Source organism: Bombina bombina, chromosome 2 (assembly GCF_027579735.1).
Source record: "Bombina bombina isolate aBomBom1 chromosome 2, aBomBom1.pri, whole genome shotgun sequence".
Taxonomy (NCBI): Eukaryota; Metazoa; Chordata; class Amphibia; order Anura; family Bombinatoridae; genus Bombina; species Bombina bombina.
This window is the reverse complement of record NC_069500.1, coordinates 317,103,443-317,175,531: the sequence shown is the minus strand read 5'-3', so window position 1 is coordinate 317,175,531 and position 72,089 is coordinate 317,103,443.

Here is a 72,089-nt window from a genome sequence, read left to right as displayed (position 1 = left end):
CACATCTGTAGCATCCCAGTTTCCTTTTTGCATCCAACCACGTCCCTTTTTCATAACACCTTGTTGGGTCATTGTGGACCAAAATATCCTTCAAATTGGGTGCTCTTTTGTATACCATCCGCAGGGCTTTCATACGTGTAAAGGGTAACATCTTGTCTGAGCTCACAATTTCCCAGTTCTTTTTCACCGACTCGGCTAGAATCTTGGATATGGGGTTGAACGTTGTTACAAAGTTGATGTTGTCACCTACATCTTCCACACCCTCCTTCACACCCTGGGGCAGAAGCAGTGACCTTTGATCTTGTTGCGCCAATTCGGTATGTACCTTTTTTTATCAGTTTTTTTTCCATATCCTCGCTGTTCCAGTTTATTAACCATTTCTTCCTCTTGGATCCTCCTTGTCTCCAGCAGTGTATTATTGCGTACCACTCGCGTGAGCTGAGAGGAGACAACTCCTCTTTTTTGATGTTCCGGGTGGTAACTTGTGGACACCAGTAAGGAATTTAGGTCAGTAGAAAATTTACAACCCTCATCATCAGTGTAGATTGTGATATTTAAGTCCAAAAAGGGTATACTGTTACTATCACAGGAGTATTTAAAACGAATAGTGGACTCAATATTGTTAAGAATATCAACCCATTTTTTCAAAGATTCCTCTGTTCCTCGCCATATTAGAAACACATCATCAATATATCTTACGTATAGCTTGATACAGTCTATCATAAGAATTTGCATAATCATGGTCTCATACCAAGCCATATATAGATTGGCATATGCGGGAGCCATATTAGAACCCATTGCAGTTCCTGACACTTGTAAAAAATAATCCTTCTCAAATTTGAAAAAATTATTTTCTAGACAAAAGGTGAGAAGTTCTAGTAGGAACTCAATGGGTGGTCCCGCATATGCCAATGAATTGCTCAATATTGATCTAACAGCCTGTATCCTGCCACCATGCGGGGTGGCGGTATACAGGCTGTCAACGTCCATTGTGACCAATAGGTCTCCAGGACTTAAGGTTTTCCAACTTAGTAGCTTCCTGATAAGTGATGGAGAGTCTAATATGAAGGAATATGATTCCTTCACAACTGGTTGCAGGTGATGGTCTATGAAAATAGCCACATTAGAGCACAAAGAGTCCCGTGCAGACACAATTAGTCTGCCAGGAGGTTTTGTCAGTGTTTTGTGCACTTTAAGCAACAAATATAACACCGGAGTTACTGGAAATGGTGTGGTCATAAACTCAAGCTCATTTTCATTGATCATACCTGACTCAAACCCACATTTCAGTATATAATCCAATTCCTTCTTAAAACCATTCTTCGGATTTCCCCTTAGTTTGCAATATACCCTACTGTCAGTCAATTGTCTGTAAGCCTCCTCTCTATAATCAGAGTAGTTTTGTATAACAATTGATCCCCCCTTGTCAGCTGCATATATGATGATTGTATGATCATCCTTTAGATTTTTAAGAGCCATTCTCTCACCTTTCAAGAGATTAGGAAATGTTTTTTCCACTTTGGCTTGCTCACACGTGTCACTAATCATGCGTGAAAAACTGCGAATAGAGGGATCGTTGTTAACCGGGTCAAATTTACTCTTGATTTTGACCCGGTTAACAACAATCCCTCTAGCTCTGAGGCTGCAGCATAAGCCACTCTGCATCGGCTGCTGTAGGAGAGACTGCTGCTTACCTCTTGCCTAGGATCTGAATCTACTTAGGTGAATCCGGATACCAAGTAAGACTGTATGGTTTATTTAAATTCCTTTACTTGGAGATTCCTGTTATAATTTGAGTATACCATTAGTAATTATTTGTTACATCTGCTGATCATTCTACAATGATCTTATTGTTGACACAGTGTTTATTTCAAGGATACAAATAACCTAGACACTTTTTCCTGCTGGAATTATTTCTACTTTGTCTGTGAACTTATTTACTTGAGTCCAGTTTCTGCACCTCTAATTTTCTTGAGGTTTACTACAAGACTAAAATTCACTTCCTTGCTGATTATTGCATGTGCTCAGTAGTGCTTATATGCAAGGAGCTGATACATACTTCTCTTTAATATATACACATCTACTTCCTTCTGGTGTCCTGCAGTTGAGCTCCAAAACCATTTCCCTAAATTCTCACACCTTGTGAATAGCAGTGAGATTTATTACACTTACAGACAATTGACTGACAGTAGGGTATATTGCAAACTAAGGGGAAATCCGATGAATGGTTTTAAGAAGGAATTGGATTATATACTGAAATGTGGGTTTGAGTCAGGTATGATCAATGAAAATGAGCTTGAGTTTATGACCACACCATTTCCAGTAACTCCGGTGTTATTTTTGTTGCCTAAATTGCACAAAACACTGACAAAACCTCCTGGCAGACCAATTGTGTCTGCCCGGGACTCTTTGTGCTCTAATGTGGCTATTTTCATAGACCATCACCTGCAACCAGTTGTGAAGGAATCATATTCCTTCATATTAGACTCTCCATCACTTATCAGGAAACTACTAAGTTGGAAAACCTTAAGTCCTGGTGACCTATTGGTCACAATGGACGTTGACAGCCTGTATACCGCCATCCCGCATGGTGGCGGGATACAGGCTGTTAGATCAATATTGAGCAATTCATTGGCATATGCGGGACCACCCATTGAGTTCCTACTAGAACTTCTCACCTTTTGTCTAGAAAATAATTTTTTCAAATTTGAGAAGGATTATTTTTTACAAGTTTCAGGAACTGCAATGGGTTCTAATATGGCTCCCGCATATGCCAATCTATATATGGCTTGGTATGAGACCATGATTATGCAATATTGAGTCCACTATTCGTTTTAAATACTTCTGTGGTAGTAACAGTATACCCTTTTTGGACTTAAATTTCACAATCTACACTTATGATGAGGGTTGTAAATTTTCTACCTCGTTATATTCAAAACCTACTGACAAAAACTCCTTACTGCTGTCCACAAGTTACCACCCGGAACATCAAAAAAGAGTAGTTGTCTCCTCTCAGCTCACGCAAGTGGTACGCAATAGTACACTGCTGGAGACCAGGAGGATCCAAGAGGAAGAAATGGTTAATAAACTGGAACAGCGAGGATATGGAAAAAAACTGATAAAAAAGGTACATACCGAATTGGCGCAACAAGATCAAAGGTCACTGCTTCTGCCCCAGGGTGTGAAGGAGGGTGTGGAAGATGTAGGTGACAACATCAACTTTGTAACAACGTTCAACCCCATATCCAAGATTCTAGCCGAGTCGGTGAAAAAGAACTGGGAAATTGTGAGCTCAGACAAGACGTTACCCTTTACAAGTATGAAAGCCCCGCGGATGGTATACAAAAGAGCACCCAATTTGAAGGATATTTTGGTCCACAATGACCCAACAAGGTGTTATGAAAAAGGGACGTGGTTGGATGCAAAAAGGAAACTGGGATGCTACAGATGTGGGGACTGCACTACGTGTAATAGTATGCTGACTGGGATGTATTTCCATCACCCACATACTGGGAGAAAGTTACAAGATCCTACATTGGCTGTCTTGCCTTAGTACTCACGTGATCTACATATTGATGTGTCCATGTTCCCTGATGTATGTGGGGAAAACATCTACCACCTTTCGTGAGAGGATGGCCAATCATCGCCATGCGATTAGGCTAGCGATTGAGAAACGAGAGTCGGATCAACCAGTGGCTCTGCATTTTCTCAAGGCAGGACACACAGCTGCAAGTCTAAGGACAATACTTATAGATCATGTGCCCCCTCTACGGAGAGGGGGAGACAGAAATACCAAACTCCTCCAGGTGGAAACCTCTTGGATTTACCGGTTGGATACAGTGGCCCCGAAAGGACTGAATGTACAATTGGACTTTAATGTTTTCCTTTGAGGTGATGTCTAGGATTGTTTGATCTAGGTCATCTCTGGTTCAAAGGACTGGATTATCCATTTGTATATATTAGATGGGATAAGGATATTCCAAATCGAGAAAACTCCAGGATACAGTGTATTGTTGCGGCCCTATAAAAGTTTCTAATCTACTTCAATAGGGATGAATGTTACTATGATAAGTTTCCCCATTAAAGAAATAATAACTCCATTTTTAAACTACTATCTATAGAATAGTTGTTATACCAGCACGGAATTTTTTGGGGGAATGTAGAATATAAATATGATGTGTAAATATAGAACCCCATAGATGAACGTGACCAATATATAATAGATCTAGTATTAGGTACACTGTGTAAACAGGATATATTAAGGGTCTCACATAGTGTTATTTTAACACTTTTTATTAATAATGGATATATTTGTTTTTTAGAGCACATGTTTTATCAGTTAGTCCGGTGCTATCGGATTTGTTAACTCCCGATATGCGCATTGCCTAAGAGTACTGCGGGTGACGTGTGTGTATACGTCATCACGCAGGTGGAGTTATGGTAATTAGCTATGCGGCTGAGAATGAGTTGTGACAAGCGGGAGCGGCCTCCGTGACACCGGAAGTGACAATAGCACATATGGGGATTTATAGGTAAGCGGTTGGGAATAGTTTTAGGAGCTTTCTTGGGACAAAGAATTTTGGCAAACACCCATTGAAAAAGACGCCAATTGGTGTCGAAACGTTTGGGAATGCTGTGATATACTTTCGTGAGGAATAAAAATCTATGCAAAAGACCGGAGAGTGAAGCGTCTGTTTCTTCCTTACTTGGGGTTGAACGTAACACTACATATCTTCCACGCAGCACCCCGGCAGATATTTTAAGGAACAGTGAGTGCACTATAACTGATACTGCTTATATATATATATATATATATATATATATATATATATTTATATATAGTATATATATATATATATATATATATATATATATATATATATATATATAAGCTATTTGAACTATTAATCTTTTTAAAATGCAATGCAATGTTAAAATAGTTGGAAATAGACTCAAAGGTGTATGATATGTGTGTGGATTTGTTTGTGTATATATATGTATGTATGTATGTATGTATGTGCACACATATATAGAAACGCACATGCACCAGATACACTATCTCAATCTTCTGTTATTAGAAATGTAATCAGATCTCAACAAATGCTCTCAATCAACCACAACTCACATAACCTTAAACTTAGCTCATTCTCCCCTGTTACTGAGGAAGAACTTTCGGCACTTATACTGCGCTCTCACCTCACTACATGTCCCCTTTACCCTATCCCCTCACAGCTACTCCCCTCCCTCTCTGCCACTCTTACCCCTATACTCACACACACTTTCAACCTCTCCCTCAGCACCGGTATATTTCCCTCATCGCTGAAACATGCACTGGTCACACTTATCCTCAAAAAACCTTCCCTTGATCCTGCCTCCCCATCCAACTACCGCCCTATTTCCCTCCTCCCTCTTGCATCAAAGCTTCTCAAAAAACTAGCTTATGCATGCCTATCCCATTTCCTTACAATAAACTCCCTCCTTGACCCATTGCAATCTGGATTTCATCCCCATCACTCCACAGAGACAGCAATTGTTAAGGTTACCAACGACCTACTTACAGCAAAATCAAAAGCCCACTTCTCTCTGCTGATCCTCCTTGATCTGTCTGCTGCCTTTGACACTGTTGACCACCCTCTTTTGCTCCAAACCCTCCAATCATTCGGCATCTGTGACACAGCCCTCTTGTGGCTCTCTTCCTACCTGTCAAACAGTACCTTTAGTGTAGCCTTCTCTGGAGCCTCCTCTGCCCTGTCACCACTTTCTTTCGGAGTACCGCAAGGCTCTGTTCTCTGTCCCCTTCTCTTCTCAATCTACACGTCATCACTAGGTTCCCTAATAAAGTCCCACAGTTTACAATATCATTTGTATGGCGATGACACCCAAATCTACTTCTCTGCACCAGACCTTTCTCCTTCCTTGCTAACCCGTGTCACTAACTGTCTTTCTCACATCTCTAACTGGAGGTCCTCTCACTATCTCAAGCTAAATCTCTCCAAAACTGAGCTCCTTATTTTCCCCCCCTTCTTCTAAACTCTCCACCCCCAATCTCTCTATAACTGTCGACAACTCCATCATTACCCCTACCCCTCATGCCCGATCTCTCGGGGTCACATTTGACTCAGATCTTTCTTTCGCTCCTCACATTCAGTCATTGGCTAAAGCCTGCCGCTTTCACCTTAAAAACATCTCTAAATTAGACACTTTCTTACACAAGACACAACTAAGATTTTAATCCACTCTCTCATTCTTTTCCGCCTTGATTACTGCAACTCTGTCCTCTCTGGTCTCCCCATCTGCCGCCTAGCTCTTCATCTGCTGCACCTCTCTGCCAATCTCTTCACTGGCTTCCTCTTGCCTCTAGGATCAAACACAAAATTCTCATTCTGACATACAAAGCCCTCAACTGCACTGCCCCCCCCCCCTATATCTCAGACCTTGTCTCCAAATACTCTCCCTCCCGTCCCTTTCGCTCTGCTCATGACCTCCTACTCTCCTCCTCTCTTGTCACCTCATCACACTCCCATTTACAGGACTTTTCCAGACTGGCTCCCATCTTGTGGAACTCTCTGCCTTGCTCCACAAGACTCTCTTCTTGTTTTAAAAGCTTCAAGTGCTCCCTAAAGACTCTACTGTTCAGGGATGCATACAACCAATGCTAACCTTTCTTTATACCAGTTCCTCTCCTCCATTGCTATCCCCTGAACCCCCTTAGCATGTAAGCCTAAGAGTTGTTTGTAGCTCACCTTCTTAAGAGCTGACTACAACAGTGCAACTCTTGGCAGGGCCCTCTATCCATTTGATCCCTATAATTGTTTTGCTGTATTCCGCATTTGTTTATAGCGCTGCAGAATCTGTTGGCGCTCTACAAATAACCGATAATAATAATAATAATAATAATTATTACTTTAGTGCCTAAATGTTGGAGCATCTTCTGCTAATAATCATGCAGATACACAACATAAGCGTGTCTTTTTCCAGTATCCTGGGCACACACCATTTTTTTCCTGGTAACTTTTGTCTTTTTTAATATATTTATTTCATTGAATTGATTTTTTGCATTGCTTCATGTTATGATATGTGCCGTGAGAGTTTGCATTTACATTTTAACTTTCTTCCACTCTCTTGGGGTTTGCATTGTACAGGAACATGGTCAATTAGTACATTATCTATGTTAGGGAAAACAGCCCATTTCTCCCACTCTAGTTCTTGCCTTATACCTGGAAACATAGTTAAATGGCAATCAAAGCTGAATAAAACTCCAAACAAGCAGCTAGACTTTCCCTCAAAATAAGTGTTAAAAAAATCATATTTTTCCTTCTATATACCTTGTGCTGCCTCCCATTTACAGCAAGCATAAAGCTTTTGCCACCTTTCAAGCCACATTGGGTTGAGCATTCACTTGCAGTCAGGTTGACAAATGATACATTTACATATGTATGACAAATTGTATGTTTGAAGTCATTATTCATTATCTGCTCTTCAAGTCAAACGTGAAGCAATAAGGATGGACTAGTTTTTATATCATTTTGACTGTGGAAGGCTCTTCGGTCAGGCAGAAGCAACTAAGTTGATATCTGACTGTTGATATAGCTCCAACTATGTTAGAATTTTCCAACAGAAAAGACTGTAGTTATGTGCCAAACCAAGCTTCTGAATAACTGTTATCAAATATTGTGTGCTGCATGTGTTGAATAGGGAAGCTGCTAGCAAATGTTTTTTTCTTCTTTAACATCTCTGTCTTCACCTCTACAGGTCAAATTATCCTAAGGGGCCAATTTATCAAGCACCGTATGGAGCTTGATGCCCCTGATTCTGTGCGAGCGTCCAGGCTCACCAGAAACAGAAGTTATAAAGCAGCGGTATAAAGACCGCTGCTCCATAACTTGTCCGCCTGCTCTGAGCCCGGGGACAGAAATCAACCCAATCGAATATGATCGGGTTGATTGACACCCCCTGCTAGCGGTCGATTGGCCACAAATCTGCAGAGGGCGGAATTGCACAAGCAGTTCACAAGAACTGCTGGTGCAATGATAAATGCTGTCGGCATTTATCGTTGTGCAGCGGACATGATACGCTACATTGTATCATGTCCACTCGCACTATGATAAATCTACCCCAATATGTCAACCATATTGACATTTTTTAAAAGCTGTAGAACACCTATCTTTCTCTCTCTACTAAGCATCTTAAATTTATGAATTAACATATAGGGCATCCCTCTGCAAAATTATTCAATAAGCCCATAAAAAGACTCATGTAATCCCACTTTAAACTAGATTAAAGATAAGACTAACCCTCAAGAATTAAAGGAGTTACAGTACATGTGAATGCCCTTAGAGAGCTTCTAGCCCATGACTATCAGCTAATAACAGTTAAATGTAAACAGGATGGGTAGACTCTTAGCAATAGCTATTAAACATAGGAAATTGAAATCCTTTGCTTATGAGATGAAAGTTCCCAGGAAGACAAAGGTATGTTTCACTCCAGAGATTATGGCTGAGTTCTATAATTATTTTTCTGCTTTATATAACATAAAAAAGATTCAGAAGGTCATCAAAATTCTTAACCAAACCCTACCCCTTATTTACTGACTTCTTCTATTCCTACTCTAAGGATAGATGGATGAGCTAGATGCTGAGATTACAATTGCAGAACTGTTGTCAGCAGCCAAAGATTTTAATGTAGTGAAAAGTTTAAGTCTTGACGGCTTTTCTGTCTGACATGATACGCTGTAGCATATCATGTCCGACAGAGATCTCTGAATGCCGACAGCATACGCTGTCAGCATTTAACATTGAAAAAGCAGTTCACCAGAACTGCTTGTGCAAAGCCACCCCCTGCAGATTTGCGGACAATCGGCCGCTAGCAGGGGGTGTCAATCAGCCCGATCATATAGGATTGGGAGGATTGCAGACTGCAGTCTCAGAGACAGCGGACCAGTTATGGAGCAGCGGTCTTAAGACCTGAAGGCTCGCATGGAAACAGGGGAATCAAGCTCCATTCAGAGCTTGATCATTTGGACCCCTTTATTATTATTATTATTATTATTATTATTATTATCAGTTATTTGTAGAGCGCCAACAGATTCCGCAGCACTATTAACAAAGGCGGAGTACAACAAAACAATTATAGGGATCAAATGGGTAGAGGGCCCTGCCAAGAGTTGCACTGTTGTAGTCAGCTCTTGAGAAGGTGATCAAAAAACAGCTGGACTCTTAGGCTTACATGCTAAGGGGGTTCAGGGGATAGCAATGGAGGAGAGGAACCGGTATAAAGAAAGGTTAGCATAGGTTGTATGCATCCCTGAACAGTAGAGTCTTTAGGGAGCAATTGAAGCTTCTAAAACTAGAAGAGAGTCTTGTGGAGTAAGGCAGAGAGTTCCACAAAATGGGAGCCAGTCTGGAGAAGTCCTGTAAACGGGAGTGTGATGAGGTGACAAGAGAGGAGGAGAGTAGGAGGTCGTGAGCAGAGTGAAGGGTACGGGAGGTAGAGTATCTGGAGACAAGGTCTGAGATATAGGGGGGAGCAGTGCAGTTGAGGGCTTTGTATGTCAGAATGAGAATTTTGTGTTTGATCCTAGAGGCAAGAGGAAGCCAGTGAAGAGATTGGCAGAGAGGTGCAGCAGAGGAAGAGTGGCATGTAAGGAAGATGAATCTGGCAGAGGCATTCATTATGGATTGTAAAGGAGCTAGGCGGTAGGTGGGGAGACCAGAGAGAGGACAGAGTTGCAGTAATCGAGGCGGGAAAAAAATGAGAGAGTGGATTAAAATCATACCACTAGATTTAGAGTTTTGTCGGTAAAGACCCGCGTAGCTAACGCTGCTTTTTTTCCCAGCGCACCCTTCAAACAATGCTGGTATTTAGAGTTGTCTGAGGGGCTGCGTTAGGCTCAAAAAAGGGTGCGTTGAGCCTAATTTAGCTCCACTTCAACCCTCAATACCAGCGTTGCTTACGGTATCGGTAAGCTGGAAAAACTTGCTCGTGCACGATATCCCCTTAGGAAACAATGGGGCAGTTTGGGCTGAAAAAAAACCTAACACCTGCAAAAAAGCAGCGTTCAGCTCCTAACGCAGCCCCATTGTTTCCTATGGGAAACACTCTCTAAGTCTGCACCTAACACCCTAACATGAACCCAGAGTCTAAACACCCCTAACCTTACACTTATTAACCCCTAATATGTCGCCCCCACTATCGCTGACACCTGCATTATATTATTAACCCCTAATCTGCCGCTCCGGACACCGCCGCAACCTACATTATCCCTATGAACCCCTAATCTGCTGCCCCTAACACCGCCGACCCCTATATTATATTTATTAACCCCTAATCTGCCGACCAGACCTCGCCGCCACTATAATAAATGTATTAACCCCTAAACCGCCGCACTCCCGCCTCGCAAACACTGTAATAAATGTTATTAACCCCTAATCTGCCCTCCCTAACATCGCCGCCACATACCTAAAATTATTAACCCCTAATCTCCCGCCCACACCGTTGCCGCTACTATAATAAAGTTATTAACCCCTAACCCTAACTCTAACCCTAACCCTAACAACCCCCTTACATAAATATAATTTAAATGAAACAAAATAATATTCCAAAAATTAACTAAATCCTATTTAAAAATAAATACTTACCTATCAAATAAACCCTAATATAGCTACAATATAACTAATAATTACATTGTAGCTATTTTAAGATTTATATTTATTTTACAGGCAACTTTGTATTTATTTTAACCAGGTACAATAGCTATTAAATAGTTAATAACTATTTAATAGCTACATAGTTAAAATAAGTACAAAATTACCTGTAAAATAAATCCTAACCTAAGTTACAAATACACCTAACACTACTCTATCATTAAACTAATTAAATAAATTACCTACAATTAGCTAAACTAAAATACAATAAAATAAACTATTCTATAATACAAAACCCCCCCACTAAATTACAAAAAATAAAAAGAATTACAAGAAGTTTAAACTAATTACACCTAATCTAAGCCCCCTAATAAAATAAAAAAGCCCCCCAAAATAAAAAATTCCCTACCCTATTCTAAACTACAAAAGTAATCAGCGGGGCATTGCCCCAAAGTAATCAGCTCTTTTACCTGAAAATAAAAATACAATACCCCCCAACATTACAACCCACCACCCACATACCCCTACTCTAACCCACCCAAACCCCCCCCCACCCAAACCCAGCCGAACCGATTTCTTCATCCAAGGTGCGCAGAGGAGGTCCATCATCCGGTAGAAGTCTGCATCCAAGCGGCAAAGAAGAGGTCCTCCATCCGGTAGAAGTGTTCATCCAGGCGGCGTCTTCAATCTTCATCCATCTGGAGTGGAGCGGAGCCATCTTCAACGGAGCCAATGCAGAGCCATCCTCTTCAACCAACAACTTCCCAACGAATGAAGGTTCCTTTAAGGAACGTCATCCAAGATGGCGTCCCTTCAATTCCGATTGGCTGATAGAATTCTATCAGCCAATCGGAATTAGGTAGAAAAAATCTGATTGGCTGATGTAATCAGCCAATGAGATTGAAGTTCAATCTGATTGGTTGATCCAATCAACCAATCGTGTTGAACTCGCATTCTATTGGCTGATCGGAACAGCCAATAGAATGCGAGTTCAATACGATTGGTTGATTGGATCAGCCAATCGGATTGAACTTCAATCTGATTGGCTGATTGCATTTTTTTCTACCTTAATTCCGATTGGCTGATAGAATTCTATCAGCCAATTGGAATTGAAGGGACGCCATCTTGGATGACATCCCTTAAAGGAACCTTCATTCGTCGGGAAGTCGTCGGTTTAAGTGGATGGCTCCGCTTTGGCTCCGTTGAAGATGGCTCCGCTCCGCTCTGGATGGATGAAGATTGAAGATGCCGCCTGGATGAACATTTCTACCGGATGGAGGACCTCTTCTTTGCCGCTTGGGTGAAGACGTAGGGGTGTCAACTGGTTAAACAGAAAAGGAAACTTTAGATGTGGTATGAGAACATGTCTGACTTGTGACATGATGGAAGTCACTAATAGATTTAGATCCTCAGTGGATAATGGAACTTATGATATTTTGTTCTATGCCAATTGCAAGACAACATTTGCAGTTTATATGCTGGAATGCAAACATTGTAATATTCAATACGTTGGAAAAACGACAAGAGAGGTCAATACTAGAATTAGGGAGCATGTCAATGATGTGAAAAATTACAATAAAGATTCTGTGGTGGCTAGACATTTTAATCTCTTTCATTTCACCAATAAGGGTGATTTCTCTGTGAGAATTATTGATGTAGCTAATACACCTATTAGAGGTGGTAACAGGTATAAGATATTGGACAGAAAATAACTATTTTGGATATATAAACTTAAATCTAGAACCCCAATGGGTTTGAATCTTGAGTGGGATATTAGCTACTTTGTCTAAGATGTTTGCTGCCCCTTTAAATATTTATGTCTCTGTAATTAATTTATTTAATTAGTTTAATGATAGTGTAGTGTTAGGTGTATTTGTAACTTAGGTTAGAATTTATTTTACAGGTAATTTTGTAATTATTTTAACTAGGTAGCTATTAAATAGTTATTTACTATTTAATAGCTACCTAGTTAAAATAAATACAAGTTGCCTGTAAAATAAATATAAATCCTAAAATAGCTACAATGTAATTATTAGTTATATTGTAGCTATATTAGGGTTTATTCGATAGGTAAGTATTATTTTTAAATAGGATTAATTTAGTTAATTTTCAGGAATATTATTTCATTTCATTTAAATTATATTTATTTTAGGGGGGGTGTTAGGGTTAGGGTTAGAGTTAGGCTTTCGGGGTTAATAACTTTATTATAGTAGCGGCGACGGTGCGCGGGCGGGAGATTAGGGGTTAATAATTGTAGGTAGGTGGCAGAAATGTTAGGAGGGCAGATTAGGGGTTAATACATTTGTTATAGTGTTTGGAAGGCGGGAGTGCGGCGGTTAAGGGGTTTAATACATTTATTATAGTGGCGGCGATGTTGGGGGGGGCAGATTAGGGGTTAATAAATATAATATAGGGGTCGGCGATGTTAGGGGCAGCAGATTAGGGGTGTATAGGGATAATGTAGGTTGCAACAGTGTCCGGTCGGCAGATTAGGGGTTAAAAAATTATATTAGAGTGGCGGCGATGTGGGGGGGCCTCGGTTTATGGGTACATAGGTAGTTTATGGGTGTTAGTGTACTTTGTAGCACAGTAGTTAAGAGCTTTATATTCACGCGTTAGCCCATAAAGCTCTTAACTACTGACTTTTTTTGTCAGTAGGAGTCTTGTCGGTAGAGGGTCTACCGTTCACTTCTCCCAAGACTCCAAATACCGGCGTTAGGCAGATCCCATTGAAAAGATAGGATACGCAGTTGGCGTAAGGGGATCTGCAGTAGCCTGGAGTCGCTGTAGGGAAGTGACGTTAGACCCTTTCCTGCTGACTCTAAATACCAGCGGGCGGTTAAAAAGCAGCGTTAGGACCTCTTAACGCTGCTTTTGACGGCTAACGCCAAACTCTAAATCTAGGTGTTAGTTTATCTCCACTCTAGTTTCCTAACTTGTAATTCTCTTTATTGGAGTAGGAGATAATACACCTTTTATGCATGGTGGAGGATCACATCACAGTGATTCCAAAGTCATAAATAGCCCACCATAGTCCATCCAATTTTTGACTAATATCTCTCCTTAATGTAGATCTAAAGCTCTTTGCAAAAATTTTGGTCAAATGGATTAATAGAGTTTTTCCTATTTTTATTCACACTATCCAAGTGGGTTTTATCCCATTTAGAATAGTGTGAGATAATACTACAAAAATGCTAAATCTTCTTGATTATGTGCAAAACTAAAACATACCAAATATTATTTCTTACATGTAATTGGTAAGAGTCCATGAGCTAGTGACGTATGGGGATATACAATCCTACAGGAGGGGCAAAGTTTCCCCAAACCTCAAAATGCCTATAAATACACCCCTCACCACACCCCACAATTCAGTTTTACAAACCTTTGCCTCCTATGGAGGTGGGGAAGTAAGTTTATGCTAAGATTTCTACTTTGATATGCGCTTCTCAGCATTGTTGAAGCCCGATTCTTCTCAGAGTACAGCGAAATGTCAGATGGACGGGAAGCGAGTATCACTTATTGAATACGATGATTTCCCTAACGGGGGTCTATTTCATAGGTTCCTCTGTTATCGGTCGTAGAGATTCATCTCCTACCCCTTCCCTTTTCAGATCGACGATATACTCTCATATACCCGTTACCTCTACTAATATCTGTTTCAGTACTGGTTTGGCTATCTGCTATATGTGGATGGGTGTCTTTTTGGTAAGTAGGTTTTTTTTTACTTAAGACACCTCAGCTATGGTTTGGCACTTTTATGGGGTCGATCCCGATAAAAATCGTCGCCCGCAAAAAGTCGGCGACGCCAATATTTGCGCGGGTTTGGTATCCTATATACGGCGTAACCTAGAAGTTACGCGAGGTATATTTCTGCCGAGGCCCGTAGTTTTTTGGGGCCACTAGGCAGGTATACCAAACCCACGCAATTGGAATCCAAATATACAGCGTAAGGACCTTACGTGGCGAAAATGGAGAAATCTTACTCCATTTTCACCCCTCGCCACAAAAAGCAGCCGTAAGAAGCCTTTCGCTGACTATTGGAGCCCAGTAACCTCCCTAAACTGGCTGCTAAAATAAACCCTAACACCTAACGCAATGCGTAATGTCTATCTCCCTGTCAACCGCGATCTGCTAAAATAAACCTAACACCTAACGCCATGCGCAATGTCTATCTCCCTGTCAACCGCGATCCCCCGCCGCAATCCCTATAAAGTATCTTAACCCCTAACCACCGCCATCTACATAAACTAACCCCCTACTGTGAGCCCTAAAACCGCCACCCATCTAACTGATCTATCCCCTAATGTGAACCCCTAAAACCGCCACCATCTAACTGATCTATCCCCCTAATGTGAACCCCTTACACCGCCGCCATCTATATTAAAATTATTACCCCTAATTTAATCTACCTACCCCGCCGCCAGCTATATTATCTATATTAACCCTAAGTATATTATAGTTAATATAGTTATTACACTTATATATATTAACTATATTAACCCTAATTATATTAGGGTTAATATAGTTAATATAGTTTACTATAGTATTTATATAAACTATATTAACTCTATCTAACCCCTAACACCCCCTAACTAAATTCTTATTAAATAAATCTAATTCATATTATAAACTAAATATTCCTATTTAAATCTAAATACTTACCTATAAAATGAACCCTTAAGATAGCTACAATGTAATTAATAATTACATTATAGCTATGTTAGGGTTTATATTTATTCTTACAGGTAAATTGTTAATTATTTTAACTAGGTATAATAGCTCTTAACTAGTTATTAACTATTTATTAAGCTACCTAGTTAAAATAATTACCCAATAACCTGTAAAATAAATCCTAACCTAAGTTACAAATACACCTACACTATCAATAAATTAAATAAACTACAAATATCTATCTAAAAATACAATTAAATAAACTAAACTAAATTACAAAAACAAACAAACACTAATTGACAAAATAAAAACAAATTGCAAGATTTTTAAGCTAATTACACCTATTCTAAGCCCCTAATAAAATAATAAAGCCCCCCCAAAATAAAAAAATTCCCCTACCCTAATCGGAATTAAGGTAGAAAAATTCCCTACCCTAATCGGAATTAAGGTAGAAAAATCTGATTGGCTGATTGAATCAGCCAATCAGATTCAAGTTCAATCGATTGGCTGAACCAATCAGCCAATCAGATTGAACTTGAATCTGATTGGCTGATTCAATCAGCCAATCAGATTTTTCTACCTTAATTCCGATTGGCTGATAGGAATCCTATCAGCCAATCGGAATCGACGGACGCCATCTTGGATGACGTCATTTAAAGGAACCTCATTCGTCGGGAAGTCGTCGTGCGGAAGGAATGCTCCGCGGCGGAGGAGCGAAGTAAGAAGATTGAAGATGCCGATTTGCTTGAAGACTTCGCCGATGGAAGAAGACTCTCTGCTGCTTGCTTCAAGACACTCGCCCGGATGGGAAGAAGACTTCACTGCCGCTTGCTGGACCACATCGCCCGGATCGGATGAGGAGTTCTGCCCGGCGGGTGAATACAAGGTAGGGAGATCTTCAGGGGGGGTAGCTGTTAGGTTTATTTAAGTGGGGTTTGGGTTAGATTACGGGTTTGTGGGTGGTGGGTTGTAATGTTGGGGGGTGGTATTGTGTTTTTTTGCAGGCAAAAGAGCAGTTTTCTTTGGGGCATGCCCCCACAAAAGGCCCTTTTAAGGGCTGGTAAGGTAAAAGAGCTTTGAACTTGTTTTAATTTAGAATAGGGTAGGGAATTTTTTTATTTTGAGGGCTTTATCTATTTTATTAGGGGGCTTAGAAAGATAGGTGTAATTAGCTTAAAAATCTTGTAATCTTTTTTTTTTATTTTTTGTAATTTAGTGTTGTTTTTTTTTGTAATTTAGTTTAGTTTATTTAATTGTATTTTTAGATAGATATTTGTAGTTTATTTAATTTATTGATAGTGTAGGTGTATTTGTAACTTAGGTTAGGATTTATTTTACAGGTAATTGGGTAATTATTTTAACTAGGTAGCTATTAAATAGTTAATAACTATTTAATAGCTATTATACCTAGTTTAAAATAATTAACAATTTACCTGTAAAATTAAATATAAACCCTAACATAGCCTATAATTGTAATCATTAATTACATTGTAGCTATCTTAGGTTTTTTGTATAGGTAAGTATTAGATTTAAATAGGATATTTTAATTAATATATTAATATTAGATTTATTTAATAAGAGTTTAGTTAGGATGTTTGAGTTAGATAGGGTTATTATACTTAATAATATATTATACTAATATAACCGAATTAACTATATTAACCCTAATATAATTAGGTTTAATATAGTTTAATATATATAATATAATAACTATATTAACCCTAATCTAAATTAGGGTTAATATAGTTAATATAGGCTGGCGGCCGTGTAGGCGGGATTAGATAGGGGTTAATACATTTATTATAGGTCGGCCGCGGTGTAGGGGGGATGTAGATTGTAGGCAAAAGAGCAGTTTACTTTGTGACCAAAGCCCGCCAAAAGCCCTTTTAAGGGCTGGCCAAAAGAGCTGTTACTTTGGGGCATGCCCCGCAAAAAAGCCCTTTTAAGGGCTGGCAAAAGAGCTGTTACCTTTGGGGCAATGCCACGCAAAAAGCCCTTTTCAGGGCTATTGTAGGGTTAGACTTAGGTTTAGTGGTAGGGATTGTTTAGTATTTAGGGGTTAAATAATTTAATATAGATGGCGGCGGGGTAGGGGGATTAGATTAGGGAGTTAATATAATTTTAAAATAGCGGCGGGGTAGGGGCCTCACTTTAGGGGGTAGGTAAGGTAGATGGCGGCGGTGGTTAGGGGCTCACTTTAGGGGGTTATAGATTTAATATAGCTGGCGGACGGTTTAGGGGTTAATAACTTTATTAGGTATCGACGGTTTAGGGGTTAATACATATTTTTATTGTTAAGATAGTGAGGGAGGGGATAGCGGATAGAGGGTTAGACGTAGTCGGGCTATGTTAGGGAGGCGTGTTTAGACAGTGCGGGTGTGATTAGACTTTAGTCAGGTTTTGTAGGCGCCGGCAGTTTCTAACGTGCCGCAAGTCACTGGCGACGCCAGAAATTTGTACTTGCACAGATTTCCTGGACATCGTTGGGTTGTCAGACTTACGGCACGTTAGCATCTGACGGCGACATATATGGGATAGCTCGAGTTGCGAGCTGAAACTGCGGGCGAAGCGGGTTCCCTCGCTTGTGCCGCAAACTACGTTCTATATCGGATCGCGCTCCCTATGTATTTATAAAAAGTTCTAATATATGTATTGTACTTATATTTGCCATGAGTCAGGTTCATGTATTTCCTTTTTGCAGACTGTCAGTTTCATATTTGTGGAAGTTAATATTAAAAAATATTTTTCTTACCTGGGGTTAGTCTTTTTTCAATTGGACTACTTTGTTTCAAATTGCGGGCTGACCTTAGGCTCGCGGGTGCGCCAACTGCTACACCTTTATTGCTTCATTCTTGGCGCGATAATTTTTTGGCGCAAAAGGCACGTCCGGTTGACGCAAGTTTGTCATTTCCCGGCGTCGGAATTGACGCAGAAGTTCACACAGGGTTGCGTTGTTAGTGACGCGATGAGTGTGTCATTTCCGGACACGTAATTTTCTTCAGTTACGTTGTGCATCATACTTGGAGTAATTTTTTTACAACTATTATTTGCCCCATTGCTTTTGCCTCTTGCCTTTTTCTATGTCAGAGGGCTATGCCTATTTGCATTTTTTCCCCATTCCTGAAAACTGTCATATAAGAAAAATTGACAAATTTTGCTTTATATGTTGTTTTTTATTTTACATTTTGCAGATGTCTCAATCTGATCCTGGCCTCAGAAGTATCTGTTAGAACTTTACTGCCTGATGTCGGGTACTACTAAAGCTAAGTGCATTATATTTCCGAATGTCATTGTACTGATAAACGTTTTACATGCAGATATTGTATTCATCAGTTTATAGTACATTTACTGTTGTTTTTCCTTCAACTTTTAATGTACATGTTATACCTATGAAATTTTAAGAATTTGTTTCTGATTCTATTCAGAAGGCTGCTATTCTGCCTTCTAATTATTATAAAGGTCTTTTAAAACTTCTCATAAGGTTGATGAAATTTCAAATGACCGACAATGTAATGAATTATCCTTTTCTGATGAGGATCTATCTGATTCAGAAGATCTTTCCTCAGATATTGACACTAACAAATGTACTTATTTATTTAAAATTAAGTATTTTCATTCTTTGTTAAAAAAAGGTGTTAATTATTTTGGGTATCATGGAAACTAGTGCTCTTGATATTAGAACTAGTAAATTGTGTATTTTAAACCTCCTGTGATTGCTCCAGAGGTTTTTTTCCGTTCCTGATGCTATTTCTCTTATGATTTCTAAGGAATGGAATTAGCGGGGTACTTATTTTATTCCTTCTTCAAGGTTTTACTTTTTTTTTTATCTTTTTACCAGCAATTTCTATAGAGTTTTGGGAAAAGATCCTCAACTTGTTGGGGCAATTTCTACTCTTGCTGAATGTACTTCTATTCCTATGGAAGATAGTACTTAAGTTCTTTTAGATAGGAGACTTGAATCTTATCTAAGGAAAACTTATTTATATTCAGGTCATCTCAGGCCTGCATTTTCTTTGGCTTATGTTGCAGCTGCATCAACTTTTTTGTTGGAGATTTAGCGCAACAAGAATTGGATTCTGATTTATTTAGTATTGTTCGCTTTCTGCAACATACTAATCAGTTCTGATGCTATTTTTTTATATCATTTTTCAGGGACAAGGTCTGGGGTTTTTTATTCAAATCTTTTCTTTGTCTCAAAGAAGGAAATTTCATTCAGACCAATTCTGGATCTGAAAATTTTGAATCGTTATGTAAGAATACCAATTTTCAAATGGTGTCTTTAAGGACTATTCTGCCTTTTATTCAGCAAGGACATTTTAGGTCCATATTGAATTGCAGGATGTATACCTTTATATTCTGATTCATTCAGATCATTATCAATTCCTGAGATTCTCTTTTCTAGACAAGCATTACCAATTCATTGCTTTTCCATTTTTTTGATTAGCAGCCGCTCAAAGAATCATTTTTAAAAAAAGTTTTTGGTGCCCTGCTTTATGGAAACCAGAGAGCAGGGTATTGCGGTGTTTCCTTATTTGGATGATATTGGTACTAGCTCAGTCCTCCGTTCTGCAGAATCTCACACTAATCAACCAGTGTTGTCTCTTCAGAAACATGAGCGCTGTAGCTAAAGGTGAATGTGAAACAAATTAAAACAGGTGATAGATTCCCAAAAGTACGTGTTAAAACATCAAATGCTGATAAATTAAAAACAAGTGGTGAATTCCAAAAGATACGTTTCAAAACATCAATGTTGGTAAATATTAAATAGTGACAAATACTTAGTGCAAAAATCATTCGTGCATATTATGAATAATCAAAAAAAAGGGCTTGGTGCAGCAAAATAAACTAAAATGAATTAAACAGTGACAAGTTAAGTGTGGTTTGCAAGGCTCTGCCTAAAAATATTTAATGTAACATATAAAAATACAGAATAAAACACATATACTAAAAACGGACGTCTCCGTATCAAACAAATTAAGCCAATACACCGATTTTTTCAAAATGTGTCTCCTTATGGCCAGAAATGGGATAAAACAGTCCCGGTAACAGTTATTATGTGGATAGATGATGCAGGCTTACCCCCAAACAGTTGCGGCTTTTTGATGAAGCAAACGATGAAATTACCGCCGTGGCGGAAGTGACGTCACTTAAGGGGGCGCTGGCCCGACTGAGCACTCCGATTGGTTTCTATTACGGTCGCTCTCAGGTTGCAGCTGCTTAGTTCACAGTGGCAAGGTGTCCGCTCTTTATGTGCTCAAATGCACGCAGGATACTGACAACGGTAGTTTTGTGCTGAATGCGACTGTTTAGAGTAGATGCAAAAGTTCCATTTATAACCTTCAATAAGGCTTAATAATGTTGGTACACAAGCAAGTACCAGGAGGATGCCAAATTCTTTTAAAAGTTCCACAGACGACAAGCTGTATCAATCTGTAACAGCAACTGATAGCTGTGAGATGCTTCTCAAAATCAGAAGTGGGCAACAAACATCAACGCGTTTCTCCCTCTGCAGGGCTTTCTCAAGATGAGGTGTTGCAGCAGGTGCACCTTTTTAAAGGTGTACCTCAGTCTCTTATTGGTTACAATTTCCTTAGTCATAGATGAAGGGGTGTGTATCATTAATTAAAGGTAGTATTGGCAAATCTACATCTGTTCAGAGCAATGATATATCAGCTTCATTATTAAAACAGATACAAAATTACATATAATCTTCTAAAGTGATCAATTAAAAAATACATAGTGATAGTGATATTAAAATAAGTATACAGAGATAAATGAGATTATTTAAAAAAAAAAAAAAAAACCTATAAGGTAGAATGAAAATATAAATGAAAATATATATGGGGCCCTATGAACTATGTAGTAACATAATGTAAAAAACTATATGATAAATGAGGTTATATCTATACCTCCATTCTAAAAAACTTTAAAAGTGAATTATCCGCGCTGTTAAAAAGAATAATAAAATACACTGGTATTAAAAAGTACATTTATATTGAAAGTATATCTATATTAAAAGAGACACAAGTATACGTTAGGGGATAAAATTGATCTATAAAATTTAATTTGATCTAGTGGAGATTAATCTAATAAGAATGGGGAAATATCTAACTCTGAGTTCAGGCCGGTGGGAAATAGGGTATCGTATTTATATATCAGTTCTGCCTCTTTGAGTTTTAAGATTTTTTCTATGTTCCCACCTCTCCAATTTTGTTTAAAATGTGCTATTCCCCAATACTTTAGATCAGAAGTTCTGCCATTATGCACTAATTTAAAATGTTTATACAGATTAGTGTCTTCCATTCCCTTTTCAATACAAAGGAGATGTTCCCTTATCCTATCTTTTATCATTCTTTTTGTTTCCCCAAAATATATCAAATCACAAGTGCATTTTAAAATATAGATGACCCCTTTAGTGGTACATCTAATACACTCTTTAATACTAAACTCTTCCCCAGATTTCTGAACTTTAACTGTACTTCTTTTGTCGCTGTATTTACAGGCCTTACAAGAATAGCAAGGAAAGAAACCTACTATTTTCCCTCCTTGTAGGTTTTTTTGTATGGGTCCTAAACATTTTGGAAAATTTAGCTTGGGAGGATAATTATATTATAGCCACCGGAGACATAACATCATTATATACAGTAATAGACCATGAGAAAGGGGTTGCAGCTATTGATCAATTTTTAAGCACTGATCCAGATATGAAGATCGAACAGAAGCAATTCCTATTAAAAAGTATAGCTTTTATTTTAAAAAATAATTATTTCATGCACGATAACAAATTTTTTCTACAGGTAGAGGGTACGGCTATGGGCACGAGGTTTGCACCTAGCTATGCCAACCTGTTTGTTGGCAATTGGGAAGAATCTTTCTTCCAGGAGGGCAGCTATGGTGCAAACCTCGTGCTCTATAGACGCTACATCGATGATGTCCTGTTAATATGGAGGGGGTCTGAAGTAGAGCTACTAAAGATGTTTGATAATATGAATGCTAATGATAGGGGCCTAAAATTTACCTTTAATTATAGTAGGGAAACTGTCATCTTCTTAGATTTGGAAATCATGGTGGTAAATAATGTAGTGGAAACAAAAACCCACTTTAAAGAAGTTGACTCTAACAGTTTCATACATGCCAATAGTTGTCATCTCCAGCAATGGAAAGATAACATCCCGTTCGGCCAAAGTCTGAGGATCAAGAAAAATTGCTCTAGACCCCAAGACTTTGAAAATCAGATTGGGATTTTAATGGAAAAATTCCTAGATAGAGGATACAATAAAGAAACTGTAAACAAGGCCGTATCACGGGCTAGGGAGACTGATAGAAAAACCCTACTTTCATATAAACAAAAGACAAATATAGAAAATACAGAGGCTATCAATGTCCCATTCATTACTGAGTATAGTGCAGATCATGGTCTTATGAGAAAGATCTTAAATAAAAATTGGGGTATACTTAAAGCAGACCCTATTATAGGAGATTCTTTACCACCGAAACCAAAAATGATCTTTAGAAAATCTAAAAACTTCAAATCTATCCTGGCACCGAGTGCATATCACACTAAAACTATGGTACCCATACAAAAAAACCTACAAGGAGGGAAAATAGTAGGTTTCTTTCCTTGCTATTCTTGTAAGGCCTGTAAATACAGCGACAAAAGAAGTACAGTTAAAGTTCAGAAATCTGGGGAAGAGTTTAGTATTAAAGAGTGTATTAGATGTACCACTAAAGGGGTCATCTATATTTTAAAATGCACTTGTGATTTGATATATTTTGGGGAAACAAAAAGAATGATAAAAGATAGGATAAGGGAACATCTCCTTTGTATTGAAAAGGGAATGGAAGACACTAATCTGTATAAACATTTTAAATTAGTGCATAATGGCAGAACTTCTGATCTAAAGTATTGGGGAATAGCACATTTTAAACAAAATTGGAGAGGTGGGAACATAGAAAAAATCTTAAAACTCAAAGAGGCAGAACTGATATATAAATACGATACCCTATTTCCCACCGGCCTGAACTCAGAGTTAGATATTTCCCCATTCTTATTAGATTAATCTCCACTAGATCAAATTAAATTTTATAGATCAATTTTATCCCCTAACGTATACTTGTGTCTCTTTTAATATAGATATACTTTCAATATAAATGTACTTTTTAATACCAGTGTATTTTATTATTCTTTTTAACAGCGCGGATAATTCACTTTTAAAGTTTTTTAGAATGGAGGTATAGATATAACCTCATTTATCATATAGTTTTTTACATTATGTTACTACATAGTTCATAGGGCCCCATTTATATTTTCATTTATATTTTCATTCTACCTTATAGGTTTTTTTTTTTTTTTAAATAATCTCATTTATCTCTGTATACTTATTTTAATATCACTATCACTATGTATTTTTTAATTGATCACTTTAGAAGATTATATGTAATTTTGTATCTGTTTTAATAATGAAGCTGATATATCATTGCTCTGAACAGATGTAGATTTGCCAATACTACCTTTAATTAATGATACACACCCCTTCATCTATGACTAAGGAAATTGTAACCAATAAGAGACTGAGGTACACCTTTAAAAAGGTGCACCTGCTGCAACACCTCATCTTGAGAAAGCCCTGCAGAGGGAGAAACGCGTTGATGTTTGTTGCCCACTTCTGATTTTGAGAAGCATCTCACAGCTATCAGTTGCTGTTACAGATTGATACAGCTTGTCGTCTGTGGAACTTTTAAAAGAATTTGGCATCCTCCTGGTACTTGCTTGTGTACCAACATTATTAAGCCTTATTGAAGGTTATAAATGGAACTTTTGCATCTACTCTAAACAGTCGCATTCAGCACAAAACTACCGTTGTCAGTATCCTGCGTGCATTTGAGCACATAAAGAGCGGACACCTTGCCACTGTGAACTAAGCAGCTGCAACCTGAGAGCGACCGTAATAGAAACCAATCGGAGTGCTCAGTCGGGCCAGCGCCCCCTTAAGTGACGTCACTTCCGCCACGGCGGTAATTTCATCGTTTGCTTCATCAAAAAGCCGCAACTGTTTGGGGGTAAGCCTGCATCATCTATCCACATAATAACTGTTACCGGGACTGTTTTATCCCATTTCTGGCCATAAGGAGACACATTTTGAAAAAATCGGTGTATTGGCTTAATTTGTTTGATACGGAGACGTCCGTTTTTAGTATATGTGTTTTATTCTGTATTTTTTATATGTTACATTAAATATTTTTAGGCAGAGCCTTGCAAACCACACTTAACTTGTCACTGTTTAATTCATTTTAGTTTATTTTGCTGCACCAAGCCCTTTTTTTTGATTATTCATAATATGCACGAATGATTTTTGCACTAAGTATTTGTCACTATTTAATATTTACCAACATTGATGTTTTGAAACGTATCTTTTGGAATTCACCACTTGTTTTTAATTTATCAGCATTTGATGTTTTAACACGTACTTTTGGGAATCTATCACCTGTTTTAATTTGTTTCACATTCACCTTTAGCTACAGCGCTCCTGTTTAAATATATATTTTTATCTGTTTTGTACATGCCTATATCAGGGACTTTTTAGGTATATCAGGAGTTTGGTGTTTTTACTCTGCGCTTTTTATTCCGTATTTCTAGAGTTTCTTCAGAAACATGGTTGGAGGATCAATTTACCAAAGAGTTTCTTGATTCCTCAGACTAAGGGTCACCTTTTTTAGGTTTCCAGATAGATTCAGTGTCCATGAATCTGTCTCTAACAGACAAGAGACATTTGAAAGTGGTTTCAGTCTGTCGGCACCTTCAGTCTTAGTCTTTTCCTTCAGTGGTTATGTGCATGGTTTGCTGCAATCCATGGTGCAGGGATTATTTTAAGATATCTCAATTAATATCCTTAAATCCCAATATTTGACACTCTCTGAGGTGCTGGTAAATCACCAGCGTTTAGTTCAAAGGGCTTCTTTGTTCGGCTAACCTGGACTATGATCTCTACAGATGCAAGTCTTTCAGGTTGGGGAGCTGTTTGGGGATCTCTGACAGCACAAGGGGTTTTGGAAATCTCAAGAGGCGGGATTTCCAATCAATATTCTAGATCTCCGTGCTATTCGCAGAGCTCTTCAGTTTTGGCCTTTGTTGAAGAGAGAACTGTTCATTTATTTTCAAGCAGACAATATCACATACAGTGACATTTGTCAATCAGCAGGGTTGGACTCACAGTCCACAAGCTATGAAGAAGTATCTTGGGTACTTGCTTGGGCGGAATCCGGCTCCTGCATATCCCAGATATAGACATTGGAAGGCGGATTATCTCAGACGTCAGACCTCACATCCTGGGGAGTGGTTCTTCTATCCAGATGTGTTTTCTCAGATTGTTCAAGATATGCGGTCTTCCACAGATAGATCTGATGGCCTCTCATATAAACAAGAAATTTCCCTGATGCCTGTCCAGGTTCAGGGATTTTCAGGCAGAAGCAGTGGGTGCACTGACACTTCCTTGGTGTTAATATCCTGCTTAGATTTTCCTGCATCTAGTTCTTCCTCCAAAAGGGATTTCCAGAATCATCATGGAACAATCGTTTGTGTTGCTGGTGGCTCCAGCATGGCCCCACAGGTTTTGGTATGCGGATTTGTTCGGATGTCCAGTTGCCAACTTTGGCCATTTCCGTTAAGGCCGGACCTACTGTCTCAAGGTCCATTTTTTCATCAGGATCTCAAATCATTAAATTTGAAGGTATGGAAATTGAACGTTTAGTCATAGCGGTTTTCTTTAACTCAGTAATTAATACTATGTTACAAGCTCGTAAATCTATCTCTAGAAAAATTTATTATTGAGTTTGGAAGACCTACATTTTTTGGTATTCTTCTCATAAATTCTCTTGGCATTCTTTTAGAGTTGCAAGAATGTTTCAGTTTCTTCAGGATGGTTTGGAAAAGGTTTTGTCTGCAAGTTCCTTGAAGGGACAAATCTCTGCTCTTTCTGTTTCATTCACAGAAAGATTGCTAAACTTCCTGATATTTACTGTTTTGTACAGGCTTTAGTTTGTATTTAAGCCTGTCATAAAATCAATCTCTCCTCCTTGGAGTCTTAATTTGGTTTTGAAGGCTTTACAGGCTCCTCCATATTGAGCCTATGCATTCTTTGGACATTTTACTACTTTCTTGGAAATTATTGTTCCTTTTGGTCATCTCTTCTGCTAGAAGAGTTTCTGAGCTATCTGCTTTTTCTTGTGAATCTCCTTTTCTGATTTTTTCATTAGGATAAGGTGGTTTTGCGGACTTCATTTCTATTTTTTCCTAAGGTTGTGAATTCTAACAACATTAGTAGAGAAATGGTTGTTCCTTCCTTGTGTCCTAATCCTAAGAATTCTTTGGAAAAGATCTTTTCATTCTTTAAATATGGCGAGAGCTTTGAAATATTATATTTAAGCTACTAAGCAAAGACTTCAAGTCTATTTGTTATATTTCTGGTCCTAGGAAAGGTCAGAAAAACTTCTGCTATTTCCTTGGTTTGTTGATTAAAGTTTTTTGATTCTTCAAGCTTATTGGAGTCGGGTTTAGCCCTGTTTCAGAGAATTTCAGCTCATTCTACTAGATCAGTCGCCACTTAGTGGGCTTTTAAGAATGAAGCTTCAGTTGTTCAAATTTGCAAATGGCAATTTCGTCTTCTTTACATACATTTTCTTAATTCTACCATTTTAATATTTTTGCTTCATCAGAAGCAGTTTTTGGTAGAAAGGTTATTCAGGCAGTTGTTTCAGTTTGATTCTTCTGCTGATGTTTTAAGTTTTTCTTTTCTTCATGAGAATAAATTATATTTTGGGTTGTGGATTAATTTTTCAGCATATGGCTGTTGTTTATTTTTATCCCTCCCTCTCTAGGTACTCTTGCGTGGAGTTCCACATCTTGGGAATTTGATATCCCATACGTCACTAGCTCATGGACTCTTGCCAATTACATGAAATAAAACATAATTTATGTAAGAAATTACCTGATAAGTTCATTTCTTTCATATTGGCAAGAGTCCATGAGGCCCACCCTTTTTATGGTGGTTATGATTTTATTGTATAAAGCACAATTATTTTCAGATTCCTCTGTTGATGTTTTTAACTCCTTTCTTTATCACCCCACTACTTGGCTATTCGTTAAACTGAATTGTGGGTGTGTTGAGGGGTGTATTTATATTCATTTTGAGGTTTGGGAAACTTTGCCCCTCCTGGTAGGATTGTATATTCCATACGTCACTAGCTCATGGACTCTTGCCAATATGAAAGATGCCTTTATCAGGTCAGTTCTTACATAAATTATGTTTTTATCATTAGACACCGAAAAGGCCTTTGACAAGCTTAATCTGTCATAACCGGCACTTGTTACAGAGAGTGACCACAGGAATCCCTGCTGTGCCTTTAAGGAGGACTAAACAATAACGGCTAGATTTAGAGTTTTGCGGCCAAAGGGGTGCGTTAGCTACGCATGTTTTTTTTCCCCGCACCTTTTAAATAACGCTGGTATTTAGAGTTCTCTGAAGGGCTGCGTTAGGCTCCAAAAAGGAGCGTACAGGCATATTTACCGCCACTTCAACTCTCAATACCAGCATTGCTTACGGTAGCGGCTAGCTTGAAAAACGTGCTCGTGCACGATTCCCCATAGGAAACAATGGGGCACTTTGGGCTGAAAAAAAACCTAACACCTGCAAAAAAGCAGCGTTCAGCTCCTAACGCAGCCCCATTGTTTCCTATGGGGAAACAGTTTCTAAGTCTGCACCTAACACTCTAACATGTACCCTGAGTCTAAACACCCCTAACCTTACACTTATTAACCCCTAATCTGCTATCGCTGACCCCTGCATATTATTATTAACCCCTAATCTGCTGCACCGCCGCAACCTACATTATCCCTATGTACCCCTAATCTGCTGCCCACAACATCGCCGACACCTATATTTATTAACCCTTAATCTGCCCCACCCAAACGTCGCCCTACCTTACCTACACTTATTAACCCCTAATCTGCCGACCGGACCTTGCCGCCACTATAATAAATGTATTAACCCCTAAACCCCCTCACTCCCGCCTTGCAAACCCTATAATAAATTTTATTAACCCCTAATCTGCCCTCCCTAACATCTGCGACACCTAACTTCAAGTATTAACCCCTAATCTGCCGACAGGACCTTGCCCTAAAGCTAAATCTAACCCTAACCCTAACACCCCCCTAAGTTAAATATAATTTTATTCTAACGAAATAAATTATTTCTTATTAAAAAAATTAATCCTATTTAAAGCTAAATACTTACCTGTAAAATAAACCCTAATATAGCTACAATATAAATAATAATTACATTGTAGCTATTTTAGGATTTATATTTATTTTACAGGCAACTTTGTATTTATTTTAACCAGGTACAATAGCTATTAAATAGTTATTTACTATTTAATAGCTACCTAGTTAAAATAATTACAAAATTACCTGTAAAATAAATCCTAACCTAAGTTACAATTAAACCTAACACTACACTATCAATACATTAATTAACTAAACTACCTACAATTACCTACAATTAAATCAACTAAACTAAATTACAAAAAAACCCACTAAATTACAAAAAATAAAAAAAGATTACAAGAATTTTAAACTAATTACACCTACTCTAAGCCCCCTAAAAAAATAACAAAGCCCCTATTCTAAAATAAAAAGTTAACAGCTCTATTACCTTACCCGCCCTTAAAAGGGCTTTTTGCGGAGCATGACCCAAAGAAATCAACTCTTTTGCCTTTCAAAAAAAAATACATTACCCCCCCAACATTACAACCCACAACCCACATACCCCTAATCTAACCCACCCAAACCCCCCTTAAAAAACCTAACACTAAGCCCCTGAAGATCTTCCTACCTTGTCTTCACCTAGCCGGGTACCATCCGATCCGTCCAGAAGAGGGTCCGAAGTCTTCATCCTATCCGGCCAGAAGAGGTCCGCCAAAGGGTCCGAAGTCTTCATCCTATCTGGCCGGAAGAGGTCCTCCAGAGGGTCAGAAGTCTTCATCCAGACGGCATCTTCTATCTTCTTCCGGCGCGGATCCATCCTCTTCTAACGACGTCCTAACAGCAAATGAAGGTATTGTATGTTTTTTTAAAGGCAAAAGAGCTGATTTCTTTGGGGCATGCCTCGCAAAAAGCCCTTTTAAGGGCTGGTAAGGTAATAGAGCTGTTAACTTTTTATTTTAGAATAGGGTAGGGCATTTTTTTATTTTGGGGGGCTTAGAGTAGGTGTCATTAGTTTAAAATTCTTGTAATCTTTTTTTATTTTTTGTAATTTAGTGTTTGTTTTTTTTTGTAATTTAGTTTAGTTGATTTAATTGTAGGTAATTGTAGGTAGTTTAGTTAATTAGTTTATTGATAGTGTAGTGTTAGGTTTAATTGTAACTTAGGTTAGGATTTATTTTACAGGTAATTTTGTAATTATTTTAACTAAGTAGCTATTAAATAGTAAATAACTATTTAATATCTATTGTACCTGGTTAAAATAAATACAAAGTTGCCTGTAAAATAAATATAAATCCTAAAATAGCTACAATGTAATTATTATTTATATTGTAGCTATATTAGGATTTATTTTACAGGTAATTATTTAGCTTTAAATGGGATTAATTTTTTTAATAAGAAATAATTTATTTTGTTAGAATAAAATTATATTTAACTTAGGGGGGTGTTAGGGTTAGACTTAGCTTTAGGGGATAATACATTTATTAGAGTAGCGGCGAGGTCCGGTCGGTAGATTAGGGGTTAATACTTGAAGTTAGGTGTTGCAGATGTTAGGGAGGGCAGATTAGGGGTTAATAAAATTTATTATAGGGTTTGCGAGGCGGGAGTGAGTTGTTTTAGTGGTTAATACATTTATTATAGTAGCGGTGAGGTCCGGTCGGCAGATTAGGGGTTAATAAGTGCAGGTAGGTAGCGGTGACGTGGGGGGGGCAGATTAGGGGTTAATAAATATTATGTAGGTGTCGGCGGTGTTAGGGGCAGCAGATTAGGGGTTTATAGGGAAAATGTAGATGGCGGCGGTGTCCGGTCGGCAGATTAGGGGTTAAAAAAATGTATTAGAGTGATGGCGATGTGGGGGGACCTCGGTTTAGGGGTACATAGGTAGTTTATGGGTGTTAGTGTACTTTAGAGCACAGTAGTTAAGAGCTTTATAAACCGGCGTTAGCCTATAAAGCTCTTAACTCCTGACTTTTTTCTGCGGCTGGAGTCTTGTCGGTAGAGGGTCTACCGCTCACTTCCTCCAAGACTCTAAATACCAGCGTTAGGAAGATCCCATTGAAAAGATAGGATACGCAATTGGCGTAAGGGGATCTGCGGTATGGAAAAGTTGTGGCAGGAAAGTGAGCATTAGACCCTTTCCTGCCTGACTCTAAATACCAGCGGGCGGTAAAAAGCAGCGTTAGGACCCCTTAACGCTGGTTTTGACGGCTAACGCAGGTCTCTAAATCTAGGTTTAAATTAGGCCCATTATTTGTCTTTGGGACAAGTATATTTAATCTTTGTGAGATTTTACATCTATTGTATATTGCTTTACTCATTTGCTGCCATGTGAGACAAAATACCCAGAGTTATGATATATAGGGCTCCATGTACTAAACAGTGAAAGCTGCTCTGGAGCCTTTCCATGGCAGGTGTTCAGATACATGCCTGCTTCATGCAATGTAAGAAGCAGCATTCATCATAGGTGGCAAATTGAACTCACTCAGGGTGATTGACAGGCCCTTCTCTTACACAATTGGATGCACAAAAGAAGGGAGTGGCATTACATTCTCACTTGAGTGTGTAATAATACACACAGCAGTGAATGAACAGATTCCACGGTCCATATGCCACAAAGGCATGCAGACAACTTCTCAAGTTGAGAAGCTTGTCCACACTCCATTCAGAACATGGAGGCCTTAATGTTATATTTTTTATTTTCCTTCCTTATATAGTGTGCTGAAAAATGATGTTGTATTTGTTATAGCTTTTCAATAAAGTTTGAAAACTGGAATAAAAGACTCAGGAAAGTTAATGTAAATGCACTTGTATATGTTTATTTCCATAATCATAAGCAACATAATATGAATTAAACAAAACTATTTTATATTTAAATCAGGCATATTCAAACTTAGTGACTTGGATATGGTTTGTGATTAACAAGTAACCAACCATTATTTTATTCACCTTACTGGAGCAAGTGATTCCGGGGAGAGAGAGAGCAAAATGGAAACATGGTTGGTTGGGTTTACAATAATTAGCAGTGTGAATTTTTGATGACAATTTGCCTGGATTCATATATTTAGTTAGTTGCCATATACACATTACAATGGATTGTTATATTTTGATGTTTTGGGTGCACATTTTCATACAGTTTTAGTTTGTATGATGTAATTATATAACTTACTTGCTAATATACAAAATAGTTATTAATAAAAGTGGAGACATTCTTTAATTTTTACTACAATATGTCCTGCTATCACATATCTATCACCATACATTTAGAAGCACAGCTAACAAGTTCAAAGCTACAACAGGGCTGATGTTTCTAGATAGTTATTTGCTTTATATAAATTGGTTGCTCTGATGCAAATATAGCGAAATGTAATTATTAAATTGTACATATAGGGGCCTATTTTTAAAAGTGTCAACTGAAAATACACTTGAATTCTGCGTCGTATTTGTTACAAGATTGATCCGCAATAGTTATCAAAACGTCAAGATCAGCAAATGTTGAAATTTGTGATGTAACATACGATCCCGTGATATCACTCCGACTCAGATCGATGCTTGCGTCATTACAGATGTTTCGAATTCAGATTCGACTCTAGTTGACCCTTTTCCCAATTTATCAAACATTTAACAGGTACGCTTGCATGTATTCCGATGCAGCGTACCTAGTTTTCAATCCGCCACTCTTGAGGTCGCGAATGCCATAGAACTCAATGGGAGTCTGAAAACACAGAAAGAGTATGTTTGATACTGCAAGAGAATGAAGTATATTACAAAATAAACGTCAATTAGAAACTCTATTCAAATTTTATACCCTTTCTAAATCAAACAATATTATTGCTCCACATTTTGTGCACTAGTAGATATAGGGATAATAATGAAAAAAATACATTACTACTTATGGATTATGATACAAATTTGTCTTTCATTACAAAGCAAGGAAATAATTTTCTACAAAATTGTTCGAAAGTTTTGCCCCAAACTTGTCGCACTAATAGATATAGAGATAAAATTGAAATAAATACACAACATAATATAGCTAACTTACTTCTTATTTTTCGTGAAAAATCTATGTGCAGCCATGTAATGCAGTCCCACTCTCCACTTCGCATCAATTTTGACACAACACTTTTCGCACCAATTATGACGCAAACTCCTAAACAACCCACATACTAGTGAATTTTTCAACCACTTTTGATTGGAATATGCATAATCACATGATTTATGTTATCAGCCAATCTGATTCAAACATACATTTTAAACTATCACTAACTAATCAAATTGCTCGATACGTGTGTCATTAATCACTAATCAGAATTTATAAGTGCTATTTGTTACATTGTGTATTATACTTTAAAAGTATGTTTATGTGAAATTAGAATTAAAGGTAAACATTGATGCTGACAGTAGGACACACAGTGTAATATTTTAGACAATGATTTTAAAATTCGAATTGATGTTTGATTCATAATAATCTTAAACTGATAGCTCAAAGGGATAGCCCACTTAACATTAAACTGTCATGATTTAGATACAGCAGAAATTAAAATCACCTCTTTACTGTCATGCTATATTCAGTGTATTTCTCATTTCTCTTTCAGTAAGAAATGTCATCTTATATGCCAGTCCATTTTATAAGGAGGGGTTACACAGGTACAGAGAGAAAACTGGCCGAGCTCTTAAAATATCCATTGATTGCAAATAAATACATATGATACTCTGATTACATGTTATATTCACAATTATTCCTGCTCATAATAATAATAAATTTAGACTATATACATATAGTGGTATAAATAAACACAGAGATATGAAAACAACATTGTTAGAACAAAAAAAATGATTTTCGGGACATGTAAATATGTTTGCAAAAGATTTCTGACATAACACACACACACACACATGTATATATATATATATATATATATATATACAGTCCCATATAAGAGCATTCTCACTCACTTCCAATACAAATTGCCAGGGTGCTAGTGAAAATGAATAAAAGTAGCAAAAACTTGCACTCACTGGTCTTACAAACCACTCTTTATTGTGACATTTCGGAGACAAAGTATCCCCTTCCTCAGACCGTCTGAGGAAGGGGATACTTTGTCTCCGAAACGTCACAATAAACAGTGGTTTGTAAGAAAGACCAGTGAGTGCAAGTTTTTGCTATATATATATATATATATATATATATATATATATATATATATATATATATATATATATTTATATATACACAAGTATGTGCAAAGATATATGTACAAATTCTAGCATTAATAATCATTTAAAAAAAAAACATGATATAAAAGCATATCATGACTTCTAGAAATACAAATACACATTCATATAACAGATTTTTTTTTGTATAACAAATAAATATAAAATAACTTCCTATGAGATATCGTTTGTTGAAGTACAAATGTAGCTATTTCTTGGACATTAACAGATGAGAAATTAAAGATTAGCTTTAGAGAAATGTGCTTGTTCATGGGTAATGAAATGGTATAAATAAAGTTGGAAAAAACCTGAATAACCGCAACATCGATGACTGTTAGTTAACAACAGTCCGTTGCTCATTGCACCATACTTGACACGCGTGTTTTTGACGGGTTTTTCTTATAAATAAGGGTATCGTATTCAGATCCTCGTCAGCGATGTCTGGCGAGCGTATTGACGCTGGCGAATGCACTGAGATTAACGCTTTGATAAATATGCCCCATAGACTAAAATTTTATATCTATTTAAAGAGATGGTAAACTGTCCACTTTTTATAATCAGACCATGAATGTAAGTGATATTTTAGATGGACTTTAACTGATCACTTCCATTGACGATGAGCTTTAACCTACTTTTTAATCTAGTCGTGCCATTCAAATACCCCACGCTTCGGCCACCCACTTCAAAAGTAATATTTTTTGTGAGCTATCTGTTTAAACTGTTCTCCAATCGGCGCTTTATCCCTATGGCACTTTTATTGTAAATAGAGCGCTGATTGGAGAACTGTTCAAACCATTAGCAAACAAAAAATATTACTTTTAAAGGAGGCGGTGGGAGCATACGTTATTAAAATGGCATGGCTAGGTCAAAAAGTAAGTTACAGCACATCTTCATTAGAAGTAATCAATTAAAGTCCATATTAAAATATCACTAAGATTCAGGAACTGAGTATAAAGAGTGGAAGGTTTACCATCACTTTAATAAATAATCTGAAACAGTTGTACTAGTAATTTTAGAAAATATTTATTCTTTAAAGCACATTATATACATTAAAATGTATGGGTAGTAGTAATTTATGTTCTACAGCTCTAAATAAATATAATTTTACAATTAGGTGCTTCACATGTTTCATTTGTTAGTTAAGTCCAAGCAATCTGTGCTCCCTTTATATCATGCTGCTAACAATTTCGCCTCTTGTATTGTATGTTTTTTACTCTGCAATTTTGCTTGGTACTGACGAATGTTTGGACTTTCATTGTGCTGAATATAAAAAAAGACTGCTTCATAAATATATTTTGACAATTTTATCAAAAAACGTATTACAAGTAAATAAATAAAAATTCTAAAGAACAAAAACGGTAAGTACGTGAAAAGTAACAAACAGCTAAGTGTTGTAATGGGCAGATCAATAAGTAGAGTTCTAAAGGAAAAAAAGCACAAACGTTTATTTTTTAGACAATGACATTTGAAAAAACATTGTGCATCGATGAATGGAAACTATTGTCAATTGTTCTAGTAAACGATTTGAAAAATAAACATCAAAACATTGAATTGGGTGAAAAGAAATGTTCAGTCAAAACACAATGAAAAATGCACAACGCAAATTATAGTAAATAGAAAAATAGCTTATTTGTACTAAATCTTGACACTTAAAAAGAAAAAAAAAGTTAGTAAAAATGATTATATATAACTAAAATTACATAGCCAAAAAAGCTTTTGGTTTATTTACTATAAACCACTTGAATCTATTTTGCAAAGTTTCTAATATATTAAAAGACCCTTAAACACCTTAAAATTGCATAATCAACAAATGATTATACAAATACAATGCAATAATGCTTTGTATTACGTGACAGCTATCAGCCAATCATAGACCAATAGACTGTACGTATAAGATCTATGAACTCTTAACTTTCAAAAAATGATACTAAGAGAACAAAATAAATTTGATAATTAAGTAAATTTTAATTCCTCTTTTTAATTTGCATGCTTTATTTAAACCATGGAAGTTTAATTTTCACTTTCAAATTTATTTGACAATACATATTTACCTATACTGTATGTGTATGTATATATATATATATATATATATATATATATATATATATATAGAGAGAGAGAGAGAGAGAGAGAGCAATGTATTTATGAATACATAGAACATATTCTGCTATGTGAAGTATATTGAAATGTGAAATATTTATATTTCATGTCAGGTTAGCGCACTGTAGAAAACATGATTGATCGGGTTTGCACGTGAGTAAGGGTGTTTCCAATTTTCGCACTCCATTGAAGTCTATGTTATGGTGATATTTCAAGGTTTTTTGCCCGTGTCGGATAGTTGCTAGTATGAAAACTTTTTACTTTCAACTTGTAATACGCGCATCACCCAACTTGCAGAAAAAGCTTACTTCTAGCATCACTCATAATCTAGTCCTTAATTGTTATAATTCATTTGTGTGATACACTAAACCTCCTGTGGATTGAATTCAGTTCTTAGGTAAAACTCTAAGCTAAATGTCAGCATTTAGAGAACAATTTTTAATGCTTAAGCATTAAAGCTCTAAAAACATTAGTTATATTTATATTTATTCTCCCTTTGATTCTTTCCATAAATATACCAACAAAATGTTCAATCAATATCTCCTTGGGGTCCCGGGACGAAAGGAACGAAAATTAGCTTTGTTCTTTGTCTTAAAGGGCTTGTCCTGAGGGAGAGCATGGCCTTTTCCCCCGGTGATTTCTGAAATAATCTCTTTCAATTCAGGCCCGAAGAGGGTCTTTCCTTTGAAAGGGATGTTCAAAAGCTTGGATTTAGACGACACATCGGACGACCAGGACTTTAGCCATAGCGCCCTGCACGCCAAAATGGCGAAACCTGAATTTTTTGCCGCTAACTTAGCTATTTGGAAAGCGGCGTCAGTGATAAAAGAATTAGCTAGCTTTAGAGCCTTAATTCTATCCATAATTTCCTCATATGAGGTCTCCGTCTGGAGCGAGTCTTCCAGCGCCTCAAACCAGAAAGCAGCTGCAGTAGTTACAGGAATAAGAAAACCTTGTTGAACAAAAAATTTCTTAAGTAAACCCTCTAACTTCTTATCCATAGGGTCTTTAAAAGCACAACTGTCTTCAATTGGTATGGTTGTGCGTTTAGCAAGTGAAGAAACAGCCCCCTCCACCTTAGGGACCGTCTGCCACGAGTCCCGCACAGGGTCAGATATGGGGAACATTTTCTTAAAAACAGGAGGGGGAACAAAGGGAACACCTGGTCTATCCCACTCCCTAGTAACAATATCCACAATCCTCTTAGGGACCAGGAACGCATCCATGTAAACAGGGACCTCTAGGTACTTGTCCATTTTACACAATTTCTCTGGGATCACCAAAGGGTCACAGTCATCCAGAGTAGCTAATACCTCCCTAAGCAAAACGCGGAGGTGTTCTAGTTTAAATTTAAAAGTCAATATATCTGAAAATCTGAGACTTCAAATCCCTCGCTCCCACTTCAGAGTGAGGGTATATCGGATACGGCTACCAAAGCGTCAGAATGCTCATAATCTGTTCTTAAAACGGAGCTATCAGGCTTTGCAGGTAACAAGGGCAGTTTAGATAAGAAGGCTGTAAGAGAATTATCCATGACTGCCGCAAAGTCTTGTAATGTAAAAGGGTTAGACGCACTAGAGGTACTAGGCGTCGCTTGCGCGGGCGTAACTGGTTGTGACACTTGGGGAGAGGCAGACGGGCTACCCTCATTACCTTCAGTCTGAGAATCATCTTGGGCCACATTCTTAAGTGCAACAATATGATCTTTAAAGTGTATAGACATATCAGTACAAGTGGGACACATTCTGAGAGGGGGTTCCACCATGGCTTCTAAACACATTGAACAAGGATTTTCCTTAGTGTCAGACATGTTTACAGACTAGTAGTATACACAAGCAGGCTTGGAAATCACTTTAATCAAATAAAAAACACAACTTGAAAAATTGTTACTGTGCCTTTAAGAGATAAAAAGAGAACACAATTTTACAAAACAGTGAAAAATGCAGCAATCCTTTTGAAATTTTCACAGTATGTACCTAAAGCCTTAATAAGATTTTACCACAAGCCTAAAGCCAACACCCAGTTAAAATTACTAAAGCACCTTGCCACAGCCTTGCTGTGGCCCTACCTGCCCTTAGGGATCAGATTTGGGGGAATATAGCTTATTTAAGGCCCTCAAACAGCAGCAGGACCCTCCATGTGAAGCAGCATGAACTTCTCTGCAATTCTAACTGCGCATCTGAGGCAAAAAATTAGGCTCCTCCCACTCTATTCCGGAGCTGTGAGGCCTAAGAAATCACCCCTAAGTGAATAAAAAATAGCCATATGGGTAATAACCCCAGAAAGAACCCAAAAGGGCTTTCAAAGTCTCTTGCAAACGATATTTTCCTTAGCTAAACAATCGATTGCCCTGAATAAGTGTCAACCAGCATAATTAGCCCTGTTATGTAAGCATTCAATTCCTTACTAACGGCTAGATTTAGAGTTCTGCGGCCAAAGGGGTGCGATAGCTACAAATGCTTTTTTCCCCTGCACCTTTTAAATACCGCTGGTATTTAGAGTTCACAGAAGGGCTGGGTTTTCAGTGGGTTAGGCTCCAAAAAGGGAGCGTAGAGCATAATTTATCGCCACTGCAACTCTAGATACCAGCGGTGCTTACGGACGTGGCCAGCTTCAAAAACGTGCTCGTGCACGATTCCCCCATAGAAAACAATGGGGCAGTTTGAGCTGAAAAAAAACCTAACACCTGCAAAAAAGCAGCGTTAAGCTCCTAACGCAGCCCCATTGTTTCCTATGGGGAAACACTTCCTAAGTCTGCACCTAACACCCTAACATGAACCCCGAGTCTAAACACCCCTAACCTTACACTTATTAACCCTTAATCTGCCGCCCCCACTATCGCTGACCCCTGCATATTATTATTAACCCCTAATCTGCCGCTCCATACACCGCCACAACCTACGTTATCCCTATGTACCCCTAATCTGCTGCCCCTAACACCGCCGACCCCTATATTATATTTATTAACCCCTAATCTGCCGCCCCCAACGTCGCCTCCACCTACCTATAATAATTAACCCCTAATCTGCCGACCGGATCTCACCGCTACTCTAATAAATGTATTAACCCCTAAAGCTAAGTCTAACCCTAACCCTAACACCCCATCTAAGTTAAATATAATCTTAAATCTAACAAAATAAATTAACTCTTATTCAAATAAATTTTTCCTATTTAAAGCTAAATACTTACCTGTAAAATAAACCCTAATATAGCTACAATATAAATTATAATTATATTGTAGCTATTTTAGGATTAATATTTATTTTACAGGTAACTTTGTATTTATTTTAACCAGGTACAATAGCTATTAAATAGTCAATAACTATTTAATAGCTACCTAGTTAAAATAATTACAAAATTACCTGTAAAATAAATCCTAACCTAAGTTATAATTAAACCTAACACTACACTATCAATAAATTAATTAAATAAAATACCTACAATTATCTACAATTAAACCTAACACTACACCTATCAATAAATAAATTAAATAAAATACCTACAATTAAATACAATTAATAAAACTAACTAAAGTACAAAAAATAAAAAAGAACTAAGTGTAAATATTTTTTTATTTTTTGTAAAACATTAGAAAAATATTACAACAATTGTAAACTAATTACACCTACTCTAAGCCCCCTAATAAAATAACAAAGCCCCCCAAAAATAAAAAAATGCCCTACCCTATTCTAAAATGAAAATAGAAAAGCTCTTTTACCTTACCAGCCCTTAAAAGGGCCATTTGCGGGGCATGCCCCAAAGAATTCAGCTCTTTTGCCTGGAAAAAAAACATACAATACCCCCCCCCAACATTACAACCCACCACCCACATACCCCTAATCTAACCCAAACCCCCCTTAAATAAACCTAACACTAAGCCCCTGAAGAACTCCCTACCTTGTCTTCACCATGCCGGGTTCACCGATCCGTCCACCGAAGTCTTGATCCAAGCCTCCGAAGTCTTGATCCAAGCCCAAGCGGGGGCTGAAGAGTGACGTCCATCCTCCGGCAAACATCTTCATCCAAGCCGCATCTTCTATGTTCTTCAATCCGATGACGACTGGCTAATCTTCAAGACCTCCAGCGCGGATCCATCCATCTTCACCGACGACTTCCCGACGAATAACGGTTCCTTTAAGGGACGTCATCCAAGATGGTGTCCCTCGAATTCCGATTGGCTGATAGGATTCTATCAGCCAATCGGAATTAAGGTAGAAAATTCTGATTGGCTGATGAAATCAGCCAATCAGATTCAAGTTCAATCGATTGGCTGATCGCGAATCAGCCAATCAGAATTGAGATCGCATTCTATTGGCTGGTTCCGATCAGTCAATAGAATGCAACTCAATCTGATTGGCCTGATCGGATCAGCCAAATCGGATTGAACTTGAATCTGATTGGCTGATTCCATCAGCCAATCAGAATTTTCCTACCTTAATCTCCAATTGGCTGATAGAATCCTATCAGCCAATCGGAATTCGAGGGGACGCCATCTTGGATGACTGTCCCTTAAAGGAACCTGTCATTCGTCGGGGAAGTCGTCGGTGAAGATGGATGGATCCGCGCTGGAGGTCTTGAAGATCAGCCGGTCATCATCGATTGAAGAACATAGAAGATGCGGCTTGGATTGAAGATGTTTGCCGGGTCCGGATGTCCTCTTCTGCCCGCTTGGATCAAGACTTCAGCCGGAGGATGGACGTCACTCTTCAGCCCCCACTTGGGCTTGGATCAAGACTTCGGGGCTTGGATCAAGACTCCGGTGGACGGATCGGTGAACCCGGCGTGGTGAAGACAAGGGTAGGGAGATCTTCTGGGGCTTAGTGTTAGGTTTATTTAAGGGGGGTTTGGGTTAGATTAGGGGTATGTGGGTGGTGGGTTGTAATGTTGGGGGGGGTATTGTATGTTTTTTTTCCAGGCAAAAGAGCTGAATTCTTTGGGGCATGCCCCGCAAATGGCCCTTTTAAGGGCTGGTAAGGTAAAAGAGCTTTTCTATTTAATTTTAGAATAGGGTAGGGCATTTTTTTATTTTTGGGGGTTCTTTGTTATTTTATTTAGGGGGCTTAGAGTAGGTGTGTAATTAGTTAAAATTGTTGTAATATTTTTCTAATGTTTGTAAATATTTTTTTATTTTTTGTAACTTAGTTCTTTTTTATTTTTTTGTACTTTAGTTAGTTTATTTAATTGTATTGTAATTGTAGGTATTTTAATTTAATTAATGTATTGATAGTGTAGTGTTAGGTTTAATTGTAGATAATTGTAGGTATTTTATTTAATTAATGTATTGCTAGTGTAGTGTTAGGTTTAATTGTAACTTAGGTTAGGATTTATTTTACAGGTAATTTTGTAATTATTTTAACTAGGTAGCTATTAAATAGTTATTGACTATTTAATAGCTATTGTACCTGGTTAAAATACATACAAAGTTACCTGTAAAATAAATATTAATCCTAAAATAGCTACAATATAATTATAATTTAAATTGTAGCTATATTAGGGTTTATTTTACAGGTAAGTATTTATATTTAAATAGGATTAATTTATTTAATAAGAGTTAATTTATTTCGTTAGATTTAAATTATATTTAATTTAGGGGGGTGTTAGTGTTAGGGTTAGACTTAGCTTTAGGGGTTAATACATTTATTAGAGTAGCGGTGAGGTCCGGTCGCCAGATTAGGGGGTTAATTATTGTAGGTAGGTGGAGGCGACGTTGGGGGGCGGCAGATTAGGGGTTAATAAATATAATATAGGGGTCGGCGGTGTTAGGGGCAGCAGATTAAGGGTACATAGGGATAAACGTAGGTGGCGGCGGTGTACGGAGCGGCAGATTAGGGGTTAATAATAATATGCAAGGGTCAGCGATAGCGGGGGCGGCAGATTAGGGGTTAATAAATATAATATAGGGGTCGGCGGTGTTAGGGGCAGCAGATTAGGGGTACATAGGGATAACGTAGGTGGCGGCGGTGTACGGAGCGGCAGATTAGGGGTTAAAAATTTTTATTAGAATGGTGGCAATGTGGGTGGACCTCGGTTTAGGGGTACATAGGTAGTTTATGGGTGTTAGTGTACTTTAGAGCATAGTAGTTAAGAGCTTTATAAACCGGCGTTAGCCCAGAAAGCTCTTAACTACTGACTTTTTTCTGCGGCTGGAGTTTTGTCGTTAGATTTCTAACGCTCACTTCAGCCACGACTCTAAATACCGGCATTAGGAAGATCCCATTGAAAGATAGGATACGCAATTGACGTAAGGGGATCTGCGGTATGGAAAAGTCACGGCTGCAAAGTGAGCGTTAGACCCTTTCCTGACTGACTCTAAATACCAGCGGTAGCCCAAAACCAGCGTTAGGAGCCTCTAACGCTGGTTTTGACAGCAAACGCCAAACTCTAAATCTAGCCGTAAGTCTGTGAACATAGCTTACCCTCCCCTCATGGGCATATTGTCAGTCTCTTCTAGCATTATCTCATTCTTGTCTAGAAATAAATGACTGAACATACCTTATTGCAGTTCACCCTGCAAACTGTTCCCCCCAACTGAAGTTTTCTGGTACTCCTCAGTCCTGTGTGGGAACAGCAGTGGATTTTAGTTACAAAATGGTAAAATCATTTTCATCTCAGCAGAAATCTTCATCACTTTTCTGCTAGAGAGTAAATAGTACAAACCGGTACCATTTAAAATAACAAACTTTTGATTGAAGATAATAAAAACTACAATTCTAACACCACATTCACTTTACCCTCCCGAGAGAGACCCTAGTGCTTAGAGCCGGCAAAGAGCATGACTGGGGGGTGGAGCTAGAGGGGGAGCTATATGGACAGCTCTGCTGTGTGCTCTCTTTGTCACTTCCTGTAGGGAAGGAGAATATCCCACAAGTAAAGGATGAATCCTGGACTGGATACACCTTGCAAGAGAAATATCAACTACGATAACCATATTTTGGTGCTTTAAACAGGGGTGAAGTATCAACATGCTGTAGACATATTGGAACTGATTGTTAACACAGGAAAACATTCAACTCTTCAGCTGGCTCAATTTGCTTGGGGTTTGCAATGCACCCCAATAGTTGGCCCCAGTATAGACCTGCAACTCGCTCATTGGGGTAGATTATTAAGCAGCAGATGCTGCATTCTACGCCCATCAGGCGAGCCAGAAATGGAAGTTAAGAAGCAGTGTTCATAAGACCGCTGCTCCTTAACTGCTCCACCACCTTTTAGGTGGCGGACTGAAATGATCCCGATCCAATCGGGATGATTGACACCCCTGCTAGCGGTGAGCAGGGGTCGGCATTGCACAAGCACTTCACTAGAAATGCTTGTGCAATGTTAAATGCCGAGAGCGTATGCTGTCGGCAATCGGCGATGTCGATCGGACATTATTCGCTACAGCGAATGATGTGGACTCGACTAATGGTAAATCTACCCCATTGTGTTTTTGTGCCAAACTGGAAACAAATCAATCAAACTAATCAATGTGCAATATGCACCATGTATAATGTCTGCCCTGGGCTACACAAGCTTTAGAGCCTCCCTACTTACACTACTATGAACAATTTCAGCAACTTTAATGAGATTTTAATATAATTAAGGTTGACCCACTGGCTAATAAAAAGCTCTTTACATGTAAACACTGGACAATTTTTACTTAAAAATTGATAAGTAACAAAAAGTTCTAAAAATTCTGAAAATGTTCTTACATTAAACTGATTCATTTTCTTTGTAATTTACATAAACAAGCAGTCAAGTTACTATGTTAAATATCTTCCATGACATTCTTGGGGAAACACAAAATCCTCATAGGATATCTGGTCTCTCAGTAAACTAAGCTAATACATTGCTGCCAAAAGTCACATTTAGCTGTCTTTTGACTTTTAAATATCTGGCACATTTATGTCCCTTAGCTTGACTAGTAATTTTGGACATTATCCAGTATAAGGTTTTTCCCACCTACAAACTGTTAAGGTCCTATCGACCTTTTATATATGTCTTTGATTTTTAGTAAAAAGGGTCACAAATTATGTGACAAATTAACTGTTATGTAAGACAAAAAAAATGGAAAAAAATACTTAAAAATGCATTTAAAAGTACAGTTACAATTCTAATAATACTGATAAAAATTATTAATAAAAAAAATTGCACATAAAACTTAAAAGAACTCAAAGATATCAGGTCTCAGGTGATAGGAAAAAAAAGGACTACTAAGGGCATTAACATAGAGATACATACATATACATGTCTAAATATATGTATTTAATTATGTATTTAATTAATTATATGTGTATTTATAGACATATATACACATATAGACACACAAACACACTATGTATGCATATATATAAATAAATATATATACACACAAGTGCATTGGAGCCTTTTGCAGTCAAGTAGATGAAAACATGAAAAAACATAATTTATGCTTACCTGATAAATTCCTTTCTTCTGTTGTGTGATCAGTCCACGGGTCATCATTACTTCTGGGATATAACTCCTCCCCAACAGGAAATGCAAGAGGATTCACCCAGCAGAGCTGCATATAGCTCCTCCCCTCTACGTCACTCCCAGTCATTCGACCAAGAATCACGAGAAAGGAGAAACCAAGGGTGAAGTGGTGACTGGAGTATAATTTAAAAGATATTTACCTGCCTTAAAAAACAGGGCGGGCCGTGGACTGATCACACAACAGAAGAAAGGAATTTATCAGGTAAGCATAAATTATGTTTTCTTCTGTTATGTGTGATCAGTCCACGGGTCATCATTACTTCTGGGATACCAATACCAAAGCAAAAGTACACGGATGACGGGAGGGATAGGCAGGCTCATTATACAGAAGGAACCACTGCCTGAAGAACCTTTCTCCCAAAAATAGCCTCCGAAGAAGCAAAAGTGTCAAATTTGTAAAATTTGGAAAAAGTATGAAGCGAAGACCAAGTTGCAGCCTTGCAAATCTGTTCAACAGAGGCCTCATTCTTAAAGGCCCAAGTGGAAGCCACAGCTCTAGTAGAATGAGCTGTAATTCTTTCAGGAGGCTGCTGTCCAGCAGTCTCATAGGCTAAACGAATTATGCTACGAAGCCAGAAGGAGAGAGAGGTAGCCGAAGCCTTATGACCTCTCCTCTGACCAGAGTACACGACAAACAGGGAAGACGTTTGTCGAAAATCCTTAGTTGCCTGCAAGTAGAACTTGAGGGCACGAACTACATCCAGATTGTGTAGAAGACGTTCCTTCTTTGAAGAAGGATTCGGGCACAGGGAAGGCACCACGATCTCTTGATTGATGTTCCTGTTAGTGACTACCTTAGGTAAGAACCCAGGTTTTGTACGCAGAACTACCTTATCTGAATGAAAAATCAAATAAGGAGAATCACAATGTAAAGCTGATAACTCAGAGACTCTCCGAGCCGAAGAAATAGCCATTAAAAATAACACTTTCCAAGATAACAACTTTATATCAATGGAATGAAGGGGTTCAAACGGAACTCCTTGTAGAACGTTAAGAACAAGGTTTAAACTCCATGGCGGAGCAACAGTTTTAAACACAGGCTTGATCCTAGCTAAAGCCTGACAAAAGGCCTGGACGTCTGGATTTTCTGACAGACGCCTGTGTAACAAGATGGACAGAGCTGAGATCTGTCCCTTTAATGAGCTAGCCGATAAACCCTTTTCTAAACCTTCTTGTAGAAAGGACAATATCCTAGGAATCCTAACCTTACTCCAGGAGTAACCTTTGGATTCGCACCAGTATAGGTATTTACGCCATATCTTATGGTAAATCCTTCTGGTAACAGGCTTCCTAGCCTGTATCAGGGTATCAATAACCGACTCAGAAAAACCACGTTTTGATAAAATCAAGCGTTCAATTTCCAAGCAGTCAGCTTCAGAGAAGTTAGATTTTGATGTTTGAATGGACCCTGAATCAGAAGGTCCTGTCTTAGAGGTAGAGACCAAGGCGGACAGGATGACATGTCCACTAGATCTGCATACCAAGTCCTGCGTGGCCATGCAGGCGCTATTAGAATCACTGATGCTCTCTCCTGTTTGATTTTGGCAATCAATCGAGGAAGCAGCGGGAAGGGTGAAAACACATAAGCCATCCCGAAGTTCCAAGGTGCTGTCAAAGCATCTATCAGAACCGCTCCCGGATCCCTGGATCTGGACCCGTAGCGAGGAAGTTTGGCGTTCTGGCGAGACGCCATGAGATCTATCTCTGATTTGCCCCAACGTCGAAGTATTTGGGCAAAGACCTCCGGATGAAGTTCCCACTCCCCCGGATGAAAAGTCTGGCGACTCAAGAAATCCGCCTCCCAGTTCTCCACTCCCGGGATGTGGATTGCTGACAGGTGGCAAGAGTGAGACTCTGCCCAGCGAATTATCTTTGATACTTCCATCATTGCTAGGGAGCTTCTTGTCCCTCCTTGATGGTTGATGTAAGCTACAGTCGTGATGTTGTCCCGACTGAAACCTGATGAACCCCCGAGTTTTTAACTGGGGCCAAGCCAGAAGGGCATTGAGAACTGCTCTCAATTCCAGAATGTTTATTGGCAGGAGACTTTCCTCCTGATTCCATTGTCCCTGAGCCTTCAGAGAATTCCAGACAGCGCCCCAACCTAGTAGGCTGGCGTCTGTTGTTACAATTGTCCAGTCCGGCCTGCTGAATGGCATCCCCCTGGACAGATGTGGCCGAGAAAGCCACCATAGAAGAGAGTTTCTGGTCTCTTGATCCAGATTCAGAGTAGGGGACAAGTCTGAGTAATCCCCATTCCACTGACTCAGCATGCACAATTGCAGCGGTCTGAGATGTAGACGTGCAAAGGGTACTATGTCCATTGCTGCTACCATTAAGCCGATCACCTCCATGCATTGAGCTACTGACGGGAGTTGAATGGAATGAAGGACACGGCATGCATTTAGAAGCTTTGTTAATCTGTCTTCTATCAGATAAATCTTCATTTCTACAGAATCTATAAGAGTCCCCAAGAATGGAACTCTTGTGAGAGGAAAGAGAGAACTCTTCTTTTCGTTCACTTTCCATCCATGCGACCTTAGAAATGCCAGAACTAACTCTGTATGAGACTTGGCAGTTTGAAAGCTTGAAGCTTGTATCAGAATGTCGTCTAGGTACGGAGCTACCGAAATTCCTCGCGGTCTTAGTACCGCCAGAAGGGCACCCAGAACCTTTGTGAAGATTCTTGGAGCCGTAGCCAATCCGAATGGAAGAGCTACAAACTGGTAATGCCTGTCTAAGAAGGCAAACCTTAGATACCGGTAATGATCTTTGTGAATCGGTATGTGAAGGTAAGCATCCTTTAAATCCACTGTGGTCATGTACTGACCCTTTTGGATCATGGGTAAGATTGTCCGAATAGTTTCCATTTTGAACGATGGAACTCTTAGGAATTTGTTTAGGATCTTTAAATCCAAGATTGGCCTGAAAGTTCCCTCTTTTTTGGGAACCACAAACAGGTTTGAGTAAAACCCTTGTCCTTGTTCCGACCGCGGAACCGGATGGATCACTCCCATTAATAACAGATCTTGTACACAGCGTAGAAACGCTTCTTTCTTTATCTGGTTTGTTGACAACCTTGACAGATGAAATCTCCCTCTTGGGGGAGAGAATTTGAAGTCTAGAAGGTATCCCTGAGATATGATCTCTAGCGCCCAGGGATCCTGAACATCTCTTGCCCAAGCCTGAGCGAAGAGAGAGAGTCTGCCCCCCACTAGATCCGGTCCCGGATCGGGGGCCCTCGGTTCATGCTGTCTTTGGGGCAGCAGCAGGTTTCCTGGCCTGCTTGCCCTTGTTCCAGGACTGGTTAGGTTTCCAGCCTTGTCTGTAACGAGCAACAGCTCCTTCCTGTTTTGGTGCAGTGGAAGTTGGTGCTGCTCCTGCTTTGAAATTCCGAAAGGGACGAAAATTAGACTGTCTAGCCTTAGCTTTGGCTTTGTCTTGAGGCAGGGCGTGGCCCTTACCTCCTGTAATGTCAGCGATAATTTCTTTCAAACCGGGCCCAAATAAAGTTTGCCCCTTGAAAGGTATATTAAGTAATTTGGACTTAGAAGTTACATCAGCTGACCAGGATTTTAGCCACAGCACCCTACGTGCCTGAATGGCGAATCCTGAGTTCTTAGCCGTAAGTTTGGTTAAATGTACTACGGCCTCCGAAATGAATGAATTAGCTAGTTTAAGGACTCTAAGCCTGTCCGTAATGTCGTCCAGCGTAGCTGAACTAAGGTTCTCTTCCAGAGACTCAATCCAAAATGCTGCCGCAGCCGTAATCGGCGCGATGCATGCAAGGGGTTGCAATATAAAACCTTGTTGAACAAACATTTTTCTTAAGGTAACCCTCTAATTTTTTATCCATTGGATCTGAAAAAGCACAGCTATCCTCCACCGGGATAGTGGTACGCTTAGCTAAAGTAGAAACTGCTCCCTCCACCTTAGGGACCGTTTGCCATAAGTCCCGTGTGGTGGCGTCTATTGGAAACATCTTTCTAAATATTGGAGGGGGTGAGAACGGCACACCGGGTCTATCCCACTCCTTAGTAACAATTTCAGTTAGTCTCTTAGGTATAGGAAAAACGTCAGTACTCGCCGGGTACCGCAAAGTATTTATCCAACCTACACAATTTCTCTGGTATTGCAACAGTGTTACAATCATTAAGAGCCGCTAAAACCTCCCCTAGTAATACACGGAGGTTCTCCAATTTAAATTTAAAATTTGAAATATCTGAATCCAATCTGTTTGGATCAGAACCGTCACCCACAGAATGAAGCTCTCCGTCCTCATGCTCTGCAAGCTGTGACGCAGTATCAGACATGGCCCTAGTATTATCAGCGCACTCTGTTCTCACCCCAGAGTGATCACGCTTGCCTCTTAGTTCTGGTAATTTAGCCAAAACTTCAGTCATAACAGTAGCCATATCTTGTAATGTTATCTGTAATGGCCGCCCAGATGTACTAGGCGCCACAATATCACGCACCTCCCGGGCGGGAGATGCAGGTACTGACACGTGAGGCGAGTTAGTCGGCATAACTCTCCCCTCGCTGTTTGGTGAAATTTGTTCAATTTGTACAGATTGGCTTTTATTTAAAGTAGCATCAATACAGTTAGTACATAAATTTCTATTGGGCTCCACCTTGGCATTGGAACAAATGACACAGGTATCTTCCTCTGAATCAGACATGTTTAACACACTAGCAATAAACTTGCAACTTGGTTACAATCTTATTTAACAAAAACGTACTGTGCCTCAAAGAAGCACTAAACGATTAAATGACAGTTGAAATAATGAACTGAAAAACAGTTATAGCATCAATCCTTAAAAACAACACAACTTTTAGCAAAGGTTTGTTCCCCTTAGTAAAGTAACAATAATTAAATTTGAAACATAAAAATTACAGAGCAACGTTTTTAATCACAGTCAATATATAAGTCTCACAGCTCTGCTGAGAGAATCTACCTCCCTCCAAAGAAGTTTGAAGACCCCTGAGTTCTGTTAGAGATGAACCGGATCATGCAGGAAATACAAGAGTAACTGACTGGAAATTTTTGATGCGTAGCAAAGAGCGCCAAAAACGGCCCCTCCCCCTCACACACAGCAGTGAGAGAGAAACGAAACTGTCACAATTAAAACAAGCAACTGCCAAGTGGAAAAATAATGCCCAAACATTTATTCACTCAGTACCTCAGAAAATGCAAACGATTCTACATTCCAGCAAAAACGTTTAACATAATAAATACCTATTAAAAGGTTTAATGTACTTTTAACAGAGTAATTCCAGTGAAATACCATCCCCAGAATACTGAAGTGTAGAGTATACATACATGTCATTATAACGGTATGGCAGGATTTTCTCATCAATTCCATTCAGAAAATAAAAACTGCTACATACCTCAATGCAGATTCATCTGCCCGCTGTCCCCTGATCTGAAGCTTTTACCTCCCTCAGATGGCCGAGAAACAGCAATATGATCTTAACTACTCCGGTTAAAATCATAGTAAAAACTCTGGTAGATTCTTCTTCAAACTCTGCCAGAGAGGCAATAACACGCTCCGGTGCTATTGTAAAATAACAAACTTTTGATTGAAGTTATAAAAACTAAGTATAATCACCATAGTCCTCTCACACATCCTATCTAGTCGTTGGGTGCAAGAGAATGACTGGGAGTGACGTAGAGGGGAGGAGCTATATGCAGCTCTGCTGGGTGAATCCTCTTGCATTTCCTGTTGGGGAGGAGTTATATCCCAGAAGTAATGATGACCCGTGGACTGATCACACATAACAGAAGAAATCCTATTTATGCAATATTCATATTTAATAAAGTGTGTAACTATGTATTTACTGTAAATATTTCACATTCCAATGTTCTTTACATAGGGGACTATGTTCTAAGTATTTATAAATAGCGGGGTTAGCATTGCAGGTTTAGATAGCAGTATTATAACATCATCTGTTTACATCTTTTAAGTGAACATTTTTAAGTGAGGCACTAAGAATTGGGCAAAAGAATTAAACAAGAATTGTACTCAATACTCACCACTGCTGCTTATTAACTAACAAACTGCTTTTGGTCCTGCATTCAGCTCCTGCTAAATTCCCTGTTTTCTGTGGCAACTGTATTCTTTCTAAGTCTCTCTTTTGGTATGGGGATTGGGTCCTGCATTAAACTCCTGCCACATTCCCTGTTTTCTGTGGCAACTGTATTCTTTCTAAGTCTCTCTTTTGGTATGTGAATTGGGTCCTGCATTCAACTTCTGCCAAATTTCCTGTTTTCTGTGGCAACTGTATTCTTTCTAAGTCTCTCTTTTGGTATGTGCCTGTAGTCTGTGAAATGTTATGTATTTTCTTTGCTGATATCTTGTCTTTAGCTATGTGATGTTCAAACCTTATCAATATGTGTGATAATTCTTCCATTTATAGGTTCACCAATGGTATAACCCCAGTCTCCTCCAAATTCTATTGTCTGTTTCTTAACTTATCTCACCATGAATCAAATTTTCCCAATTGGCCTTTTGACTGTCTTTGATCATGTCATTAACTAATTTATTGCAATCCGCTGAACACTATGTCCTTTAAATTTAACACTGCTATAGGGTAGCATTGCAGGTTTAGATAGCAGTATTGTAACATAATCTGGTCACATCTCTTAAGTGAACATTTATAAATGAGGCACTAAGAATTGGTCAAAATAATTATACTAGACTTGTGCATGATCGAAAAATTTGCATCGTTTCGGTTCGGTTCGGATCGATTCGGATTTTTTCGAATTTTGGTTTGGATCGATCGAATTCGGAAAAAATTTGAGTGAATTAGTTTCGGATTCATTTGGATTTGAATAAATTCGGCTGGATTCGGTTCGGAAATTCGGAATTTCGGTATGTGTTAGGTGGGATATGCTGTGTATTAGACTAGTATTATGTACTGTATATTAGGTGTAACCCATAGCAGAGTGATATAACCTAATATACTGTACAATACTAGTGTAATCCATGGCCATCCAAATCTACCGAATAAATTCGAACTAATTCGGATTTATTTGGAGATTCTGCACTATTTCAATTCGGAAATTCAAATCGATCCGAATCTCCAAATTTAACGAATTCGGCCGAATTTCCGAATTGATCCAAAACGAATCGCACGTATCTAAATTATACAAGAATTGAACAAGGATTGGACAAGGGACAAGGCAAGTTCTGTTGTAATACTGTGTTTTATCCACTGTTTGCCTATTTTGTAAAAATGCTCAATATCCTTATATTCCTTTTTGCTACCTTTTATCTCTATAACAAACTACTTTATTCAATTATTTCTTCCCAATCACCACCTGCACTGTTCATTAGCCCATCTCTCTTAACCTCACCTTACTTTTGTATTCATGAACTTCACAAATTCCTAAAGACTCTCTCTCCCCCTTGCACCTCATCCCAAAAACCTTACTGCAAATCTGCATCTCATCTCATGTCGCTCTCCACTCACGCTCATGCTGCTGGTGACATCTCCCCTAATCCTGGTCCCCCACAACATCCTTTCCCTGCGCAACCATGTGTACCTCTCAATAGACTTCAAAAACAAAACTCTGGTAACCTTGATCTCATTCCTCTTGCATCTAAAGCCACCACCCCCTTCACTTGTGCACTCTGGAACTCTTGCTCTGTTTGCAACAAGCTCACTTCTATGCATGACCTCTTTATCTCCCACTCTCTCAATCTTCTGGCCCTCACAGAAACCTGGCTCTCTACTTCAGACACAGCTTTCTCTGCTGCACTGCCACATGGGGGTATCCACTTCATTTTAAAAATAGCAAATTTATTAGTAAAGCTTGTTAAAAGCCAGGGAACCCAAGCAAGATAAATTTGAAGGTCAGCAGTCAACAGCTGTTAAATGCTGACCTCATTCCAATTTATCTTGCCTGGGTTCCCTGGCTTTTAACAAGCTTTACTAATAAACTTGCTATTTTTTATAATCTCCTGGCTGGTGCTCCATCCTCTTTTGTGCTTTTCACTTTGTTCTGACCTATTTCAGTGTAGCACAGCCGGTGAGTCTCTGTACCCGATATTTGCTACATGCATTGGATGATAGGAGCCAACCCGTTACTGGACAGAGGAGCTGGTCCTTCATACCCCTGATGACATCAGCATAGGAGCAAGTACATTTGCTCTGTACAGCCTGAGAGGATGAACCGCTCCAACATCTGGCCAATCACAGAGGAACTATTCAGACGCATCCCCAGTGACGTTACAAGGTGTTAGCGGTAGGGACGCAACGTTAAGAGAGGATTCTCAAAGCGTTCCTGTGGGCACTCAGTGCTGGGAGAAAAGCTTCTGAAGCTGAGTGAGCCCTTGACATTCCGCATCCAGGTCTTTACGTCCATCTACATGAGAGGGGTAAGCCGATTCATCTGATTAGAGCATTCATTTGTGATTTAGAATTGTTTGACTTTTTGGCCAACCTGTGATCAGTATTTCTTGTCAGTATATTGACAAGTTCACTACCTGACGTCAGCATTCATATAAGGAGAGACTTTGTGTTGTGCTGTTTTTGGTCTCCACTTCAGCCACACTCCTAGATCTGATAATAGACAAGGAGCTGGTGTTGGTATTTTACTTTCCTCTTATTGCACCTTTCAACAAATACAGACCTTCTCTTCCTTTACATTTTCTTCATTCAAAACCCACATTATTTGCTTATTCTCTCCCCTCTTGTGTTGCAGTCATATACCGCCCCCTGGCTTCTCAACTCTATTTCTAGATCACTTTGCCACCTGGCTACCTTATTTCCATTTCTCAGATACCCCTCCCCTCATTCTTGGTGATTTCAACCTCCCCCACTGCCTCCTCTGCAAAATAACTTCTGCAACTCACTTCCTCTTTAGGCCTGTCACAATAGACTGGCTTTCCCACTCACAAAGATGGTCACTCCCTTGATCTGATTTTCAGCTATCGATGCACTATCTCAAACTTCATAAAATCCCCTTTTACTCTTTCTAACCATCATCTCCTCACTTGTAACATCACTTCCCTCCCAACAACTCTCCCTCCTCCTACCCCTCACACCAAACTTCACAGAAGAATCAAGTCATTAGATCAGCAACAGCTCGCTAGCTCTCTCAAACCTCTTCTCTCTTCCATCCCCTCCTTTTCCTGCCCTGATGAATCTATCTGCCACTATAACTCCACCCTTACATCAGTCCTTGACAATCTGGCCCCATTTACCATAGATCGGAAATCATACACTCATCCTCAGCCCTGGCATACTCCTCTGACACAGGACCTTTGCAGATGTTCCCATACTGCTGAGTAACACTAGAGAAAATCTCAGAGTTCAGCTGACTTTCTTCAATATAAGTTCATCTTGAACTCCTACTATTCTGTGCTTAATCTATATAAGCAACATTACTTTTCTACTCAAGTCTCTACTCTTTCTTCAAACCCAAAACATCTGTTCTCCATGTTCAATACTCTTCTCCGCTCACCCCAACCTAATACAACTTCTCTCTCAGCTCAAGATTTTGCCAGCTACTTAAACAACAAAATTTACTACATCAGAAATGAAATCAGCTCACAACATACTACCGGTCTCCCACACCCTCAAAAGCTCACAATAATCCAAAACCCACATAGCCATAAGTTTAGCTCTTTTGCCCCTGTTACAGAGAAAGAGGTTTCTGCCCTTATACTGTCCTTTCGCCTCACTACCTGTCCCCTCAAACCCATCCCCTCACAGCTACTCCCCTCCCACTCTTCTACCCTTAACCCTATACTCACACACATATTCAACCTCTCCCTCAGCACTGGTATAATATATTTCCCTCATCTCTTAAACATGCACTGGTCACACCAATCCTCAAAAAACCTTCTCTTAATCCAACCTCCCCATCCAACTACTGCGCTATTTCCCTACTCCCTCTTGCCTCAAAGCTTCTTGAAAAGCTAGTATATGCACTTCTATCACATTTTTTTACATTAAACTCCCTCCTTGACCTACTATAATCTTGATTTCACCCCCTTCACTGCACAGAGACAGCAATTGTTAAGGTTACCAATGACCTACTTACAGAAAAATCCAAAGGCCACTTCTCTCTGCTTTTCCTCCTTGATCTATCTGCAGCCTGTGATTCTGTCAACCTCCCTCTTTTGCTCCAAACCCTCCAGTCCTTTGGTATCTGCAACACAGCTCTCTTGCGGTTCTCTTCCTATCTGTCTTACCGTACCTTTAGTGTAGCCTTCTCTGGGGCATCCTCCGCCCCATTACCACTTTCTGTTGGGGTACCGCAAGGCTCTGTCCTTGGTCCCCTTATCTATGGTCTGCTTTTAAATGAAATGCATCACACATGTTTCTATTAACCACAAGACATTGTAATCCTTCATGTTTTTATTTTTTGGTTGATAAAATCTAGTTTTTATATTGAGCACCAGAATCATTTCTTTGTTTTTGACTGTTGTCAGAGTGTATGCATATCACATGACCTGACTTGTGTAGAGGCAAAAAGTCAACCTTTGGTTGGAGTAACTACCTCGAATAAAGCTAATTTTTACCTTTCTTTAAAGTATTGTTGTCCTTATTGATGCTCCCGATAGATATTGAGCAGCCTTATAGTTCTCCTATCTGAAGAAATTAGTCTCCTAATTCCTCTTTGCTTTGGTACCATATGTATGTAATAGCCACATATGGGCATATATACACAAATTCACACGTGCACATAAATATATATATATATATATATATATATATATATATATATATGCAAATAAGGATATGCACTCTCAGGATTTGTGGAAAAAAAAACAGGTAAAAATGTATTGATGTTTCGGGGGCTCAATTACCCCTTCTTCAGAAATCCTGAGAGTGCACATCCTTATTATTACAAAAAAGCACACGTAAATTTTGAAGAAGCCTGTACTTTGACTATGCTAGTCGATATGTACAATGATGAAAATTCAAATTATCAAACAGTATCTTTCGCAAAACCAAAACATCACTCAGATTTTTATCCTACTAATTTTAGGGGACCATGTATTAATGCGTTTCAAAAAGCTGTACAAAAAGACATTTTGGCATTAGAAAATAACCTAGGACGCAATGCGGCCCCCCTTAATCTGACTTTTAATGAACGTAAAGCTATTAAATCTTTGCAAAACAATCAGGACATAGTAATACGCAATTCGGATAAGGGGGGCAGCATTGTTGTTATGAATAAGGAAGCATACTTTGATGAGGCATACAGACAATTGTCTAATGATAACACATATAAAAAATTAACTAATAATCCAACTAATTTGTTTAGAAAGGAACTTGTAAAACTAGTAGATAATGGAATTGCCTTTTTGATGAAACTGGCAAATCTTCTCTTGTTCCAGCTAACCCTATCTGCCCTATTTTTCATCATGTGCCTAAGGTGCATAAGGATGCGAGGTGCCCTCCGGGTAGGCCAATTGTGGCAGGCATTGGCTCTTTGTTTGAGCCTCTAGCCGCATGGCTTGATTCCATCCTACAGCCTATTGCTGTGTCACAGTTGAGCTACCTACAGGACACCTTGCATCTTTTGCTCACCTTGGAGAAAGTTAATTGGCATACAGATTACTCCTGGAGTGTAAAAGATATTACCTCTCTGTATACATCGATTCCACAGAATCGAGGTATCATGGCTGTGAAATATTTTATGCAAAGAGAAGCCTACTATGCCCCATCTGAAATTGATTATATATGTGAGGTATTGCAATTTCTATTATCCCACAATTATTTTTTATTTAACAATTAATATTTTTTGCAAACATGTGGCACAGCGATGGGGGCAAAAATTTGTCCCCTCGTTTGCCAACATCTTTGTAGCCTTTTGGGAACAAACATATCTTTATTCTTCAAATAATCCGTGGAACCAACATATTGCACATTATGTGTGTTTCATAGATGATTTGTTATTTATCTTTAAGATACCCCTGGATGATGACACATTCTCAAATGTTTTAAAATACTGTGATGGGATTGACCTAAATTTAAAATTTACAGGGCTATATAGCAAGGAGACAGTCAATTATTTAGATCTTACTATACAAATTGTAGATAATACAATAGTGACTAGCACATATAGAAAGCAAACAGCAGGTAATACCATACTGCACGCACATTCTCAACATCCAAATCATCTAGTCCGGTCCATACCGAAATCACAGTTCTTGAGATTAAGACGCAATACAAAGGCAGATAGCATATATGATAAGCAGTCCATAGAACTTAGGGATAGACTGAAAACTAGAGGATACAATTACCAACAACTGGAAGAAGTGAGAAAACTGGTCCAAAACAATGAAAGTACAAATCAGGAACAAGATTTGTTTCAAAAAACACTTATCAATGATTCTAATTTTAATGATGCAATTGTTTTTTCTACACCATATAGCCAACAATATGAAGAAATAGTTAAAATCTTAAAAAGACATCTTAATTTGTTGCAATCGGATGATGCTCTACAGCCACTAATACAGCATTGTAAATTTGTACCTAGAAAATCCAGGACATTAGCACAAACTTTAATGCCTAGTTTAGTCAGTAAACATACACCAACATTAAAGTATGCTACTTCTTGGTTAAACAAAATTTACAAATTTACAAAAAAGGCACTTTTAGGTGTGGAGTACGTATGTGCTTGGCATGTTCAAGTGTCTCACAGGAAAATCATTTTGTGTGTCAATATGATAAAAAAACATACCCTATTGAATTCTATTCCAATTGTGGCTCCAAATATGTGATTTATCTATTGACTTGCAATCTTTGTTTTTTTCAATACGTTGGCAAGACTACCCGCACTATTAGGGCACGTTTTCACAAACATGTCCGGGATGTAAAAAATTATAGTACAGACACTTCAGTTGCTGAACACTTTAATAATAAACATTTAACAAACATTGCACATCTCTCATTTTAGGTTATTGACCTAGCTAGTATCCCTTTAAGAGGAGGTAATAGGGATAACATTTTGGAAAAAAAGAAAAAAAAGAACTCTATTGGATACTAAAGTTAAACAAACATTTTTCCTCTAGGCATGAATAGGGAATGTGATATAAATTATTTTATAGATAACTAATTTTACTTTCTATATACTAGTTATTTGAAAACACAAATCAATAACATACATAACCTTTAGAACTCACTATATTAAGTATTTATATGTACTTATTTGTTTGCATACAGTTTTCCTTTTATTTGCTTGCATATATTTCTTCTTCTGCCATAATATTGCATTATACTGTATTCACTCCAAAACTTTCTAAAAAACTGTCGGCTAGATTTAGAGTTTGGCGGCCAAAGGGGTGCGTTAGCTACGCGTGCTTTTTTTCTCCCGCACCTTTTAAATACCGCTGGTATTTAGAGTTCACAGAATGGCTGGGTTTTCAGTGCGTTAGGCTCCAAAAAGGTAGCGTAGAGCATAATTTAACACCACTGCAACTCTAGATACCAGCGGTGCTTACGGACGCGGCCAGCTTCAAAAACGTGCTCGTGCACGATATCCCCATAGAAAACAATGGGGCAGTTTGAGCTGAAAAAAAAACCTAACACCTGCAAAAAAGCAGCGTTCAGCTCTTAACGCAGCCCCATTGTTTTCTATGGGGAAACACTTCCTACGTCTGCACCTAACACTCTAACATGTACCCTGAGTCTAAACACCCCTAACCTTACACTTATTAACCCCTAATCTGCCGCCCCCGCTATCGCTGACACCTGCATATTTTTTTTAACCCCTAATCTGCCGCTCCGTATACCGCCGCTACCTACATTATCCCTATGTACCCCTAATCTGCTGCCCCTAACACCGCCGACCCCTATATTATATTTATTAACCCCTAATCTGCCCCCCACAACGTCGCCGCCAGCTACCTACAATAATTAACCCCTAATCTGCCGATCGGAGCTCACCGCTACTATAATATATGTATTAACCCCTAAAGCTAAGTCTAACCCTAACACTAACAACCCCCTAAGTTAAATATAATTTTTATCTAACGAAATAAATTAACTCTTATTAAATAAATTATTCCTATTTAAATCTAAATACTTACCTGTAAAATAAACCTAATATAGCTACAATATAAATTATAATTATATTGTAGCTATTTTAGGATTAATATTTATTTTACAGGCAACTTTGTATTTATTTTAACCAGGTACAATAGCTATTAAATAGTTAATAACTATTTAATAGCTACCTAGTTAAAATAATTACAAAATTACCTGTAAAATAAATCCTAACCTAAGTTACAATTAAACCTAACACTACACTATCAATAAATAAATTAAATACAATTCCTACAAATAAATACAATTAAATAAACTAACTAAAGTACAAAAAATAAAAAAGAACTAAGTTACAAAAAATAAAAAAATATTTACAAACATTAGAAAAAATTACAACAATTTTAAACTAATTACACCTATTCTAAGCCCCCTAATAAAATAACAAAGACCCCCAAAATAAAAAAATGCCCTACCCTATTCTAAATTACAAAAGTTCAAAGCTCTTTTACCTTACCAGCCCTTAAAAGGGCCCTTTGCGGGGCATGCCCCAAAGAATTCAGCTCTTTTGCCTGTAAAAAAAAACATACAATACCCCCCCCAACATTACAACCCACCACCCACATACCCCTAATCTAACCCAAACCCCCCTTAAATAAACCTAACACTAAGCCCCTGAAGATCTTCCTACCTTGTCTTCACCATGCCAGGTATCACCGATCTTTCCAGGCTCCGAAATCTTCATCCAAGCCCAAGCGGGGGCTGGTGATCCATAATCCAGCGGCTGAAGAGGTCCAGAAGAGGCTCCAAAGTCTTCATCCTATCCGGGAAGAAGAGGCGATCCGGACCGGCAACCATCTTGATCCAAGCGGCATCTTCTATCTTCATCCGATGACGGCTCCATCTTGAAGACCTCCACCGCGGACCTATCTTCTTCTTCCGACGACTTCCCGACGAATGACGGTTCCTTTAAGGGACGTCATCCAAGATGGCGTCCCTCGAATTCCGATTGGCTGATGGAATCAGCCAATCAGAATCAAGTTCAATCCGATTGGCTGATTCAATCAGCCAATCAGATTGAGCTCGCATTCTATTGGTTGTTCCGATCAGCAAATAGAATTCGAGCTCAATCTGATTGGCTGATCGGATCAGCCAATCGGATTGAACTTGATTCTGATTGGCTGATTCCATCAGCCAATCAAAATTTTCCTACCTTAATTCCGATTGGCTGACAGAATCCTATCAGCCAATCGGAATTCGAGGGACGCCATCTTGGATGACGTCCCTTAAAGGAACCGTCATTCGTCGGGAAGTCGTCGGAAGAAGAAGATGGATCCGCGGTGGAGGTCTTAAAGATGTAGCCGGTCGTCATCGGATGAAGATAGAAGATGCCGCTTGGATCAAGATGGTTGCCGGTCCGGATCGCCTCTTCTTCCCATATATTATGAAGACTTTGGAGCCTCTTCTGGACCTCTTCAGCCACCGGATTATGGATTGCCAGCCCCCGCTTGGGCTTGGATGAAGATTTCGGAGCCTGGAATGATTGGTGATACCTGGCATGGTGAAGACAAGGTAGGAAGATCGTCAGGGGCTTATTGTTAGGTTTATTTAAGGGGGGTTTGGGTTAGATTAGGGGTATGTGGGTGGTGGGTTGTAATGTTGGGGGGGTATTGTATGTTTTTTTTTACAGGCAAAAGAGCTGAATTCTTTGGGGCATGCCCCTCAAAGGGCCCTTTTAAGGGCTGGTAAGGTAAAAGAGCTTTGAACTTTTGTAATTTAGAATAGGGTAGGGCATTTTTTTATTTAGGGGGTCTTTGTTATTTTATTAGGCGGCTTAGAGTAGGTGTAATAAGTTTAAAATTGTTGTAATTTTTTTCTAATGTTTGTAAATATTTTTTTATTTTTTGTAACTTAGTTCTTTTTTATTTTTTGTACTTTAGTTAGTTTATTTAATTGTATTTATTTGTAGGAATTGTATTTAATTTATTTATTGATAGTGTAGTGTTAGGTTTAATTGTAGATAATTGTAGGTAGTTTAATTTATTTATTGATAGTGTAGTGTTAGGTTTAATTGTAACTTAGGTTAGGATTTATTTTACAGGTAATTTTGTAATTATTTTAACTAGGTAACTATTAAATAGTTATTAAATAGTTATTAAATAGTTATTAACTATTTAATAGCTATTGTACCTGGTTAAAATAATTTAAAGTATAAATAATTTAAAATATAAAGTTACCTGTAAAATAAATATAAATCCTAAAATAGCTACAATATAATTATAATTTATATTGTAGCTATATTAGGGTTTATTTTACAGGTAAGTATTTAGCTTTAAATAGGAATAATTTATTTAATAATAGTTAATTTATTTCGTTAGATTTAAATTATATTTAATTTAGGGGGGTGGGGTTAGGGTTAGACTTAGCTTTAGGGGTTAAAAAATTTATTAGAATAACGGTGAGCTTCGGTCGGCAGATTAGGGGTTAATGTTTGAAGTTAGGTGTCGGTGATGTTAGGGAGGGCAGATTAGGAGTTAATACTATTTATTATAGGGTTATTGAGGCGGGAGTGAGGCGGATTAGGGGTTAATAACTTTATTATAATAGCGGCACGGTCCGGTCGGCAGATTAGGGGTTAATAAGTGTAGGCAGGTGGAGGCAACGTTGAGGGGGCAGATTAGGGGTTAATAAATATAATATAGGGGTCGGCGGTGTTAGGGGCAGCAGATTAGGGGTACATAAGTATAACGTACCTTGCGGCGGCGTGCGGACGGCAGATTAGGGGTTAAAAAAATTTAATAGATTGGCGGCGATGTGGGGGGACCTTGGTTTAGGTGTACATAGGTAGTTTATGGGTGTTAGTGTACTTTAGAGCACAGTAGTTAAGAGCTTTATAAACCGGCGTTAGCCCAGAAAGCTCTTAACTTCTGACTTTTTTCTGCGGCTGGAGTTTTGTCGTTAGATTTCTAACGCTCACTTCAGACACGACTCTAAATACCAGCATTAGAAAGATCCCATTGAAAAGATAGGATACGCAATTGACGTAAGGGTATCTGCGGTATGGAAAAGTCACGGCTGAAAAGTGAGCGTTAGACCCTTTAATGACTGGCTCCAAATACCAGAGGGCGGTAAAAACCAGCATTAGGACCCTCTAACGCTGGTTTTGACGGCTACCGCCCAACTCTAAATCTTGGCCTGAGTTTTGGAAAATTATTTTTAAATGCGTTTTTGAATATGTTGTCAAAAAGTAGGTAGAGTCTTTGATATTGCTTATGTTACTAATTTAGCAAAAAAATCTTTTGGTAATTATATAACTTTTTGATGTCATTTAGAAATAGTTTTTATCCTGTTTCCTGTGTCTGTGGGACTGAGGTGTTTAATTCAATTACCACCTCAGCCTATAAACATGTGGGATTGAGATACAGACCTCAGTCTATGAGTAAGCACCAGTGAGGTGCGAAACATGTCAGACTTCCTGCTCTTTTGCTGCCATGTCTGTTCATTCTTTTAGGATGTTCTAATAAATTTTGTTTTTTATTTACCGCTTGGAGTAGTACCTGCCTAACCGCCTCTTGTCTTTGAATCCACATCCTTATTTGCCTATTATACTTCAATATTGCATCCAGGTTTGACCTTTGGTGTGATTTAGACAACTGAGTGGTTGTGTATATATATATATATATATATATATATATATATAGTTTTAACCTCTACATTATCTGTAAATGTGTGTTATAATGCGTTGAAAGAATATTTACTTTTAAATACTAAACAAATATGTATTTGAGAGGATATAAAAAAGTCTGTTTCATTGTTGTAATAAAACAAAAACACTAAGAAGTGGGTTATACTTAATAGAAACCATTGCAATATGTATTATTCATAATTTTGAAAGGGTTTTACCTTTTATATATTTTTTTTACTTCCTCTCACATCCCTACAATAGGGCTGAGGTCTCTACAGGGAGTCATATCTAGCTTGATGTCAACAGTCTTCTAGAATACCATGAGCCATCTTGGGACCAGATTAATAGTGGCGTGTTATTTAGTGCTTATGCTCGCGCAAAAATACCACCATAGTTAAACTTTTAACGTTCTCAGGTTGGTGCACATATTACAAGTTGAAAGTAAAATCTTTGAAAGTGAGCAAAAGCTGATATGCACTAACTTGAGGACTTTGGATATCGCTACTGTGTCAATTTCTCCCCATAGACTTCAATGGAGCACTTATCATTTGCTTGCTAACACAACACCGTGTTCAACCTACGTTAACATGAAGGTAGTGATGAATATTTTAAATTCCAATCACCTAGATTATGAGTTGTACATTTGCGTTTTAACCCTGAAAAAATGGTAATTTCAGCATTAAAACAGCACCGCAGCCATTACAAGTCTTGTCGGTATAGCTGTACCGCAAGCCTTTTAGCCTGTAACGCAACGTTAGTCCCGCACACGTAAACACTAAGTTTTTTCATGTGACTTCCATAACGCAGCCATTACAAGTTTTGCTTGAGGCTAAAAAGCTTGCGTTACACCCTATAACGACAAGTTCCGTACCGCCATCTGAAAGCAGTAGTTATGAGTTTTACGCAACAAAACTGTTGCATAAAACTCATAACTAAAGCGTTAAAAAGTACACAAACACCCATAAACTACCTATTAACCCCTAAACCAAGGCCCTCCCACATAGCAAACACTATATTAAGGTTATTAACCCCTAATCTGCCACTCTCGACATCACCGCCAATAATAAAAATGATTAACCCCTATTCCGCCCCTCCCCGACATCGCCGCCACTATAATAAAGTTATTAACCCCTAAACTGACACCATCCCGTATCGCAAACACTATTAAAATATTATTAACCCATAATCTGCAGTCCGCTCACATCGCCCCCACTATACTAAAGTTATTAACCCCTAATTCTGCCGCCACTAACCGAAAACCCCCCACAACGAAATATACTAAATACACCTATTAACCCCTAAATCAAAAGCCTCCCACATCGCAATAAACTAATTTAAACTAGTAACCCCTAGTAAACCTAACGCCCCCCTAACTTTATGTTAAAATTACAATTTCCCTATCTTAAATTAAATTTAAACTTACCTGTCAAATTAAAAAAAAAAACTAATGGTTAGATTACGAGTTTTGGTTTATGCTGAAAAAGCAGCGTTAACAGGTCCTAACGCTGCTTTTTCACTACTGCTGCTATTACAAGTCTTGCAGGTTTAGGGGCACCGCACACTTCTTTGGCCTTACCACATAACGACTTATGTAAACTTTGTAAACACATTTTTCTATGGGACTTCCATAGCACCGGTATTACGAGTCTGTCCTGGGAGGCCAAAAAGTGAGCAGTACACCCTCTACCTCCAAGATCCGTAACGCATTCTAAAGTCAGTAGTTATGAGTTTTACACTACAACGCCGTGGCATAAAACTCATAACTAAAGTGCTAAAAAGTACACTAACACCCATAAGCTACCCATTAACCCTTAAAGCGAGGCCCTCCCGCATCGCAAACACTGAAATAAAATTGTTAACCCATAATCTGCCGTTCCGGACATCGCCGCCACTATAATAAACATATTAATCCGTAAACCGCCGCCCTCCCACCTCGCAAACATTAGTTAAATATTATTAACCCCTAATCTGCTGCCCCTAGTATCGCCTCCACCTACAGTATATATATTAACCCCTAATCTTCCGCCCCCAACGTCACCGCCACTATATTTAATGTATTAACCCCTAAACCTAAGTCTAACCCTAACACCCCCTAAATGAAATATAATTTAAATAAATCTAAATAAAATTACTATCATTAACTACATTATTCCTATTTAAAACTAAATACTTACCTATAAAATAAACCCTAAGCTAGCTACAATGTAACTAATAGTTACATTGTATCTAGCTTAGGGTTTATTTTTATTTCACAGGCAAGTTTGGATTTATTTTAACTAGTTAGAATAGTTATTAAATAGTTATTAACTATTTAATAACTACCTAGCCAAAATAAAGACAAATTTACCTGTAAAATAAAACCTAACCTAAGTTACAATAACACCTAATACTACTCTACAATTAAATAAATTAACTAAATTAAATACAATTAAATAAATTAAATTAACTAAATCACAAAAAACCCACTTAATTACAGACAATAAAAAACAAATTACAGATCTTTAAACTAATTACACCTACTCTAATAGCTCTATCAAAATAAAAAAGCCCCCCAAAATAAAATAAACCCTAGCCTAAACTAAACTATCAATAGCCCTTAAAAGGGCCTTTTGCAATGCATTGCCCCAAAGTAATCAGCTCTTTTACCTGGAAAATAAAATACAAACAACCCCCCCAACAGTAAAATCCACCAGCCACACAACCATCCCCCCAAATAAAAAGCTAACTAAAAAACCCTAAGCTCCCCATTGCCCTGAAAAGGGCATTTGGATGGGCATTGCCCTTAAATGGGCATTTAGCTCTTTTGCAGCCCAAACCCCTAATCTAAAAAATAAACCCTCCCAATACACCCTTAAAAAAATCCTAACACTAACCCCCGAAGATTCACTTACCGGGAGAAGTCTTCATCCAAGCGGCAAGATGTCCTCAACGAAGCCGGCAGAAGTGGTCCTCCAGACGGGCAGAAGTGTTCCTCCAGATGGGCAAAAGTCTTCATCCAGACGGCATCTTCTATCTTCATCCTTCCGGCGTGGAGCGGGTCCATCTTCAAGACATCCAATGCGGAGCAAGATGGCGTCCCTTAGATTCGATTGGCTGATAGAATTCTATCAGCCAATCGGAATTAAGGTAGAAAAATCCTATTGGCTGATTGGATCAGCCAATAGGATTGAACTTCAATCCTATTGGCTGATCCAATCAGCCAATAGTATTGAGCTTGCATTCTATTGGCTGATTGGAACAGCCAATAGAATGCCAGCTCTATCCTATTGGCTGATTGCATCAGCCAATAGAATTTTTTCTATCTTAATTCCGATTGGCTGATAGAATTCTATCAGCCAATTGGAATCTAAAAAAAACTGCTTGTTATCTCAAAACTAAGCTGTAATCTGGCCGTAAGTTTAAACTAACAATTAAGATAACATAACCATTAAACTAAAATAAAACTAACTACCAATTAAATAAATCTAAAATAAATACACATTAAAAAAATCAGCTGATTGTTGAAGAAACTAATATAAACTAGCTCTAAATAGGGGGCACTGTTATAAGTGTATTAGGAAAATGATAAATGAGCGTGTAAGCTCTACACATCAACACAAAAACATCTACCAACACATATACACACACATACATGTGAAAAATTAATTATATATGTGTATACATATATATATATATATATATATATATATATATATATAGTAAAAATTATAGAGATCAGCGCTAGAAGTGTATGAGTGTGCTGTTAGTCTTAATATATCTTCCCATCCACTACTGGAAAATATATATATACGCAAGAAACTTGCCAGTTAGGCAGAAAACAGTCTCATTCAGTCAAGTGTGGCAAGTCTATGGATGTGTATTATTCATTATTCATTAATATCCACAATGCTAGTTCCTGTGTGCTGTGGAGGAGTAGGCTGCTCGTCTGAGAGAAGAAGAATGATCCCCCGCAGGGCGAGGTTCCTCTTAGTGATCTAGAAGAGTGTGAGACAAAACAAGCGCCAAGAGGCACACTTCGTGTAGTACGTTCAGATAAATTACTTATACTGTAACAGTTGGAAAAAATCCGCTCTCACCTGGTTCAACCTCAACTTATGAGGTATGTAATAGGCACTTCTGTTAATATACTCTTATCCCTTGTCGTCCTCCTGTATGTCCTCAGGTCTCCAATTCTTCCTTGGAGTCTGCAGAGTGTTCCTGGAACTCTGCAACCTATATTTAAACGGGGACTAGGGCATAGGAGTAGGGTAATGTGTAGTGTTTAAAATATACAGCTACCAGGTGATAGAGGTAAAAACAGGTGTTTATTTATATACAAAAGGTAATTTTTAACAGTGCAGGATAAAAACCCTTACAGGCATTTCTTTGTAGGCAAAGAGAAAGATATTCCTCGTTTACAGAAAAACACTATAGAGCTGTAGTCATACAGGTGTTACATCCAGCGTGCAAGGCTAGAAACACAAGTGGCTAAATCGCTCTACTATACATAAGATCAAGTATGGAGCACCAAAAGATATTCGCAGATCTGCTTTATATGAATATATATTAAAGCAGTCCAATCCTTTATGCAGCTCCGTGTAGAAGTGTAGGCACAGCGTGCAATGTCAGCGTGTGGCGGGGGGCGGAGCCTAACGCGTTTCGTAACCAATGGGTTACTTCATCAGAGGTGTGGGCTGCCCCCCAACCTTGATCTATTTGTACGCATTAGTGAGGCTAAACTGCCTCCTGCGTGCCCCTCTAGCGCCATTTTGAATGAGGGCAAGTGAATTTGTGTTTCTTTTGTATGTGCAAGGATGTGCAATATTATTTAGTCACGTAATAATATCCTAAACATATAATCCGTTGTTTACATGGTTTACATGTTCTGTCAGAATATGCTAAAAGATATTAGTGACCTCACACATTTATATCCTATGCCAGAGTCCTTCAGCTAGAAAGCATACCAGCTGGTGAATTAACATAAGACAACATAGTCATTAAAACATAGTTTCAAATTTCACACAGACAAATAGAAAATGAATAAATAAATAGAATATATATATATAGCATTTAAAACCTTTAAAAAGTATTTAAAACCTTTAAAGAGTACATTATAAAGGAGCAAATAAGAAAATTATATTTAATAGGGTTGCCTGCTTTTATTATTACAGGACCTCTTTAAAAGCGCTGTTAGTTTGTGGATAGTTGGGGGGTATATTATTTTTGGGTTTGAAACAGTTTTTTCTATCTATCACAGCCTTTGTATGTAAAAACAGATCTTATTTATTATATTAATATATTTTGTTGTTTCTATTGATACGTATTAGGGGTGGACACAAAAGAATGCTATCTTGGATTTTACAGAAAAGCTGCAAGGTCAATATCTCTGTTTAGCCCTTTGGGTTCCAGAGTTTCTAGTTTGTGAATCCACATTGTCTCCCGTTTGCGTAGTTCTAGGAGTCTACTACCCCCTCTTTTACCTGGTAGTATGTGGTCTATTGCTTTAATAAAAAATTCATTTTTATTTTTTCCATGAATCTGAGAGAAATGGGTTATTAGTGGGTTTTTGAGTATACCTGCCTCAATATTTTTCATGTGCTCAAGGCAGCGGATTTTAAGACCCCGTGTCGTGCGCCCAATATACCTTTTGGGATTGCTGCATGTGCATTCTAACATGTAGACCACAAAGTCTGATTTGCAGTTTAGTAAGCCTTTAATGGGGTAATTATCTCCCTTTATCCCACTGTCAATATATTTGTTGTACTTTTTCTCCTTGTGTGTGTGTGCACAACAGACGCAATTTTTTCTATAGCACTTATAGAAGCCTTGTAGATTCGTGATCTTACCACTACCTTTTTTCTTTGTCAGTTGTGTATCACTGGGTGCCAAAAAATTCTTCAAATTTTTGTTTTTCTTATATGTGACATTTGGTCTATTTCCTATAGTTTCCTTAAGTATGGGGTCATTTTTTAGTATTGACCAATTATTTTGTAGTATGTTTTTGATTTTCCAGTGTCCTTCATTGAATGTAGTTACAAAATTAATTCTGTTGTCCCTTTTGTGTCTGACAGTATTTTTACTTATATTATTCTTATTAGCAGCTGATTTTTCTAGACTAGTATCCTTTCCTTGTATGAGTATCTGTCTATCCAATTTAATTACTTTCTCATAGGCACCCTGGACTATCTCTATAGGATAATGTTTCTCTACAAACTTATCTTTCAGAGTATGTGCTTCTATTTTAAAATTATTGATATCAGTGCAGTTACGTCTCAGCCTTTGAAACTGACCGTAAGGGATGTTTTCTATCCACTTAGGGTGGTGGCTGCTTCTTGCATCTAGATAACCGTTTGTATCTGTAGATTTCCTATAGAGTTTGCTACATATCTTTCCCTCAGAAATATATAGTGTAACATCCAGAAAGTCAATAGATGACTCTTCTAGTCTTTGGGTGAACTTGAGGTTCATACAGTTTGTATTCAACTCTTGTACAAAGGTGTTCCATAGTTCAACTTCGCCATCCCAAATAACCAGAATGTCATCTATGAACCGATGCCATCGGATTATGTTTTTATATTTAAACTTAGAATATTCATAGATCATATCCTCCTCAAATACTCCCATGTACAGGTTCGCAAAATTGGGCGCAAATTTAGTGCCCATTGCGGTCCCTGTACACTGTAGGTAAAAATGTCCTTCAAATCTGAAGTAATTGTTTTTCAGGATATACCTGATGGATTCTAGTATGAAATTTCTCTGTATAGGTGCAATATGATTTGTCAAGTTTAGAAATCTTTTGATAGCATCAATCCCACATTCATGTGGGATCGATGTATATAGCGCCGTTACGTCTAGGGTAGCCCATTTGTACGTGGGCTTCCATTCTAGGCCCTCTATAATTTGTAGGAGGTGAGGAGTGTCTCTCAAATATGACTTTAAATTCACAACCATTGGTCTAAGAAATAAATCCACATATTCTGAGAGTCTAGATGTCAGAGAATCTATTCCCGAGATAATAGGTCTCCCGGGAGGTTTCTCTAGACTCTTGTGGATTTTTGGCAGGTAGTAAAATATTGCCGTCTTAGGTTCGTCATTGGCTAGATATTTCCTCTCTCTTTCAGACAGTACTCTATTTTGATAGCCACTATTGATAAGTTCAGTATATGATCTTATAAATATGGAGGTAGGATCACTTCTCAGTGTTACATATGTGGTGGTATCTGACAGCTGGCGTATTGCTTCCTCCAGATAGTCTATCCTATCTAGGATTACAATCCCTCCTCCCTTATCAGCTTCACGAATTATAATTTGTTCATTGTCCATAAGTGTTTTTAGGACATTTTTTTCTTTTATACTTAGGTTATAGTTATGTATCTTATAGTTATCGCACAGATCCATGCACTCTTGTGTAACTTTGTCTTTAAATTGACTAATATATTTACCCTGTGATTGAACCGGGAAAAATATGGACTTTGGTCGTAGGCCACTATTAATTATTTTAAATTCATCTATTATTTCTGAATCATTACTGAGTTCTGGTTGGGTCTGAAAGTTATTTCTACTCTCATTCTCTAAATCCATTAGGGCTTCTAATGTTTCCATGTCTGTCTGTGTCAGGCTATCTGAATTTTGTAGCCTTTTTTCTTTTTCAAAGTGTCCGACTAGTGTGAGTTTTCTTATGAATTTGTTTATATCAATGAAAAGCTCAAACGGGTTAGGTTTCTGAGTAGGTGCAAAGGACAGGCCTCTTTTTAGTAGACTTGTCTCCTCTAGGCTTAGTGTATGTTTAGAAAGGTTAAAGATTTTAATAGTGTCTTCTTTTTTAACTTTTATCTCATTTCCCTTCGTCTTTTTAAGCTGAGATTTTCTTCCAGCCCTGCACCCTCTTCTTCTTCCATTTGTCTTTTTCCCCTTCTCCCTTCTGGAGGTATTTGTGGTTGTCTCCACTCTAGGGGTGTGTATTGTGTCTCCCTTCCTTCTCTTTGTGTCTCTATATTTCTGGGTCTGTCTGTCAAATGTCTCTCGTGAAAATCCTTTTCTTGATAATTGTTTCTATTTCTGTGACTATTTTGGTTGTATTGCTCTCTGGGTGTCCCTGTTTGGTCCCATGTGTCCCTCCATTCATGATTATGGTTCCCCATCCTATGTGGATATTGATTATTCCTGTTTGAATTGTAATTATGAAATCTTCTACCTCTCGTGTAGTGATTGTTTCCTCTATAGGAATGGTATGATTCATTTCTACTATATCCTTCGTCCCTATAGTGTTCTTGTTTGTAGTTAGTGTGTTGGGATGGATACTCTCTATTAGCATAGTCATATCTATTGTGTCTAGGAATTGGTTTTCTAGGGGGGAATTCAAATCTGATGTTAGATGATTTGGGAGTTCTTAGATCAGATCTTTTGGTTTCTTTTTCTTTTATGTGATTGTTTCGAATAATATCACTGTACAGAGTATTACCAGTAGTGTTAGGTACTGTGAGTGGTGAATTAGGTGTATCATTTCCTCCTGGTGTAATGGGTGTAAATGGTACATCAGTTTCAACCTCAATGTTTCCTGTTTGTTCACTAGCTTTCCTTTGGATATCTCTTTCTAGTTTTTTCTTTTTCTTAAGTTTTAAATCCCTCTCAAGTTTGCTCATTCTTTCTCTTATGTCACTATCTAGTTTGTCATAGTGTGTGTCTCCTTTGAAAGGTAACAATAAGGTTCTTATTTTTTGTAATTCAGCAGTAACTTTATCTAAGTTTGCTTCTCTGAATCTAATTATGATTCTTATTCTTAGAGGGGCACGCAGGAGGCAGTTTAACCTCACTGATGCGTACAAATAGATCAAGGTTGGGGGGCGGCCCACACCTCTGATGAAGTAACCCATTGGTTACGAAACGCGTTAGGCTCCGCCCCCCCCCACCACACGCTGACATTGCACGCTGTGCCTACACTTCTACACGGAGCTGCATAAAGGATTGGACTGCTTTAATATATATTCATATAAAGCAGATCTGCGAATATCTTTTGGTGCTCCATACTTGATCTTATGTATAGTAGAGCGATTTAGCCACTTGTGTTTCTAGCCTTGCACGCTGGATGTAACACCTGTATGACTACAGCTCTATAGTGTTTTTCTGTAAACGAGGAATATCTTTCTCTTCGCCTACAAAGAAATGCCTGTAAGGGTTTTTATCCTGCACTGTTAAAAATTACCTTTTGTATATAAATAAACACCTGTTTTTACCTCTATCACCTGGTAGCTGTATATTTTAAACACTACACATTACCCTACTCCTATGCCCTAGTCCCCGTTTAAATATAGGTTGCAGAGTTCCAGGAACACTCTGCAGACTCCAAGGAAGAATTGGAGACCTGAGGACATACAGGAGGACGACAAGGGAAAAGAGTATATTAACAGAAGTGCCTATTACATACCTCATAAGTTGAGGTTGAACCAGGTGAGAGCGGATTTTTTCCAACTGTTACAGTATAAGTAATTTATCTGAACGTACTACACGAAGTGTGCCTCTTGGCGCTTGTTTTGTCTCACACTCTTCTATATATATATATATATATATACACACACACACACCAATGTGCATGCACACTATACACACACACAAAAACAGTTATATGTGAGTACCAGTAGTAGTATTGTGAACACCCAAAATTCTAGGTACAATAGACATATACATATAATATTCCAATGCTTTATATGGACAAGCCCCTTTACAAGCAACAAAGTCCAATAAGATCTGTGTAGTTCAACCAAGGATAGGTGACAATTGCTGTTTTGATCCAATGGCGATGATACAGTAATGCTGCACTCTCCTCACATGTGGATGTCAAAGAATCTGGAAGATGAAAGAAACAAGAGAGGCGCCTGTGTGTACCAATAGATAACCAAATGATAATTTTCAAAGAGCCCTAATCAGGGTACTCACATTTGCAAAGAGCACTCAGACAGTGCTATTGGAAACAGGCTGGATGTTTGACAGCAACCCAGCTCACTGATTGCAGAAACAGAATGACATCAAATCTTTAGAACATAAGACAAAACAG